The following is a 72,089-nucleotide window of genomic DNA, read 5'->3' on the forward strand; positions in this document are numbered from 1 at the left end:
ATAATGGGGTCCATGTGCTTGCTGTGAGATCTACGCACGAGTCATGAGGAGAGGAAAGTAGATTGTGAAGTACTTTCTGTGGTTTTACTGCTGACCGCTTGCAAATGGGTTTGGTAGTCCGTTCGGGGGGGGGGGGGGGGGGGTCCTCATGCAGAATCCTCGAACGGATTACCAAACACAGATGTGAACCAGGGGTCACTCCCGGCATGAGGAGAACAGGGACAGCACATGTCCCTAAAACACGGATATGCAAGTAAGTGTGCATTTTAAAAGATGAAAAGGACTTTTACAATGACCATACTTTTATTTTTTTATACTTACTTTTATAGCACCATCATATTCTGCAGCGTTTTTACAGACATTGTCAGTCACTGTATGTCTTTGGAGTGTGGGATGAAACCGGAGCATGCCCAGGCATTGTAGGGAGGTCATACAGGCACGTGGAGGCCACACACACTACTGAGCCTCATTTTCACATTTTAAGGACATTACATTAAAGTTGGATCAGCCTTTAGTGTGTTTTTCCACTTTAATTTTGAGGGGGACTCCAAATCCAGGCCTCCATTGGTTAATAAATTTGATTTCTATTGATGATGTTTGTGTGATTTTGTTGTCATCACATTCAACTTTGTACAGAACAAAGTATTCAATGAGAATATTTCATTCATCCAGATCTAGGAGGTGTTATTTGAGTTTTCCTTTTATTATTTAGAACAGTGGATTCTTATATAATGCTGTAAACATATATGAAACATACATCACATTTTAACCATAGGCTTTTTATTGTCCTCAAGTCTTTCCCAAATTAAAATTGCATTGATAATGGCAAGAACAAAAATATACAGTTGATTTCTCAACAATAACCAGAAATACAAGAAACACCAAAAAGCAAATTGAATGTAAAAAAAAAAAAAAAATCCTATATAAAGAAACAATAGTTGACTCATGCAAAAAACCTTCAGTAAGATGCTTGGAGTGCAATAAAATATAGAACGGACATGAAATATCTTTACTGTAAAGTTGTCCTATAGAAAATGGCAGCAAATAAAGTGGATGAATTAGTGATGCCACATAATGTAGAGGGCAGTACTAAATTACTAGAAATAATATGGTTTCTCACTATAGTTCATTGCAAAGTCTCACAATATATAGCCCTCAATTCATCACCTTGAACTCACAATTATATGTTGGAATAAAGCCTCGAACCTCTCGCTGTAAGGCTTCAGTACAGTAAAACAATGAGCTTCTTTTTTTTTTTTTTTTTTTTTTGGGGGGGGGGGGGGGGTACAGCCAGGAAATTACATTCCTTGAAGAAAAATATATATATTTCTGAATAATGAAGGATCATCTCTCTTCCCTGCACATTAGTTGACATATTTACTCACCATTATGGTTTAGGGAAGAAACAAGTATATTTCCCTTCTCCAAGTTTATAATGGAGTCTGACCACTTATCTGCTGGGGCTGTGGAATGAACTGCCCTGTACTTGAGTTTGCAGAGACCGGCACCGCATATTTAACTCCAATTTGTCATTGGCTTCACTAGTGAATTGATAGCTGCCTACTCATTGGTATCACAAGTGAAATGATAGCTGCCCCCATAATGGCTTCACTAGTGAGTTTATAGGCTGCTAATAAAATGGCAGCCTGTCCGGTCACTGATAGCTGTCCCTCCATTGCTGTCACTAGTAAAGTGATAGGCTGCCCCTTTAATGGTGTCACTAGTGAAAACACTGGGTACTGTGTCGCTAATGAAATCTCTGGCTGCACTGACACCAATGTCACGGCTGGCTATAGATATATATATGTATACCCACTGTATGGGGGTTATATCTAAAGTCAAATAGTGAGAGCTGAGAAATAGGGCACAACAAAACCTGTATTTCAGATCAAGAAGGAAAACTTGGGCAAAACGAACAATTAAAATAAAGTGGAAGCCACAACATCAGCAGAGGAAATCATATATAGGAAACAGATTGGCCTTGTGTGTGGAAATGTCTTTTGCATCCATAGAGAACAGTAAATAACAGATTTTTTTCTTACACGTTTAGGCTTTGGCTCAGATATGAATCATTTCTCAATACTTTACACTGTATAAAGGTAAGACTGAGGAATCTTTTCAAATTAGTGACCTCACCCTACAATACGGACCCTAACCCTTTAGAACCTTTCATATGGATAAAGAGTGAAGTCTTCTTATGCTAATATGCTGCCTATACCAACCATTGTAATTGTGAATATTGCATTTGGTCACACTTTGGAGGGTTTCTAGTGTTGGGGGTGGGGATTGAGTCCGCGGCCCTTAAACTAAAAAAAATCTATCAATGTAGTTAACATTAAAGATCCGCAACAGAATTAAAGGGGATTTCCATCTAAATTTGCTGACATGACTCAATGACCTGTGGTCTGAGGAGCTAGGACACTTAACACTTCCTTAAACTTTGTATGTCTGCATTCGGAGATTTTAGTGTGTATATGAGGTTTGCAAGACGTTAACCTACTGCAGTTTTAGATGGTGATCTAAGGTCACTAGGGCCATGGGAAGTTTGGATGTATGTGCTTATATTACAACCATCTGAAAGCGGCCTGCCTCAGGACCTGTGATAAAATGCTCCTTCATAAGCACCAGTCACTTAATGGCGCCATGTTGTGTATGTACTATCAAGACCCACTGGAAATAACTGCTGTGTCAGAGATCATGAATATGATCAAACAGTACGTGGAGTCTTATATTTTATTGAGTACTTTAGCCCCCATCTATCTGAGAACTGGTGTGGACCCTACCTCACAAACCAATACCCATACAAACCTCTCATGGTACGGGGGTTCTCCCTTATGACAATGTGTTGATTGAAAAGGTTCTTTGAGAATAATCTAACCACATGGTGTCCTCTTTATGTGACCTCAATGGTGGACTGTAACCTGTGAGGAAAGGGTTTAATTTTCCAGCAGCATTACAGAGTACCAACGTAAATTAGTGGACTGTCTATGTGGTGCAGAACAGGACAGAGACGCGTTCTTTGTAACCTCTCTCTACTCCACCTAATCGAAGAGGGCTCTGTCTACAGGAACCCTTTTATTAGTCCAAAATTCTTTAATGGGTTAGATGAAAATAGAATTTCCAAACTGGACAACCCCTTTAAGGCTAAGGCCCCACCTTGAGAATCACTGGGAAAAAAAAATGCTGGAGGAACACTGCATTTTTTTCTGCATCCTTTCACAGAGTATTGCTCTGCAGACTTTCTGTCCCTATTATAGCTATACAAAAAATGGCAGCATTTCCATAGATATAATTGACATGCTGCGATTTTGAAAAATGAAAGCGTTTTTGAAGATGGAGCTTTCTGCTGCGGATTTTTTTTTCTGCACGGTGTGGATGGGATTAGCCAGGATTCTAACCACTTTGCAGATATTGGAAAACACCCCGGCCTAAGTAAAGCAGAAATTCCTGCATAAATAGTTTAGAAGATAAAGATTATTCAGTAATGGCATAATGATACAAAAACAAACTAAAAAGCATAAAAACAAGAAGAGACGATCAAACACTTCTGTAAAGTTACTACAACAATACAGCAAGCCAAAAATATATAACTTTAAAATCATTAACAAAAATCTAGAGGTAAGGTGAAACTTTGGGAACAAAATGGAGATAGCCTGATGAGGAATGCCTCAAATATGGAAGGTATAAAACAATTGCATTGCTTTGCGACACGCTTCACTATAAGCAATAAGTTTGACAGAACATATAAGGCACCAGCTTACACATGGGACTTGTCCAATCTCTAGCATCCCTCACAAGATGCTTAGTTACATTGCACCTCATACAATAAGTCGTCAGCCATAAGACTGCACATGGTATGTGTTCCTCGTAGATCTCTGCACCTGACAGGTTGCTTGCTGCCATGATTGTACTGCATGTAAGGCAGTTCATACAGTCTGCTGAGTTATTGTACGTCTTTGTGGCTATAAAATAACACAATGGTCCCTGTATTTGGCAGCAATTTATTGTTGCATTTTTTTCTTGCTCCTTGAGGGTAACTTGAAAGATGTTTGAAAGACTGGCTGGAGAGGTAACATTCTAGATCTTATCTAGATTGAACAGGCTCAGAATATCGAGCAGAGCTTGCCGAATGTGTTTGCCAAAACGATGGGAATCCTGTAGAGAGGAAAAACAGACTGGTTAATGTGAAGGCAACTGAACAGCAAGCACAGAGCTTAAGGGCTTGTAGCCTGGTCACAATGCCTACCAGTGTACTGTACAAATATATCACTTAATACGGAGGAAAATAACGGAACCGACTGAATTTATTAACCTACTGTAAAATATACTATTGCCTCTATTAGTGGTAATTAATAATGAAATTCTGCTTTTGTTCTTGTGAGCCCTGCCTGGTGACAGAGGAAAGGGGAAAGACTGCTCTGACTACTGGGGAAGTATAAGGGGTGCTGTCATCACCCCTTATCTTTATATTCAAAGGGAACATGGAGCATGGTTGTAACCAGGAGCTGAACTTGGGACCAATTTTGGCTGGTGTTGCAGTCAGAAAAAAAAGTTATCGACACTGGCTTCAAAATAAAAGGATTCATTAATTTTAATTATATTATACAATTATTATCTACACAAATTGAATTCCTTTGAGAGTAAATATGTAACAACCACTGGCTTTTTAATGACTGACCATGGCTGTCAACCATTTTTGTAGAATTGATCTGTGGAAAAATGGAATTGGGAACCGGTGGTTTGGCCTACCAACTCCATTTTTGACTACTGTGAGAAGGTGACAGGCAGAGTGCTGGAGTCCAGATATCAGACCCTGGTTTCTGACATATGTGTGGTCCAGGGTGGATCTGGAGTAGGCATCAGCCTAAGTGTAGAGCCTTGGCTCATTACTGACCCATAAAAGGCTGTAGAGCCTGCAGTTCCATGAGGTGAAAGGAGGTGGATGGTTCTGTCATGTAACCCTGAGTCCGGTGAGACTATATTGCTTCTGTTTTGTTCGTGTGGCTGGAAGTAAGCCACACATATAATTAATTTAACCTACTGTCTAGTTAGTTGCTCAGACGAGAAAGTTTTTATTTATTTATTTTTTTTCTGAAGTTAAAGGGGTATTCCCATGTACATAATCATATCTATATTTGTAGATAATTAAAAGTTAAACATTTTTGCAAATATAAGTAATTAAAAATTCTGCAGAGTTTTAAAGATTTTCTCTAACTTTCTTAGTGGTGACAGTCTTTAATCTTGATCGGTTGCCATGGATACGAGCACTAATGCAGAAACTTTCTATGGTCTGGGTCTTGTCAGGAACCCAGCTATGATTTCCTTATTGTAGTCGGGTTATCAGGCAGGGACACTACCTGTATCAGAAGATATCCCGACCACAATGAAGTAATCATGGCTGATTTTCTGACGTTAGAAAGTTTCTGCATTGGTGGTCGTATCCATGTCAACCAATCAAGATAACAGACGTCACCAGTAAGAAAGTTAGAGAAAATCTTTAAAACTCTGCAGAATTTTTAATTACTTACATTTGCAAAAAATGTTTAACTTTTAATCATCTACAAATTAAAAAATAATTATGTACATGGAATACCACTTTAAGGCTGTATTTTATTGTCCTTATATTGTGCCTGAAATCAAGGTTTATTTATTATCCTGTTTTGTATTTTTTTCTAAATAAACCAATTTGCTGCATATTTTGTGTCCATCTTGATTGTTTGGGTCCGCACCACTGCTTCTACAGAGCTAACTTCTCCACACTACTGATAAAGTGGGAGGCTGCTGTAACTATTGGGGACTGGTGGGTGAGATCATTTGTGAGTACTATATTAGTTTCGGGCCTGTGGTGACTAGTGGGGGACACAATTTATACCACTAGGGAGCGCTAGTCTAATTATTGGGGGGTCAATACCTCAAGTGACATGTAAGACCAGGCCACACATATCCAGTTACAGACTTTTTAAAATTCTTCCTCAATTGAACTGTGCGATTTTTTTTCTTTAATATTCACAGATCTTAATGGATTCTGCAAATTCTGTGATGTGAATACAAATAAAAACCTGGTGCTGTTTGTTACTACAATGAAAGAATGCTGGAAGCCAATGTTAGCACTGAATAACTTCATAAAATGATCATTTGGGATGGTTCGGGAGGGGGATGCTCTGGCAGAAAGACAAGAAACTCACTGTCTCATTGCCGGAGAATTTGCAGGACACATGGAAGTTGATAAGATTTTCACCAACAATAATGTAGGAGACTCCATATCCATCATCGGCCACCTGTAAAAACAGGAAACAGATTTAAAGACTCAAACACTAGAAACATTGTTTCCTGCTTCGAACTCTGTAGTTGTCAGACACATGGAGGGGGCACCCGAGCCTGGAAAGCATGGACATGGTGCACTGGACTTCCTTCCGAAACAAGGTAAATGCAGTCACCAAAAACAATGCTACTGATATTAGAAGAGCTATAAGAAATGAGCAGAGACAACCCCAGTCTGTTCTAGTCACTATATATACCACATTTCACAGGGAACGCGTCACTGACATACCTGATAAAATAAGGATATCAATGCGAGTGCCTAATAGAAACATTATAATGAGTCCAATTGCACTCACTGAATAGCTCCACCGGATGCAAAGAGGCTGAAAAGAAAATCCTTCCTGATTCTATGGAGTCACATGAAGTATCACATGATCTTGTTGATTCACATAATTTCACCCAACGAATAATCTTTTCAGTTTGTTTCTACCAACTCCTTTTTTGTAGCCTAGTCTACAGATCTCTCAATAAGTGCTATACAGAGAGTATATGCCCTGTCATTGCTATATCCATTAAAGGGGTATTCCCATGTACATAATCATAGCTATATTTATCGATAATTAAAATTTAAACTTTTTTGCAAATATAAGTAATTAAAAATTCTGCAAAGTTTTAAAGATTTTCTCTAACTTTCTTAGTGGTGACAGTCTTGATCGGTTGCCATGGATACGACCACTAATGCAGAAACTTTCTATGGTCTGGGACTTGTCAGGAACCCAGCTAGGATATTCTTATTGTAGCTGGGATATCAGGCAGGGACACTACATGTATCAGAAGATATCCCGGCCACAATAAGGAAATCATGGCTGATTTTCTGACCTTATAAAGTTCCGGCATTCATGGTCGTATCCACTGGCAACCGATCCAAGACAACAGACTGTGACCACAAGATATTTAGAGAAAATCTTTAAAACTCTGCAAAATGTTTAATTACCGTATATACTCGAGTATAAGCCAAATTTTTGAGCACAGTTCTTGTGCTGAAAAAGCCCCCCTCGGCTTATGCTCGAGTCAACAAAAAAAAAAAAATTTTTTTTTTTTGGAAGGGGGGGGGGGGGGGGGGGTCTACGCTCAGCCGTAATATCAATGTATAAAATCTCCCATAGAATAGTGGAAAAAAAGGATGCTTTAAAAGAAAATTTTAAAAAAAAGTTGTAAATCACTCCTTTCCCTAAAATACATATAAAAGTAGAAAATGACTGTGAAACACACACACATTAGGTATCCCTGTGTCTGACAGTGCCCGGTCTACTGAATCTAGGTTATCTGCAGTGCTCATGTACAGACGGGAAGGGGTTAATAGGAGCACCACAGATACCCTATATTAAGCCAGGCTGAATTCCAAGTGTGTGGGGGGGGGGAAACAGTCCTCAAGCTCAAGGAAGGGGCAGACAGACAATCAAAACACCCCCTCCCCTTTCCCAGCAACTACTGCACCCAAAAACTCCGACCATTTTAATTTTTGAAATTTTCCAGTAGCTGCTGCATTTCCCCCCTAGGCTTATATTCGAGTCAATATGTTTTCCCAGTTTTTTTGTGGTAAAATTAGGGGCCTCGGCTTATATTCGGGTCGGCTTATACTCGCGTATATACGGTACTTATATTTGCAAAAATGTTTAACTTTTAATTATCTACAAATTTAAAAATAATTCTGTACATGGGAATACCCCTTTAATGCCCCAGTTACAATGAAATATTGCAAAATAAAAAAAAAAAAAAATGAAGTTTCACTGTACCCCCCCCCCCTTCACACATTGGTATTTTGTAACTAAATCGGAGACATACTGGAGCAAATTAACAAAACGTACAAGAATTCCAGCTTAATTTGAGCCAAAATGGTCCTAATCTTTTTATTTCTAGGGCTTAAAATGAATTTTGTGCTGAAAATCTGTGATAAAAAGAGTGGTTTTAAAACCTTTTTTAGACTACAAGTCTGATCACATTTTTAGCAGAATAATGCATACTAAAAAGTGTCCGCATCTTAGAATTGTAATGTCATGTTAATGTCACAGACAATCCGCATAAATACAAAAGACAGTGCAGGGGCTGGGTCTGCTCTTCCATTGTTTAGTAGTCACTAGGTGCTGTAACAAGTGTGAAACTGTATACACCAGACTTGTTGCCTGCAGCTATTGACTTCTGAAACACTTACACTTTCTGGTGTCCCAGTATCAATACTGCCCTGAATTATCATATATGAATCCATGTTAATCCTGTTACATAGTGATTCAGACAAAGGTAACACATGTCTCCTTGTATCCAAAGAAGTGACAATAGGAATCTACATGAGACTTTTCTTGATAGCTAAAGCTTAGAGAGAGCTGCACAACGGTGCAATTTTTCTTATAAAGAAATGAATCCAATTATATAGCCAATTTCACTATGTCTGGAGTCCCTCCAAACTAAACAACTACAAACAGTACAGACTCTTAAGATATCAAGAATACTATCATTTTAAATCGCAATTCATAAGGAATAAAAATGTATTAATAAAATCCAAGAAAAGGGATCCTCTTGAAGGAGTTTTTCTTATATGGAGCATTATATCAGTTTACTCACAGGTCCAAAGCCACCGCCACAGGAGACGTATTCTGGATGATTGACTAAATCAAACAGCTCCACCTGCTGAATAGGAGTCTGGCTGGTAGAAAGGCGCCACGGCTCAGAGAGAACCTACAAAAAGGCATTACACATTACTTACTGGACTTTCAATAAGGGCTATGGTTATGTAGTAAATGGCTCATTTTTCAAATTTCAGTATTATATACCTCTTTCAAGAAAGGAGAGTCTACTCCAAGGTATTTAGAAACTACATAAAGACAGAAGAGATGGCGATCAATCCCAGCCCCAGTCATTGCATTTCTGTACAGCAATTGGTGCTTTTCTGCTGCTAATCTGAAAAGTTTGAGTCGCTCTTCATTCTGTCAGTGGGAGAAATGTATAGTTAGTAAAAAAGGGCTAAAAAACAGCTACAAGATTAATATTTTTTTACGTTCATTCCTAGTAATAATCGTTATTGCTATTATTTTAGCAGGAAACGAATATCGCTAGAGGCAGTCCCTGTTTTTTCTTACAATATACAGATTAGGTATGGACAGAAAAGGGACTGTGGAAACTTTATTGATGGAAGGCAAAAAGACACTCTTTTGGCTGATGAATGTGTCAGCAGCACTACCACTATATACATAAAATAGACAATGTAAAAATGGTTTGACTTCAGCTTGGTTGATATACTCACTGTTTTAGAAGCCTCCACCATGGCCTTGACAAAGTTTGAGGACTCTACAGTACATGAACGAACAGTTTCTGTTCTTCCTTCCCTGAAAAGCCTCGTCATGGAAGCTTCATATGTTAGACAGAACTTTCCTTTATCCTAAAAAAAAAAAAAAAAAAAAAAAAAAAAGAAGAAAAAAAGAAGAGTGATCTACTACATAAATACAAAACCTATGGTTGTAATCCTGAAACCGCTACAAAATCCTAACAAAAATGTATTATTATTATTAGCAGTTGTGAATTTGTATTTGGAGGGACCTCAAAACCAGTGGCCGAGACATATGGCCCCCTGGCAAGGAGAGAATACAACTCATAACATGCCCTGAGTTGTAGTTTTACAATAACTGGGGAGCAACAGATTGCAGATGACTGCTGCCTGCTATCTGCTTTCTGTCATAACCCTCCATATCTGCACATACTTCATGCTACATATTGCAGCATCTATCTTTAGAACCCTTCATTATGCAACTCCCATTATTCCTCTTGGAAATGTTTAAATAAACTCAAAACTGAGCGATCCAATTTGCTTTATGAATATTCAGTCTTTTCTAGAAGAAATGACAGAGGAACGGTATAATACTGACTGTAACATGGACCAATGATTGGGAACATTCCAATGACTGGCCTGTGTACATGCCAGTGATCAGTTGGGGTATCAAACCTTTTGTGTGCCATTAAAAAAAAAAACCCTTGCTTGTCAGCAGTATTTGTGCTGTATTTTTATGAATGATCACTTTAGTATTTGTATGTTAGCATGTAGTTTGCATCTGTGTTTTATTACACCGGCTGATGCAAACAACTGCTAATTTTGTGTTGTATTAATACCAGGTTTTCCGTTTACTCTGTAAGGCTGGGACCACACATGTTGTGATTGCGCCAAAAAATGCCAGTGATAAACCTGCTGTGATCTACACAAAGTGACTTATTAACTATTGCTATAGGATTCCCCACCACTTTCCAACTTTTGCAGTGGATTGTTTTGCCATGCTGACTAGAAGAAAAACTTAACCAAAAATTCTGCATTGTGTTCATCCCATGCGGCCCTGAACTAAGAAGGACCAGGTCAATTCTTTCATGTCCTTAGACCCAGCCCAGTTTGGTTGCTTTTGTTTGGCTCCCCAGCAGAGACCCGTGTTTGTGCATTATTTTTTGGGGTTAAAAATAATTTAGCCTTTTACTGTTAGTCACTTGGTTTTCAACAGGAGGCAGAAAGCTAAATAGCAGTCTTTAACGTGTAGGAAAAATCTGAAAATATCACATTAAAATAACAATATCAACAAAAAATGAGGTGTACAGTATTGATGAGAAGCTTTAAAGCCTCACCCTATAGTGTGCAAGCTGCAGAGCAATCTGGATGAAAGCATCAGGACTAGTTTTACACTTCTTTATTAAACCCTTTCCAAAGTCTTTGAAGGGAAAAGTGTGGAAATCCACATCATCTGCTAGAGCTTGAGCAACCTTTAGTGAACTGTGGATGATTTCTTGACACTGTTAGAGAAACAAAGGGAAAGAGAGTTAAAATAACATAAAGAGAATAAAAGATGCCCTGAGTACCGTACTTAAGTAGTGTAAAGGTTGTGAACCATTGAACTGACATGTAAATTACAAGAAGACCAAAACTATTTGGCATATGTGTAATTAAAGCTATAGAGACTGCTGGGGGTCCAAAGACTGAGGGGGACAATTCAGATGTAAAAGCAGTATGCGTCTAGACACCAGTTTTGTCTAGCACCAGAATGGACTTTATTATGCATATTTACTCAAACTGAAGTACAATGCATCCCTAAATACATTAAATACATTACAAGCAGTTCCTTTTATTCTTAGCTTCAGAGGCTAACAAAACTATTTTTCATACAGGATGTTACCCCAATGTACTAATCCTTCCTTTGTTTTTTGGATAAATAAATGGAGTGTTTAACATGAACAGGCTACAAGTGACTTTGAACAAGGGGTCACAAACTAAATGATTCATTCTCATCTGAGATTTTATTCACAATATACCCATGATAGCAAGTGCACCATCACCCCAGCCAGGCTACTGGCTAATAGAGATGAGCGAGTACTATTCAAAACTCCCATTTCAAATAGCAGGGGGTTAAGTGGCTGACCGCCGGCAAAGTGCATGCCAGCCGCTTCCATTCATTCCTTTGGGTGCGTGCTATTCGAAACGGCCGTTTCGAATAGTACTCGCTCATCTCTACTCGCTAACAGGGAATCCGGGACAACTGTCCCAGATCCCTCCTGAGAGTGAGCGCTTCTTTCAATTTTATGTAAAAATGTACATACACCTGAAAACTGTCAGTGTAGGCCGTGAGTCCACGACTTACAGTGACAGAAGATTCTGCCCCGACGCAGGCGTGATGACCTCATTCATCACACCTACTTTGCGGTGGAAGCAGGTTGCCCGGCTACTCTTCATGAGAGTACAAGTATAGGAGCATGTTACACTGTACAATGTGCTCCACTGTGGTGATTGCGGGGCACACTGTACAGTGTGGGGGCCACAGTGGAGTATATTGTACTGTGTGTGGGCCCTTCACTATTTATATCACACAACATCAGTTTTATAGCAGACAGGTGATATTATTACATGCTGTAATGACATTGCATGGTTGCTATAAAACAGATTTGAAATCTGTGATGTAAATAGTGAACATTAATTGTTGAAAAGTATAACAAATGGAAAACTCTACCTTCCAGTACAAAGTTGTTTTATATAATTGAAAGCACTGTAAAGCCCCATTCACACAACCGTATTTTGCGGGTCTGTAACTGTCTGCAATTGTGGATCCACAGAGAATTAAGGTTAAATTGCCGTGTTGTCACTTTGCGGTAAACTAGTGGGTTTTGGGTAGCAGTTTGAACCCTAAAAGGTTCACCATTATTGAACTATACCATTGGCAACAAAAATGGAGCTACACAACACCTTTAGGCTGAGGCCCCACATTGCAGAAACACAGCTTTTTCTGTGGCAGATTTTGTTGGGATTTGTTTGAGTCAAAGCCAGGAGTGGATACAAAAGGAATTGGAAATTTACAGGCAGCTCATATACTTCTACCTTTTGCTCAAAGCACCCCTGGCTCTGGTTCAAAAACGGCAACAAAATAAAGCTGCATTTCTGCAACATGGGGACTTAGCCTTAAACTTGAATGGTACCTTAAATAACAACTATTAGGTAACTTGGTGATTGATATACCTGGAAGAGCCTAAACAAGCATAAGTGAGATGGCGTACTACTAAAATGGTGACACTCAATGTTTAGTTCTATGGTTTAAATCACTATGAATACTCTGGGAAAGCACAATCTTCTAGCTGTAATGAAAGACGTGCATGCTGTTTTAGGGGTCATTTGCACTTAGGCCTGTGTCCGCCTGGTGTCATTTCGACCGGTTTTCCGTCCTCAGCCCCGAGAAACTGGACAGGGGACGACTTTACGGCAGTCTGTTTTAAAATCCATTCATTTGAATGGGTTTTAAAAGCAAACCGCTAGTGTCCGCCTGCAGCCTCTCTGTGGGGAAACCGTTTGCACCGAGTTACACATGCAGGACTGTGTGTCCGGCTGAAAAAAAATGGTTTTCCTGTGGAAAGGCTGCAGGTGGACTCCGGCGGTTTGCTTTTAAAACCCGTTCAAGTGAATGCATTTTAAAACTGACCGCTGGGAAGCTGTCCCCTGTCCAGTTTGTCAGGGCTGAGGACGGAAACCCGGCAGAATGACACAGGGCAGACAAAGGCGCAAATGTGAATGCCCCCTTATTGGGACTTAGAAAGAACCATCATTGTGGATAAAGTTGACCTTAGACCAATATATACAGTAACTATATCAGTGATACAAGAGAAGCTTGTGTATAATATTATGCAAGTCTATATTTGATTGTAAAAAAAAAATGGGTCTGATATATACTAACATAATTTAAAAAACAAAACAGTGAGTATTTTTATTTTGTATAATACCCCAAAACAAATAAGGAGTCATTTATCAAAACTGGTGCAAAGTAAAAATTGATTTTGCTCTCCATAGCATTGATGTAAACCAGAGTTAAAGCGACTCACCTCATCGGAGATTTCCCACAGTAATCTCTGTGGTAATGGCAATGCGACATCTGCTTGCCCCTTGCAGTGACCTTCATCATTGTACCCAAGGTGAAAGCAATCTGTGGCTAACATGGACTTAGAGGAAAATAATAGAAAGTAAGTAGTTATATTATAGATTCAGTCTAAAAGTATCAAGCCTCTCCTGCTGAGTACTATACATGCAAAACATTCAATTTATTTTACTTGGCTTGTTCTTTTAGCATTTGGCCACTATGGGGCACTATTCTTTTGCCATAATTCAGGTTTCATGACCTGACCACTTTGAGGCACACTTCTTTTAGTCTATGAAATAAAAATCAACAAGGAAGACTGTCAATGGTTTGCATCAGTATTTGGAAGTCGAAACCAGAAATGGAGATTACATGTAGATAAGATCTAATAGCTAGTATTGCACTGTGTTTTTGACCTGCTCCTAGTTTTGGTTTACAAACAATGATGCAAACTTCTGACTAAATACTTAACATGTGAAGGAGTGTTCACACCTGCGCTGCTGTCTGCCCGCCGTGATTCTGCCGAAATTGGAGAAAAACAGCTTGGGGACAGCTTGCATATGGTCAGTTTAAAAACCCATTCATTTCAATGAGTTTTTAAAGCAATCCACAAGTGTCCATATGCAGCCTCTCTGATGTGAAACCGCTGTTTAATTTGCATGGACACAAAGTCCTGCATGTCCGACTTTGTAACCAGCCCCCCAAAAAACGGTTTCCAGGCGGAATGGCCGCAGGCGGACACCGGCTTTACCTTTAAAAACCCATTCAAGTGAATGGAATTTAAAGCTGACCAACGGGAAGCCGTCCCCTTTCCAGTTTCTTGGGGCTGAGGTCAGAAACCCATGGAATGGCACAGGGCGGACACCGGGCGCAAGTGTGAACCCCCCCCTTATTGCTGTAAGCGGCATGTATATCAGCAATGAAAAATAACATTCATGTTATATAAAATATCTCTTATAATCTTATGACACAATTTATAAAATAAACTAATACCAAATGAATGAATAATTAAAAAATAAAAAAATCACAAAAATGCCACCACTAGCACATATTACATACAACTACTGTCTCATTGTTTTAGCCTTCCTCTGCTCTTACCTCCCACATATGTCCTATGATGGGTGCATCTGCCCATGAATGCTCAGCGTTCAATCCCACTTTTCCATTTGGGAATACCACAAAGGAAAATGACTTATCAAACCATCTAAAAGAGGTACAAAAAAAAAAAAAAAAAAAAAAAAAAGAACAGACAATGCGTTAGCCACTTAAAGGGTACATGTTACCACAACAATACAGATCTATGAAGGAATCTTGTAAGGCTAAAGCCCAGTGTGACGTCCCGCAGCAAAAAAAAAAAAAACTGCGCCGGAAAAGCATCCCGCAGCACTTTGCACAGAAAGCTTTCTGCTTCAATTACACCTATAGGGAATCTGCCGCTGTTTCCATCGGTATAATTGAGATGCTGCAATTTCCAAAATCTTTCAGATGAGGGTCCTCTTTGGAAACCAAAATCCAGAGTAAAGAACTGGTGAGGGATTTATCTCAAAAGGCAGATGTGAGAAGATTTACTTCTGACCTGTCATAGCATTTCCCATGTAGTAGAGATTTGGCATAGGCATCCAAAGAGTTTACTGGATCTTCTGTGCGTAGTCCCTGTTCGCTATCATCTAAAGTGACAAAGAACGCAGCTCTCTCCACAACATCCAGAGACTGCAAGTTCTTCCCACTGCGGAAGTAAGACTTGCGAGCTTTGGCCCAAGTAGTCCTTCAAAAATAGAGAATCAAAAGGGATGAAACAAAGAAATGAACTTTATATTATATTATTAATAAAAGTGTAATACAATTAATAACGGGTTGTGCCATCAAAATAAATAGCAATAACTAAATTCTATATGCATTTTATAGTAATTTTGTAAAGTATTGGTATTAAAGAAAATTACAGAATGAATTCGGCAGTATGCTTTTGGAAAGAAGCAGGGATATCATTTAAGGCAGACATAAGCATGGGCAGCAGTATTGATAACAATAAAGGGTAGACGTTTCGATAAAGACTCAAAGTATTGAGGAGAAAACCCACTAGATAAGCACCTTAGGGCTCGTTCACATCTGCGCCCGGTCTCCGTTCTGCAGGTTTCCATTTCCTGCACAAAACTGGGCAGGAGACGGAAACCTGCAGGCATGTTTAAAACCCATTCATTTTAATGTGTTTGAAAAGTGTCCGGCTGTGAGCGCCGGTGAGCGTTTTATGCTCTCCGCGGCGAAACCGTTATTTTTAACCGGACACAGAGTCGGACATGCAGGACTTTGTGTCCGGTTTTAAAAAAAAAACGGTTTCGCCGCAGAGAGCATAAAACGCTCACCGGCGCTGACGGCCGGACACTGTCTGACAGGTTTCCGTCTTCTGCCGGCAGAAGAGAGAAACCTGATACAGAGACCTGGACGCTGGTGTGAACCCAGTGTTACCAGTCTGTGCTGTTCTCCTCCTTATCAGAGGCAGACAGGGTAAAAGAATTGTTCAGGATGGAGCAACATGAAGTGCTTATCTTATGGCTATTCCCCTCAATGCTTAGTGCTATGGTAGTATGCCATTTTTTTTAATGCTATAAAGTATTGTTACCCAGAACTACTGTATATCACTGGTGGTTACTGGTTACGCTCATTGGAGGTTATGGCAAGAACCTGTGATTGGGTGAAGCTGTAATTTGTGTTTATGCAGATAAAAATATCCCCGCACTAGGGACCGAACCTAATCACTAGAAGCAGTGACGAGTGGAACAGGTAACTCTAGCTTGCCATGTTATTTTTCTGTAATCCCTGCACACGGGTAACATTTTTATTCAAATATTTTTTAATCTGACAACTCCATTAATCTGGAAATGATGACTCTATACTTCAGACAGCTGTTGATTAAATGATGTGTGTTTGGCTAACAGCTAGCACAACCGAATAGAACCAAAGTGATTCTGAGCTCTGACACTGGCTGCTTCTGAATGGAGCGCTGAATCACACCCCCTCAACTTTCCTTAATAATGACTTTTTCTCAACTGATACTTATAATTACAATAATACCATCTTTGCAGAGGTTTGCTGGCATCATATTGCATGAGGCACTGCCAAAATCATAGTTATCTTCGATTCTTACAGAGTGACGCTACATGTAGCACTGTAATATTACAGCAATAAGCATTAACTACCCATTCAGTGTTATGGAATATTACGGCCTTGAGCAGGAACAAGATAAGTCATATCACTTGCTGATTTCTTTGAAGGGATTCTACCATTAAAATCAAATTTTTTGTGGCTAACACGTAGGAATAGCCTTAAGAAAGGCTATTCTTCTCCTAACTTTAGATGTCTTCTCCATGCCGCTGTTCTGTCGCTCCCAGTGCTGCGAGAGAACTCATTTGCATACCAACAAAAACCAGGATTTCTACCGAACGGTGGTGCAAAGAAGACATCTAAAGGTAGGAGAAAAATAGCCTTTCTTAAGGCTATTCCTACTTGTTAGCCACAAAAATTTGATTTTAATGGTAGAATCCCATTAAAAGACCTGATCTCTTGTAATATTCAGTATTGTTCAAAACCATGTGTCATTTGAAGATGGCGACCTTTGCTCTTTGGCAGTTACTCATTGTTGACCTGATAATTGATACTTCAGGGGGATGTTGAGCGGGTTCTATGTATTTTCACTGTGCTAAAATTTATTTTGGCACAGTGAAAATAGTTTAGGACTGCTCGCTGTTTTTAAATGGCAAGTGGTGCAGGTCAAATCTAGAAGAAGCTGATCAGAGGCAGTCTTATAGAAGCTCCAGCTTTATAAAATATAATGGGTTAGTGTGCAGGCCGTGAAAAACATGGCAAGGGGGGCAACACGGTGGCTCAATGGTTATCACTGCAGTCTTGCAGCGCTGGAGTCCGGGGATCGAATCTCGCCAGGAACAACATCTGCAAAGAGTTCGTATGTTCTCCCTGTGTTTGCGTGGATTTCCTCCCATTCTACAAAGACATACTGATAGGGAAAAAAATGTACATTGTGATCCCTATATGGGGCTCACAATCTACATTAAAAGAAAAAAAAAACACCCCAAAAAAACCAAACAAAGAAAAAAAAAACCCATGGCAAGCACACATTTGCATCAATGATGCCTAACCCGAAACATTGACGTAGGTGCCCTCTCTGCCCAGGGCTTTTACATACTATATTTCAAAAAGAACAAAATCCATTTTAATCATTATTTTGTTAATTTACAAATTAAAGAAAAAATTTGCATACAATAAATTTTCAAAAAACAAAAATAAAATTTTTCACCTTTTGTAAAGTTTACCCCATCTAAAACAAAAAAGAACACATAATCCCAGTAAAAGATAACACGATTAAATAAATAGCTCTATGTCACGAAAACACCCAAAAACTAATTATGCAAAAATGGTTTGGGTAACCCACTGAATAAAAGTTAAGTTCATTAAACTAGCATGTCAAATAGCAAAAAATATCTGATCACTAAAGAAGTTGTGCAGACAAAATAAATGTTTTTAAAATAGGTTGGGGGACGTGATTTGAAAAAAAAAAAATAAAAAATTATACTCCCCTGTCCCCAGTGCTCTGGTGTTCTACCAGTGTGGTCCAGATCTTCTGTCGCCGGTTCTGATGTCCCAGATCCTTTCTGCTGATGCTGCTGATTGGCCTCAGTGGTCATGTGACCGCTGATGCCAATCAGCAGCCTCAGGAAGAGACCTCAGGACGTCATAGGTAGTGACATCTCATGCCCTTCGCTGAGCAGTCACGTGTGGTCGGGACTTCCGCTTAGAAGGCAACAACAGATTAACAGGACCAGACTGCGCTAGGAGGCACTGAGCAAAGGAGAGTATGATTGATTTTTCACCTCCCCCAGCATATTTAAAGTATATTTTTGCCTAGACATTCCCTTTAAGGACTTTCCAAGTCTGGTCACAAAGTGGCTAATTGGTTACTATAAGTATCCTTATCCTTCTTGCTTACCTATCTCCAGCCGTTAAAGCAGCCAGTTTCTCTTCTCCCACCTGTGGCGAGCTTGTGTCATCCAGAATATGTTGGAACTGGATCTCAAGTTCCTTAGGGTTCAGCATACGTCCGTTATGGTAAACCCAGACCTTGAAAAAGCGACCTTTGTGGTACACCACAATGTGCTTACTGTCTGAAAAGTGCTGGATGGAATCTGGTCATAGAAAATAGGTTTGGTCAAAACCTCATGGGATAAATCCTTAAAATCTTAACATTCAAAATCTTTGCTGTTAAAGAGGTATTCTGGTTTGCATGGTTTAATTTATTAGTGTAGAGAACAGGATATACCGTATTTTTCGGACTATAAGACGCACCGGACCATAAGACGCACTAAGGTTTTAGAGGAGGAAAATAGGGAAAAAAAAAATTTTAAGGAAAAAAAATTGGTGAAATATTTAATAACCTAATAATATAATAGTTCACCAATGTAAATAGAACCGGGGGCTTTCGGACACAGGGATACCAAATGTGTATGTGTTTCACAGTAATGTTTTTGTTTTATATGTATTGTAGGGCTATGGGGGTGATTTGAACATATCTATCTATCTAATCTATCCTATCTATCTATCTATCTATCTATCTATCTGTCTGTCTGTCTGTCTGTCTGTCTGTCTGTCTGTCTGTCTGTCTGTCTCTGTCTATCTATCTAATCTCATCCATGGATGGAAAGAGACACCCTGCAGTGAAGCTATGTAAGAAGAGAAAAAGGGGCGGGCCAGACGGGTGAAGGAGGTGTGGTTTTCTAAGCAAACTTGAAAACACACCTCTTTCACCTGTCTGGCTCGTCCCTCCTTCACTGCCTCTCACATCTTGCTTCTGCAATGAAGCCACACAGGCAGGGAAATAGGGGCGGGCCAGACGGGTGAAGGTGGTGTGGTTTCAAGCTTGCCGAGAAAACCACGCCTCCTCCTCCCGTTTGGCCCGCCCCTCCTTCCCTGTCTGTGTGGTTTCATTGCCGGAGCCAGATCTGAGAGGCAGTGAAGGAGGGGCGGGCCAGACGGGTGAAAGAGGCGTGGTTTTCTCTGCAAGCTTGAAACCACGCTTCCTTCACCTGTCTGGCCCGCCCCTACTTCCCTGCCTCTCAGATCTCGCTCCTGCAAACACGCGACACAGACAGGGAAGGAGGGGCAGAGCAGGCAGGCACCGTGCTGCTCTTCTTTTCATTCGCACAGACGGGACACAGACGCTGCGCACGCTGCATTCGGACTATAAGACGCACACACATTTTCCTCCCATATTGGGAGGAAAAAAAGTGCGTCTTATAGTCCGAAAAATACGGTAATGCACTTTTCTAATACACACTGAATACTTTTAGCTCGTACATCTCTAACAGTGCAGCAGTCTGTCTCTAAAGAAAAAAAATGACATGGTCCATGTTTAATGCATTCGTAAGAGAATTGAAACGGACTAATCAATCATGTGACCCTCACATGTGTCATGTGACCCCTGGCATTCACTTAACTGTCCAGGTTTGTAACAGACAAATAATAGTTTTAATCGGGGAGCAGAGGGTATACTGTATCATTGTCATACCTATCAGTGTACATAGTGTGCATTTCATCATAATGTCTGTCAGAGTATACACAATATTACTAAAGTATCATCTCATCGTGCCTGTCAATGTATATACATTATTACAACATTACTTCCTTATGTGGCAGCATGTACAGTAAAAATACAGCACCATCTCATATCAGTATATATATACACACACAGCATTACTACAGTATGTCATGTGTCAATGTATATAGTATTACTACAGAATTACCTCATGTCTGTTAAAGTATATACAGTATTGCTACAGCTTCAGCTCATCTTCCTTTTATTGAATTTTTTTTTTTTTTTTACAGTTAACTTTATTAATAACAAGACTTCATCACTTAGAGACAGATGGGCATGTTTCAAATCATATAATGGCATATAAATACACACATAGTGAACCAGTTACAATGAGAATCTGTTTCCACCATTAGTCCTATTTAATTATCTCATGAAGGTGTCCAGTGTACCAAGCAAACACATGTATGTAAACCAGTTTCTTAGGGGGAATATGCAAATCTGTCTCCCAAGATGTAAACTTTGTCATGCATGATGTTTAAGGATGCTGCCCTCTAGAGGGCGGCATACAGAATGCACAGTTCTCCTAATTACATCCTGGAGAATAGATTTGCATATTTTTTACCCAGAATCCCTAGCGGAGCAGGAATGACTTGTAAGTCTCCGTACTGCTTATGTAGGCACACACTCTCCCTGATGTGTACGATTATCCCCTGACCCAAGATGTAAATAGGTAGAAAGTGCCTCTGTTATGCTGTCCTCTATAGGAAGCATCCTGAACATCATGTCCGACTTTCCCAGAAGCCTTTACTGCATAATGTGGGATTTTTACCAAGTCAGTTTCTCAACTACGGACGGCCGTTTCGGTCTGGTTGGACCTTGTCAGCGCAGCGTAGAGAGAACTGACTTGGTAGAAGTGAGAGGCTGAGAGACCAGATTATGGGGTAAAAATCCCACATTATGCAGTAAAGGCTTCTGGAAAATTTGGGCATGATGTTCAGGGTGCTTCCTATAGAGGGCAGCATAACAGAGGCACTGTCTCTCTATTTACATCTTGGGAGGAATATGCAAATCTGTCTCCCAAGATGTAAATATGTAGACAGTGCCTCTGTTATGCTGCCCTCTATAGGAAGCACCCTGAACATCATGCCCGACTTTCCCAGAAGCCTTTACTGCATAATGATCTCTTGCAGTGTAGCGACTATGGCTGTATAAGTCTCCACACACCTAATAGGTGGTTTCTCCTTAAAGAGGAACATTATCCCCATAATCTGGTCTCTCAGGCTCTCACTTCTACCAAGTCAGTTCTCTCTATGCTGCGCTGACGAGGTCCAACCAGACCGAAACGGCTGTCCGTAGCTGAGAAATTGACTTGTTAAAAATCCCACTTTATGCAGTAAAGGCTTCTGGGAAAGTCAGGCATGATGTTCAGGGTGCTTCCTATAGAGGGCAGTATAACAGAGGCACTGTCTCCCTATTTACATCTTGGGAGACAGATTTGCATATTCCTCCCATGATCCCTTACAGAGGAGCGACTATGGCTGTATAAGTCTCCACACACCTAATAGGTGGTCTCTCCTTAAGGAGTGACATTATCCCCATAATCTAACCAGTTTCTTAGCGAATGCCAGAGGGGGTCACATGTGTTACATGACTGACATTCCATTCTAGAGCTGACAGCACTGATATAATAAATGCATGCAAGCAGAATTTTACATAGAAAAATGTATGATATCCCAGTCAACAGACAAATAAAACAAAACAGAAAAACAGTATTTCAATAATAAAATTCTATCAGCAGAAGGTGACTTCACTTTAATGTATGACATATACCGTAAAGTGAATTTTAATGCTTTCACTCTTGGGAAGGGGTAAAATTCAACTCTACATCTAAAGAACATTATTGAGGGCAGATTTGAAAATTTCCATTTGACTCATTTCTAAAATATTTCAGATGCATGTTGGTAATTACTTACATATCTGCTTGACACATAACTGCGGCAGAGTTTTATAGCAACCCATTATTTCGCTTGTTACTGAGTACAGTATTACATGTCCCCTAGCTGTCTGAATCTTTGCATAGGTCACATAGAAGCTGTGTGTAAGTGAACACAGGTGCCATCAGTCTATGGAGAAAACTATGCAGTGCAGTGATGTTATGCTACACCGTAATAAAACCATGATGCATGACAGCAAGGGTAACAAAGTGTGGGCAATAATACGGGGCACAATTGTAAAGGCAAACATTTGGACACCATTATATGTAACCTCCATTTCACAACATTACATGAAACTACTTTATTTGAAATCTAGCAGCAAATGAATTACTCGCTTCTATTTCATTGGGGAAGTCTCTCAGCAAATCAGATCTAAGGTCAGGAGTAATCATGTGGAATGACATCATATGACATCATTAAAGGGGAAGTCACCAACCAGCTGTCAGATTCCTATACTTCAAGTACAGTTGTGTTAGATAATTTCCCAAATGATGCTATATTCATTAAACCCCTATCAGTTTGCTTCTTTCCCAGCCACAAGACATTCCATGACAAAAGGAAGAAAAAAGGAGATTTCAAATAAATTCAGATGAGGAGCCCCTTTAACTGAGCTTTTAAGGGATTGCCTGAAATAGACATCTCCTGTAAATGAAGCTGTCCTAGCAATCCACTTTTTGCTATGGGTTCCGATGAATAAGACTAGGACTTCATGTAATTCCCTACTTTCCTATGAAGAAAAGTTGGAAGGGATATTGTAAAAATTGGTTGTAAGATATATTTTTTTCTGGAAAGGAATGACGTCAAGCATAAGTTGGACTAGTTCCTCCATTTATACAGTGAATCTCAGGCAACTCTTGAAGCCTCCTGATGTCTTCACATGTCTAGCTGCACATCTCTTGTGCAGTGCAAATAAATGGGCTACTACTTCTTTCGCAGTGGAAACTACTCTCTTACAGCACCGTACACTTATGTTAACAAAGAAGAATGTTAGGATAAATGTCTTTGAGAAGGTCCTACATTATGACATCCATATAGCCTGCTGAGACAGACATTTCATAGACTTGTCACCTTTCTTCCAGATATCAAAGGAATGAGCCGTGTTGTATAGTAGTGTGGAAGCCACCCTTAGCTTTTGCTTTTCTAAGATTAGTCAAAGATTTTAGAAATTGGCAAGATTGTTCCTACCTGTGTCTATTCCGGGGATACGTGCTGTGTTAAATATGCGCTCACACTGGGCAGAGCACATGGGCAAACAATCTTGAATCATCAGCTGTATAAGAAGGAAAACAGGAGCCACACACCAAGAAGAACAAGAAAAGGATAACACAATAGAAGATGGAGTAGTGGAGCGTGCAGAGGTAGAAACAAGGTACACGGTAGAAAAATGGGCAAACAAGGCCAAAAATAAAAGGGCCAAACAGTAATTGTTTGGAGTTTAGGTAAAATTGGATTGTGTGTATTAGGGTGAATAGTTAACCGAGGTTGTGGAAAAGGAACAAAACAACATAAAAAGGAGAAGGTAAAGGAAAGGAAGAGGAGAGGGCAGAAAGAATACCATAATCAATAGACATTCCGCTACCACAGAAAGAATATTATTTATTAACTGAAATGTAACTTGTAAGGTTAATTCCAGCACTAGCTCACACAAGCAAAGATAAAGTAAGGCGAACCTTCACCCAGCCATGAGCTCCGGTTGTTGGTTTAATAGTCATCAGGTTTTGATGGACACATTTGGAGCCTGTATTTTTGTTTAAAAGGTTAAAGGGGTTGTCTGGGTTAAAATATTAATGGCATAATCTAAGGATAGGTCACTAATATCAAATGGGTGGGGGGTGACAGAACTGAGTCACTGCAGCTTAGTTCTCATTCAAGCGTATAAGGGCTGATCTGCAGTACCAAAGTCTGGCCACTACATGGGGAGCAGCGCTGTCTGCTTCTTGTTCCATTCTCTTTGTATCAGTAACTGAAAATAGATAATTGATGGGGATGGGGGATGTCGGACACCCACTAATCTGGTATTGAGGACCTATCTTATTAACCTGGAATACCCCTTTAATATAAAACACTGTTCATGTAAACAGGAAAAGGTTGACATCTTCTTTTTAAGAAAACACAGCCCAATGTTAACAAATTCATTTGCAATAACTCGATCTACTGAAGCTCCAAATGTGAAACACAAAACCTATCTGCAGCAGTTCGCACACAAATCTCATTAATAGAAAAGGTGAGGAAAACTCTGGTCGTTGTTAGGTCCCATTCACCGTAAGTGATAATAATGATGCTGAGTCTGGTTCACCCGCTCACGTACCTGTTTCCTCTCCAGGAATGCGGGTGGTGTTAAAGGTGCGCTCCCACTGGGATGAGCACAGCGGGATAATGGATCCTGGGACCCTGCTCTATACCCAGTTATTACAGTGGGTACAGGAGCATCACAGAGACACCATGAAGGGAGATAACACAATGCAAAAGAGTTGATATGAAAGCCCAATTAAGACATCATAACATGTCATAAGCTTTCTGAATGCATGTAAGACTTTCATAAAGTAAATGTTCAATAAAAAAAAAAAAAAATATATATATATATATATATATATATATATATATATATATATATATATATCTTAATTCAGTTTCTGTTAAAGTGTACCTATTGTTAGAACTATGTCTGTACTAATTTATAGAACATGTAAATATATAAAATATTGAAAAGGTTTTTGTTTTTTTTTACTAAGGGAAAGTGACATCTTTCTCTCCTTCCAATTAAGTCATACCTCCTTTTTCTTACAGGTTCTCTTTAAATAGTCCCCAAAAATCTGTACGTGGGAATGCATTAGATTGTAAACTAGGAAGAAGGGAAGGGCTGCAGCTGTGTAACTGCATACTATGAGTGAGGAGGGGTAAAATCGGTGACATCATCATCTATAGTTGCTACGAGGGACCTGACATCATTCGTAACATCCACATAGTAGAAAAAGGAGGCAATGGGCACGCTGGTTCAAATGATTATCATTATCTTAAACGACGCATTTCAGGACCACAGATCGCTTTCTCAAGTGTGTAAAGTAACATGTCCAAATACAAGGTATATACTGTATACAATACAAAATACAGAAAAAACACACCAAAAAAGGCGGTAGCCACTCCCATTTAGGTCTGTGTTCTGTCTTTTTTTTTCTTTCTGTGTTTTGTATTGTATACAGTATATACCTTGTATTTGCACGTTACTTTACACACTTGAGAAAGGGATCTGTATTCCCGAAACGCGTCGTGTGATAAAGATAATCATTTGGGCCATTTTGTTATGGGTAGGTCCACTGTACGGAGTGGACCTATAATGTCCAAGAGTTTCGCTTTTTTTTTTTCTCCAAACTCCAAACAATAGGTACATTTTAAAGGAAATTTGTCATGGCAGATGCATAAGACATACAATTTGTACTAAGAGATGGTTTAGATATCAAGGTGTGGGTATTAACAGCAGAATAACCCCTATGTATTCTTGGTAATGGTTTAAGTGGCATATAAAGATGGCAATCATACAACAGAACATTATGGAGATACTGTCACTTGCTTACAACAATAAGGGTGAACAGAGATCGCCTAGACTGTTATTTTTGTTACTGCTCTCCACATGAACATGAAGCTCATGGAGAGACTACTCTTTAAAGGGATTCTACCATTACACTACCTTTTTTTCTAATGAACACGTCGGAATAGCCTTAAGAAAGGCTATTCGTCTCCTACCTTTAGACGTGGTCTCCGCCGCGCCGTTCCGTAGAAATACCGGTTTTAACCGGTATGCAAATGAGCTCTCCACAGCAATGAGGGCGGGCCCCAGCGCTGAAGCACCGATGAGGCCATTTTTGAGTAGCCGCTCTTGCAGTTCAATACAGGAGCCGGCCAGCGGCCATTTTGGGGTGGCCTCTCTATGCTCCTGTATTGAACTACAAGAGCAAGAGAAGCCAGAAGAGGCGGAGTTGCTGAAGAAGAAGGAGGCGGCGCAGGAAAGAGCTCTCGGGCAGCAATGGTGATGCGCTCATCGGCCTTTCAGCGCTGGGGCCCGCCCTCATTGCTGCAGAGAGCTCATTTGCATACCGGTTAAAACCGGTATTTCTACGGAACGGCGCGGCGGAGACCACGTCTAAAGGTAGGAGACGAATAGCCTTTCTTAAGGCTATTCCGACATGTTCATTAGAAAAAAAGGTAGTTTAATGGTAGAATCCCTTTAAGAAACTACTGCCTAGCTCAAGCAGCTAGTCTAACAGCCTACTATAGCAGATTCTGGATAAAAACATACCTTAAATTTGTAGATCTTAAGTTCTATTGGCAAAATATCAAACATCATCACAAAACTATTCTAACAACCATACTGTAATAACACACAAACGTTTTCTTAAAGTGCTTTTCTCCACTAACATAACCATATTTATATTTGTAGACAAGTAAAAAGATAAACATTTTTGCAAATATAATTGAAAAAATATGCTGAATATTAAAGAACTTCTCTAGTCATCTTAGCGGTGGCATTTTTTTTGTTTTGATCGGATGCCAATGGATACAGCTATGAATGCAGGATAGTGCACGAACAAGATGATAATCCAATCACAAATAGATGGCTGGACTTCTGACAACTACCAGGCCATAAAATGTTTCTGTATTCATGGTCGTATCCACTGGCAACTGATCAAGACTAAATACTAAGATGGTTTATTATTTCTAATTGAAAAACTGTTTACAAATGTAAATATGGTTGTGGTTACAGAAAAACCCCTTTAAATAGCGAATTAAAAAAAAAATAAAAAATATCCTAGTTTCTTACCGGTTTCAATTCCTCACGACTGACCTTGCGTCGATACAAAAGCAAGGCATGGACTGTGTTACCTGCACGAGCTGCCTGAATTGGTGTTGGTGTAACATACAAAAAGTCCTAATGTAACAAAGAAAAGAACAATCATGAGAACTCTTTTCCAATGACAATGACAGTAAAAACGCGTTGGCACTAGAGATGAGCGAACACTAAAATGTTCGAGGTTCGAAATTCGATTCGAACAGCCGCTCAATGTTCGTGTGTTCGAACGGGTTTCGAACCCCATTATAGTCTATGGGGAACAGATACTCGTTAAGGGGGAAACCCAAATCCGTGTCTGGAGGGTCACCAAGTCCACTATGACACCCCAGGAAATGATGCCAACACCTCTGGAATGACACTGGGACAGCAGGGGAAGCATGTCTGGGGGCATCTAACACACCAAAGACCCTCTATTACCCCAACATCACTGCCTAACAACTACACACTTTCCACATTCAAAAAAACCTCTATCAAAGTGGGAAAATACCTGGAAACCTTCTTTACTCCCCAAATGGATGGACACAAACCCCAATTTAAGCTCAACAAACAGTAACAACCACCCCTTTAAATCACGTTCCCCATGACAACCACAAATGGAATAGGCAATGGGAATTCCAAAAGCCCTCACCCTTAACTGTCATTTTGAGTGTGTGTGTGTGTGTGTGTGTGTGTGTGATGTGGTAAGACCTTCCAAAATTCACTTTTCTAGCCCTTAACATGAGCCCTTCCAAACAAAGTTACATGACCTTAAGCTGAGCTACCAGCAGAGATTGAGGCCCTTGGCATGAGTAGAGCCTTGCACCAGCAGTGTTTTTGGCACTTAGGGTGAGTTGAGCCTTGTACCAGCGTGTGTCCCTTAACATCAGGCGGGCCCTAAGTTCTGCGCTTTGCACAAAAGTTCCACATTAACTAGGCTGAATGGTACAAAGATTAGTAGGCCCGAGAACCAGGAACAGATCTTGCAATGGCTGTCAGATAACGCTTAAAGCACATTGTCCACCAGCCAGTCAGCCTCTACCTCCTCTTACCCAACAGTCTTGTCCTCCTTCCACCCAAAATTCCCAATCTTCCCAGAACAATAACCCCAACTGTCCCTGCTCCCCAGAGCTGTTCTCCCTTCCTTTGACTGTACCGCAACCTGCCCCTCCATTTCGCGATTCCACGGACCTAACAGACGAGTATCTGTGTCCAGATGCTCAAACACTAGAGTCTCCTCCATTCCATCTCCGGTCGATTTGGTGGCGGATGACCAGCAACCCACCCTCATCGACGACGATGAGACGCAGTTGCTGTCAGGGCAGCCAGTTGACATGCGCATTGTGCAGGAGGAGGAGGCGAGACAGGAGTTGGAAGAGGAGGTGGTGGACGACGAGGACACCGACCCCACCTGGACAAGGCAGATGTCAAGCTGGGAAAGTAGTGTGGATGTTGAGGCAGGTGCAGCACCAAAAAGGGTAGCTAGAGGCAGAGACATGTCCAGAGGCAGAGGTCAGCTGCTTTGCCGAAGCCAGGCCAGACCCGGAATGTCCGAAGATGTTCCCTTTTGTACCCAGCCCAGAAAAACTCCCCCATCGAGGGCACGTTTCTTGAAGGTGTAGAGTTTTTTCAAGGAATGCGCCGAGGACAGATATAGTGTCGTCTACACAATTTGCCTCTCGAAATCGAGTAGGGGCCCTGAGAAGAGCAACCTGTCCACCACTTCAATGCACCGTCATTTGGAATCCAAGCAATGGAATCAGTGGCAGGCAGCAACGGCAGGACAAACGTCGCCCGCCGTTCATGCCACTGCCTCTGCTCACAGTGCTGGCGATGCACTCCAGAGGACGAGCCAGGACATCACTTCATCTGCCTCCGCCACTTTGTTGACTTCTCCCTCATCCTCCCCTGTTTCTGTCTTATCTCCTTCTCCTGCACCATCAAAGGCACCATCAGGCGCTTCTTTACAACAACCCACCATCTCTCAGACATTGGAGCGCCGGCAGAAATACACCGCTAACCACCCACCCACGCAAGCCTAGAACGCCAACATCGCTAAACTGCTGGCCCAGGAGAGGTTGGCGTTCCGGCTTGTTGAAACTCCCGCCTTCCCAGACCTGATGGCAACTGTGGCACCTCACTATGCCGTCCCTAGCCGTCTCAACTTCTCCCGGTGTGGCGTCCCCGCCTTGCACCAGCACGTGTCACTCAACATCAGGTGGGCCCTTAGTTCCGCGCTTTGCTGCAAGGTCCACTTGACCACCGACACTTGGACAAGCGCCTGTGGTCAGGGATGCTGCAGTGCTTATCTTTAATGACAGGCAGGGTGAATGTGGTGGAGTCTGTTCCCCGGGTGCAAACTGGGGTGGCCTATCTCCTCTCCCAGGCCAAAATTCATGGCAGGAGTAGACTGAAACCCTACGACGCTGCAACCTCCACCACAGCTACTAGCGGCAAACGCTAAAACACTGGTGTGGGGAGACGTCAGCAGGCCGTGCTGAAGCTCATCAGCTTGGGGGACAGACAGCACAGTGCCTCCGAGGTCAGGGATGCCATCCTGGCTGAGATGGCATTTTTTTTTCCCTGCTACACCTGGGGCCTGGCATTTTTACGCCTGTGATAATGGCTGGAACCTGGTAGCGGCTCTGGAGCTTGCCAGCCTCCAACACGTTCCATGTTTGGCCCACGTCTAACCTAGTGGTGCAAAGTTTTTTAAAAACATACCCAAATGTACCGAAGCTACTGTTGAAAATGCGGCGCTTGTGCGCCCACTTTTGCAAGTGCACAGGAGTCGCTGCTAGCCTAAAAACACTCTAGCAAGGCCTACATCTGTCCAAACACAGGCTGTTGTCCGTCATTCACACACGCTGAAACCCTACAATACCATATCTTGAGCAGGGTGTGTGAGCTGCACAGACCTTTGATGGAGTTCCATCTACAAAACCCAAGGGTTCCTCAAAGTCAGCAACCAAAGTTTCTGCACCATGAGTTTCCAGGGGTGGCAGAGTTATGGCTAGGGGAAGAGGCATGGATAGGGATGATGTCTAGGGGCAAAAGCAGTGTGGATGTGGAGGCAAGCTAAGCAGGAAAAACTGGGGGTACAAGCTAAGGCATGGACTGGGGTGATGTCTAGGGGCAAAAGCAGTGTGGATGTGGAGGCAAGCTAAGCAGGAAAAACTGGGGGTACAAGCTAAGGCATGGACTGGGGTGATGTCTAGGGGCAAAAGCAGTGTGGATGTGGAGGCAAGCAAAGCAGGGAAAATGGTGGCTAGAGGCAAAGGGATGTCCATAGGCAGCAAGGGCAAAGATGCAAAACTCTCCCGTTTCAAGAATTTTCCTGACTTGTTTCCCCACAAAACATTCCTGGGAGGAGGGCTGAAACACCACCCTCCTCCTCCTCCGCTGTTAGATTGACCCCAGCTACGAGCTGAAAACGCTGCAACACTGGTGTGGGGAGACGTCAGCAGGCTGGGCTGAAGCTCATCAGCTTGGGAGACGGACAGCACATTGCCTCTGAGGTCAGGGATGCCATCCTGGATGAGATGGCAATTTGTTTATCCCCGCTGCCCCTGGGCTCAGTGGGTGAGAGCAAGCGCAGGATAATCGTCGTTTGGCCTGGCGGCCACTGCCTCTTCCACTGTTGACAGGGCTGGCGCTGCAGTCCAGACCAGGAGCCAGGACACCTCCACATCTGCCTCTGACACTTTGGGGAGTTCACCCTTATCCTCACCTTTTCCTGCCATTTCTCCTTTTGCCCGCGCCATCATGCGCCTCTTCCCAGCAACTCCCCATCTCCCAAGCCTTTCATTTCATGCTAAAGTACAGCGCAACCCACCCACATGCCCAAGGCTTCAACGGCCTCATCTCAAGAAATCTGGCCCAGGAGATGTTGGAATCCCGGCTGGGGGACACTCTGCCCTTTTTGGGCAGAGTGTCTACTGCGCCACCGCACTGTGCCGTCCACACCAGCACTTTCCCCCAAACATGAGGCGGTCCCTAAATTCAGCGCTTAGCCCTAAAGTTCCATGTGACCAGTTACGAATGGACAAGTGCATGCGGACAGGGACGCTAACTTTCAATTTGGGCACAGTGGTTGAATGTAGTTGAGGCGTGGACCGGGTCGCAAAATGTGGTGGCCTGACTTGTCTCCCCACACAACATTCCTGGGAGGAGGGCTGAAACACCACCCTCCTCCGCTGTTAAATTGACCCCAGCTACGAGCTGGAAACGCTGCAACACTGGTGTGGGGAGACGTCAGCGGGCCGTGCTGAAGCTCATCAGCTTGGGGGCCAGACAGCACACTGCCTACAAAGTGAGTCATGCCATCCTCGATGAGACGGCAATGTGGTTTTTGCCACTGCACCTGGGCCCAGGCATGTTGTCATGTGTGATAATGGCCGTAACCTGGGATTGGCTCTGTAGCTTGGCAGCCTGCAACATATTCCATGCCTGGGCCACGTTTTTAACTCATTGCTGCTAATCTTTTGAAAAAGGTACCCCAATGTTCCTGAGCTACTGGTGAAAGTGTGGTGCTTGTGCGGATAGTTTTTAAAGTGTATAGTTGCCGCTGCTAGCCTCTATGCACTCCTACAACGCCTGTACCTGCTGGAACAACGGCTGTTGTGCGACGTCTCCACACTGCTGGCACTAAACATATCATGTGTTGAGCAGAGTGTGTGAGCAGCACAGACCTTTGATGTAGTTCCAACTCCAAAACCCTCGGGTTCATCAAAGTCAACTCCCTCAGTTGCTCAACCATGAGTGGCCATGGGTGGCAGACTTATGTGAAATCCCATCCCATCCATTGCACTGGACACGAAACATTAGCATGCGCTCAGCACAACTTCGGATATGGCAGATGCGTTAAGCAGGGTGCAGGGTACAACACAGACCAGGCCCGAGCACCAGGAACAGGTGTTAGAAATACTGCAGCATCTGCCATTTCCTTCCAATTTTGGGGTTTTGGACCCGCCACCGACTTGTCTGGACCTAAGTGGGGATCATGAGACACAGTTGCCATCAAGGCAAGCTGTGGTCATGTGCGGTTTGCAGTAAGGGGGCAGTGCGCAATTGGAAGAGGAGTTGGTGGATGACGAGGCCACCGACCCCACATGGACAGGGGTGATGTCTAGGGGCTAAAGCAGTGTAGATGTAGAGGGAAGCTAAATCAACAAAAAACCTGGGTAGAAGCAAAGGCATAAACTGGGGTGATGTTTAGGGGTGAAAGCAGAGTAGATGTGGAGGGAAGCTAAGCAGCAAAAACAGTGGGTAGAAGCAAAGGCATGCAAAACTCTACCCTGTTGGAAGACTTATTCCTAGGTCTGGAACACGTTAATGGCCCCCCTGGACAAATTACTGCCACTCAGGGGCCTAGTGTCACCAGGAGGGACAAGTATAGGCGCATGTTGTGGGAATACCTGGCCGACACCAGCTCTGTCCTCTCCGATCCCTCTGTGCTCTACAGCCTAAACTTATTTTCTCATCTTTTTTTCTGAACTGCACATCTCTTGCCTGCTTCCTTTGGGATCTTAGAAATGGTGGTCCACTTCCACAGATGGTAACTTCAATAGACAGTGTAACGGGAGTAGCTGAGGGATCGCTGTCTTAACCACTTTTTGGCACAAAATTAACTTCCAAAGCCAAATATGGTGCAAGTATATGATGCAAGGACACCTACACACCTATCTCTGACACATTGGGGAGTTCACCCTCATGCGCCCTTTTGGCCTGCACCATCATGCGCCTCTTCCCAGCCACTCCACATTTCCCAAGCTTTTCATTGCAGGCAGAAGTACAATACAACCCACCCCCATGCCCAAGCCTGTAACAGCCTCATCGATAAACTGCTGGCCCTGGAGATGTTGGTGTTTGTTTATGCTTCTGGAGACCCAGGCCTTCCGTCAGCAGATGGCAGCTGGGGCACCTCCCTATGCTGGGCCTAGCCGTTACTACTTCTCTTGGTGTGCTGTCTCTGCCTTGCGCCTGCATGTGTCCCATAACATCAGTCGGGCCCAGAGCTCTGCGCTTTGCTGCAAGGTCCACTTGACCACCGACACATGGACAAGCGCCTGTGGTCAGGGATGCTGCAGTGCTTATCTTTAATGACAGGCAGGGTGAATGTGGTGGAGTCTGTTCCCCGGGTGCAAACTGGGGTGGCCTATCTCCTCTCCCAGGCCAAAATTCATGGCAGGAGTAGACTGAAACCCTACGAAGCTGCAACCTCCACCCCAGCTACTAGCGGAAAACACTGTAACACTGGCATGGGGAGATGTCAGCAGGCCGTGCTGAAACTGATCAGCTTGGGGGACAGACAGCACAGTGCCTCCGAGGTCAGGGATGCCATCCTGGCTGAGATGGCTTTTTTTTTTCCCTGCTACACCTGGGGCCTGGCATTTTTGCGCCTGTGATAATGGCTGGAACCTGGTAGCAGATCTGGAGCTTGCCAGACTCAAACACGGTCCACGCATGGCCCACGTTTTCCAACTTGTTGGTGCCATGTTTCTTTGAAACCTACACCATTGTGCCTGATATACAGGTCAAAGTGGGGCCATTTTCGTAAGTGAGAACTAGCCTCTGCTAGGCAGAAAACATTCAGAGCACACTCCTCTCATCTTCGCACCGTTGGCTGGCGGAGGAAGACGAGGGGGTTGGAGTGGCATCTGATGTCCCTATCCCACACGAGGCTAGAGGGTGCACTTCAGTGCATCCCATTGCTTCACCACAAATGGTGTGAAGGGGAGTGGAAAATGGAGGAAATGGAGAGTGACCCTTACAGTTGGGGCCAGCAAAGGCATGCCAAGTAACACACTGGCACACATGGCTGACTTCATCTTGGGTTGCTTTTCAACACATATTTCACATCATGAAGAACAAATAATACTGGATTTTTTCAAGCCTCGAACCCCGGTCTAGGTCTAATGTCTGTTCCTTTCTTATATTAGGGGAGAGGGAAAAAAAATTACTTCAGTGATACGTTTAGCGTACATAGACTGACTATTAATGTGTATCCCACTTAGTGTTGTTAGGGTTACACACCGTCACAACCTGGCTAAAGCTTCTATAGCTGTTAATAAAGTCAACATAACTTTACGGTATCCAAAAAGACAGCTGGTACCGACAGAGAGCAAGACAAATGTCACCCAAAGCTGTGAGCTCTGAACACCCACAGTGACTTTGGCGTCATCATCATTATAAGGGAGCAGGTGGTAATAAATAACTTGGCAGTGCCTAAAACCCAAAAAGCTTATACAACTATATTTACATTAAGATACACAAATGAAACTTTTCAGTAGCATGTCATGAGACAAGCTGATAAGCTCTTCCTTTGTGCAGTGCTATTTGAAAGTTAAACGCTGCCTTTATTTTAATTCTGGAGAAGGTGCAGACATTAGATTTAGAACATGTTGTCTTCATTGTCCAAATCCTCTATATAGGTAACGTGTTTTTCGGGCCGAGCTGTCTGGGAACGAGCTGGTGCAGCACTGACAACCTGGGTGAATATGGCAAGAGCCTGAGATGTAGGGTGAATGAATCCCCAAATTATTTGTGGAATTCCCAGTGAGACAATGGCACTGTATACCAGTAGCAAAAATTGTGGGTGCACGTAACCCCCATATATTCTTTGAATTCCCAGTCAGACAATGGCACTGTATACCAGTAGTAAAAATTGTGGGTGCACATAACCCCCATATATTCTTTGAATTCCCAGTCAGACAATGGCACTGTATACCAGTATTAAAAATTGTGGGTGCACATAACCCCCATATATTCTTTGAATTCCCAGTGAGACAATGGAACTGTATAGCAGTAGCAAAAATTGTGGGTGCACGTAACCCCCATATATTCTTTGAATTCCCAGTCAGACAATGGCACTGTATACCAGTAGTAAAAATTGTGGGTGCACATAACCCCAATATATTCTTTGAATTCCCAGTCAGACAATGGCACTGTATACCAGTATTAAAAATTGTGGGTGCACATAACCCCCATATATTCTTTGAATTCCCAGTCAGACAATGGAACTGTATAGCAGTAGCAAAAATTGTGGGTGCACGTAACCCCCATATATTCTTTGAATTCCCAGTCAGACAATGGCACTGTATACCAGTAGTAAAAATTGTGGGTGCACATAACCCCCATATATTCTTTGAATTCCCAGTCAGACAATGGCACTGTATACCAGTATTAAAAATTGTGGGTGCACATAACCCCCATATATTCTTTGAATTCCCAGTCAGACAATGGCACTATATACCAGTAGTAAAAATTGTGGGTGCACATAACCCCCATATATTCTTTGAATTCCCAGTCAGACAATGGCACTGTATACCAGTATTAAAAATTGTGGGTGCACATAACCCCCATATATTCTTTGAATTCCCAGTCAGACAATGGAACTGTATAGCAGTAGCAAAAATTGTGGGTGCACGTAACCCCCATATATTCTTTGAATTCCCAGTCAGACAATGGCACTGTATACCAGTAGTAAAAATTGTGGGTGCACATAACCCCCATATATTCTTTGAATTCCCAGTCAGACAATGGCACTATATACCAGTAGTAAAAATTGTGGGTGCACATAACCCCCATATATTCTTTGAATTCCCAGTCAGACAATGGCACTGTATACCAGTATTAAAAATTGTGGGTGCACATAACCCCCATATATTCTTTGAATTCCCAGTCAGACAATGGAACTGTATAGCAGTAGCAAAAATTGTGGGTGCACGTAACCCCCATATATTCTTTGAATTCCCAGTCAGACAATGGCACTGTATACCAGTAGTAAAAATTGTGGGTGCACATAACCCCAATATATTCTTTGAATTCCCAGTCAGACAATGGCACTGTATACCAGTATTAAAAATTGTGGGTGCACATAACCCCCATATATTCTTTGAATTCCCAGTCAGACAATGGCACTATATACCAGTATTAAAAATTGTGGGTGCACATAACCCCCATATATTCTTTGAATTCCCAGTCAGACAATGGCACTGTATACCAGTAGTAAAAATTGTGGGTGCACATAACCCCCATATATTCTTTGAATTCCCAGTCAGACAATGGCACTGTATACCAGTAGTAAAAATTGTGGGTGCACATAACCCCCATATATTCTTTGAATTCCCAGTCAGACAATGGCACTGTATACCAGTATTAAAAATTGTGGGTGCACATAACCCCCATATATTCTTTGAATTCCCAGTCAGACAATGGCACTATATACCAGTAGTAAAAATTGTGGGTGCACATAACCCCCATATATTCTTTGAATTCCCAGTCAGACAATGGCACTATATACCAGTATTAAAAATTGTGGGTGCACATAACCCCAATATATTCTTTGAATTCCCAGTCAGACACTGGCACTATATGGCAGTAGCAAGAAATGAGGGTATTTGTATTCCCAATATATTCTTTGAATTCCCAGTCAGACAATGGCACTGTATACCAGTATTAAAAATTGTGGGTGCACATAACCCCCATATATTCTTTGAATTCCCAGTCAGACAATGGAACTGTATAGCAGTAGCAAAAATTGTGGGTGCACGTAACCCCCATATATTCTTTGAATTCCCAGTCAGACAATGGCACTGTATACCAGTAGTAAAAATTGTGGGTGCACATAACCCCCATATATTCTTTGAATTCCCAGTCAGACAATGGCACTGTATACCAGTAGTAAAAATTGTGGGTGCACATAACCCCCATATATTCTTTGAATTCCCAGTCAGACAATGGCACTATATACCAGTAGTAAAAATTGTGGGTGCACATAACCCCCATATATTCTTTGAATTCCCAGTCAGACAATGGCACTGTATACCAGTATTAAAAATTGTGGGTGCACATAACCCCCATATATTCTTTGAATTCCCAGTCAGACAATGGAACTGTATAGCAGTAGCAAAAATTGTGGGTGCACGTAACCCCCATATATTCTTTGAATTCCCAGTCAGACAATGGCACTGTATACCAGTAGTAAAAATTGTGGGTGCACATAACCCCAATATATTCTTTGAATTCCCAGTCAGACAATGGCACTGTATACCAGTATTAAAAATTGTGGGTGCACATAACCCCCATATATTCTTTGAATTCCCAGTCAGACAATGGCACTATATACCAGTATTAAAAATTGTGGGTGCACATAACCCCCATATATTCTTTGAATTCCCAGTCAGACAATGGCACTGTATACCAGTAGTAAAAATTGTGGGTGCACATAACCCCCATATATTCTTTGAATTCCCAGTCAGACAATGGCACTATATACCAGTAGTAAAAATTGTGGGTGCACATAACCCCCATATATTCTTTGAATTCCCAGTCAGACAATGGCACTGTATACCAGTAGTAAAAATTGTGGGTGCACATAACCCCCATATATTCTTTGAATTCCCAGTCAGACAATGGCACTATATACCAGTAGTAAAAATTGTGGGTGCACATAACCCCCATATATTCTTTGAATTCCCAGTCAGACAATGGCACTGTATACCAGTAGTAAAAATTGTGGGTGCACATAACCCCCATATATTCTTTGAATTCCCAGTCAGACAATGGCACTGTATACCAGTAGTAAAAATTGTGGGTGCACATAACCCCCATATATTCTTTGAATTCCCAGTCAGACAATGGCACTGTATACCAGTATTAAAAATTGTGGGTGCACATAACCCCCATATATTCTTTGAATTCCCAGTCAGACAATGGCACTATATACCAGTAGTAAAAATTGTGGGTGCACATAACCCCCATATATTCTTTGAATTCCCAGTCAGACAATGGCACTGTATACCAGTATTAAAAATTGTGGGTGCACATAACCCCCATATATTCTTTGAATTCCCAGTCAGACAATGGAACTGTATAGCAGTAGCAAAAATTGTGGGTGCACGTAACCCCCATATATTCTTTGAATTCCCAGTCAGACAATGGCACTGTATACCAGTATTAAAAATTGTGGGTGCACATAACCCCCATATATTCTTTGAATTCCCAGTCAGACAATGGCACTATATACCAGTAGCAAAAATTGTGGGTGTATATAGCCCCAATTCTATTGCTAGGGGACTTGCAGGGTATTTCTGAGGTGAAGGTGGGGGGGCACACCGTTGGAACGGGGATTTGGGGTGTATATATGGGGTATACGGGAATACACTGTCAGTGTGTTCCATTCAGGATCCTGGGAAAGCTGGGTTGCGGCGATTGAGCCCGTCAGTGCCACGTTACACTGACAAGCTTCTCCCTGGAATTGAAGTTATATGTAAGCCCAATATATTCTTTGAATTCCCAGTGAGACAATGGCACTATATGGCAGTAGCAAAAATAGTGGGTGTATATAGCCCCAATCCTATTGCTAGGGGACTTGCAGGGTATTTCTGGGGTGAAGGTGGGGGGGCACACCGTTGGAACGGGTATCGGGGGTATATATCGGGTATACGGGAATACACGGACAGTGTATTCCATTCAGGATCCTGGGAAAGCTGGGTTGCGGCGATTGAGCCCGTCAGTGCCACGTTACACTGACAAGCTTCTCCCTGGAATTTAGCTCTTATAAGAGCTGTTGGTTGTCTTCTCCTTCCTATCTAGCCTGTCCCTGCCTACCCAGAATCTAACCCCTAGCTAACTGGACGGAAACCTCCGTCCCCGGTGAATTGCAAGCTCAGAATGACGCGAAGCTGGGCGGCGCTGTTCTTTTAAATTAGAGGTCACATGTTTTCGGCAGCCAATGGGTTTTGCCTACTTTTTTCAACGTCACCGGTGTCGTAGTTCCTGTCCCACCTACCCTGCGCTGTTATTAGAGCAAAAAAGGCGCCAGGGAAGGTGGGAGGGGAATCGAGTAATGGCGCACTTTACCACGCGGTGTTCGATTCGATTCGAACATGCCGAACAGCCTAATATCCGATCGAACATGAGTTCGATAGAACACTGTTCGCTCATCTCTAGTTGGCACCAATCAGGTGTCTTCATCAGGCAAAGAATAGCAGAACTGTCAGAGAATGGAAACCCATGTCGGTTCCCATGCTTTGACAGTTCTGCTATTATTGGCCTGATGAAGACACCTGATTGGTGCCAACGCGTTTTTACTGTCATTGGAAGCAATAAAGATACATTTTATATGACATATCTTCTGGCAATTTATTTTTTCTAGTAGCACTCTGTCATTTTCCCGTTTTTTTCTTTACATTTTGTTGTCCCTATTCTCTGGAGAGATAATAAGTATCTTTAACACCACAACCCCTTTAATATAGACTTCGAAATCTAATATGACCTTTAGGGTCCATTCACACAGGGGAAAATGGTGAGCAATTTGGTGCGGAAATTCAGCGCTGAAAAAAAAGCCTCCCATTGACTTCAATTGGAGGCTTTTTTTTTTTCAGTGCTGAAATTCCACACTAAATTCCTCACCATTTTCCTCCATGTGAATGGACCCTTATACTTAGGATGCGGTTACCGGTATCACACAGTATAAAATAATAGTGAACTATGACCGAGATATCAAATTTTCTTCTATTAAAAAGGACCTTACCTGTCCTCCTGCATATGCGGTTTTATATACCCATGGACAGTCAGACAGCATACTTTCTTGTTCTATGCCCCGGGGCTGGAGAGATCGGTGCCATTATTTTCAGCACTGATCTCTGCACACTGCCAGAAGGCCGTTCCAGATAGTGTAGATGGGCTGTGAGGAATTTCCCCCATGACAGTACTTGTCCATAGACTTGTACTGTGGGGGGCTTTCCTAATGGCTCAGGGTCATCACTGGGCAGTAAGAAACTCCCCCTCTGACAGTGCAGAGCTATGACTACTGTAACTCCTTACTAATCGGTCTTCCCCTCACTAAACTCTCCCCTCTACAATCTATTCTGAATACAGCGGCCAGACTCATCTATCAGGCTAGATGCTACAGCGATGCCTCTGGTCTGTGCCAGTCGCTACATTGGCTGCCTGTGGGGGGCTTTCCTAATGGCTCAGGGTCATCACTGGGCAGTAAGAAACTCCCCCTCTGACAGTGCAGAGCTATGACTACTGTAACTCCTTACTAATCGGTCTTCCCCTCACTAAACTCTCCCCTCTACAATCTATTCTGAATACAGCGGCCAGACTCATCTATCAGGCTAGATGCTACAGCGATGCCTCTGGTCTGTGCCAGTCGCTACATTGGCTGCCTGTGGGGGGCTTTCCTAATGGCTCAGGGTCATCACTGGGCAGTAAGAAACTCCCCCTCTGACAGTGCAGAGCTATGACTACTGTAACTCCTTACTAATCGGTCTTCCCCTCACTAAACTCTCCCCTCTACAATCTATTCTGAATACAGCGGCCAGACTCATCTATCAGGCTAGATGCTACAGCGATGCCTCTGGTCTGTGCCAGTCGCTACATTGGCTGCCTATTCATTATAGAATAAAATATAAAGTTATTACCCTCATCCACAAGGCTCTCCATAATGCCGCACCTCCATACATTTCCTCCCTCATCTCTATCTACTGCCCAACCAGTGTTCTGCGTTCACTCAATGACCTAACACTTACATCCTCTATTATCAGAACCTCCCACGCTCGTATACAAGACTTCTCCCGAGCTGCACCACTTCTCTGGAATGCGCAACCCCAGTCAATCAGATTAACTCCCAATTTCTACAGCTTCAAACACAAACTAAAGAAGCATCTTTTCAGACAGGCCTATCACAATTTCTAACGTAAACCCTTCCATACTATAATTAGAATCCCCAAAATTTACCCCTCCTCTGTCCCCGCTCCCACATTTCCCCACATGACATGATGTCATCTCATGCTAACTTTATAGGTCCGAGCTCCATACACATGTGAAAGGACACGACTGTTGACGGCTCATAAAGTTTTATGTTTGTGTAATGACAGTCACCTCTATTACAAAATTGTCTGACCTCTGCATAAGCAATGCCGCCCCTGCTACCTCTTGTGTCACCCCCTCTACCTCATAGATTGTAAGCTCTTGCGAGTAGGGCCCTCAGTCTCATTGTGTGAAATGACTTTCTTTGTAATGTATCTTTCTGTCTGTATTTGAACCCTACAAATTGTACAGCGCTGCGGAATATGTTGGCGCTATATAAATAAAATTTATTATTATTATTATTATTATGTTAGAGTACTGTCAGGGGGGTCAGCGCACTGTCGGCTTTCTAGCGATTTATAAAAGTGTGTAATAAAGGAGTCACCTGTGTCTGGGCAGTGGACAAGGAATCTGTGGGAGCCTTGTGTGCTTGTTGACGGATCAAATGATCCTCGGTACTAATGGTCGACTTAGGCTGTCAGTTCAACCATCCTGTTTTTCTCCAATTACATGTCCTCTCTCAAAGTCTATTAACTGGGCAAAATGTCTAACAGTGCATCACTGAGCCATGTTTAACAGTCAGTGATCCCTCACCAAGAGGTACCCAAAAGTAGCCTTTGAGAACCTATATATTGGGCAAAGGGGAAAGCACTTTTATGGCCTCTTGTGACAATATCTGTAATCATTTACGTATCTGCATGACACATAACTCCATGCCGAATTTTGGAGAAATCCAACATCTGTATCTTTGGGCATTATTTTCTCTGTCAATTAGTTATTGTGTCCTCACGTCACAGCTAGATATATTATGACTACTAATTCTTATACTGAGGCGGTTATGTCTACATTTCATTCACTATTAACATGTGCATGTACTTTAAACTGGCCATATACCAGGTAGAATAAAAAGTTATTGCATGCTGTATATTAAAATGTCTGTTTCCTGCACTATGTTATCAGCACTTTCCATACGAGGTCGCTGTCTCCCCAGTCACTGCTGTACAGGTCTGATAGTGTTATGTCAGTTCATTTGACTGTAATGAAAGAAAAATGGCTGCCCACTTGTGAAAGGTGAATGAAGCGCCAGTGTGCTAGCATGACAGGCACTCCATTCTGTGCTATGGGGGTCCCAGGAATGCAATCTTGGTAGTGAATGAGCGCCGGTCACCCAAGCACACTGGCACTACATTCACAAAAAGGCTTCAGGAGGATTTTCAGTCAACTCATTCTCCTGATCACGGGGGGACGGGCCCCCAGTGATTGGACACTTATCCCTAATCCAGTGGATAGGGTATAAGTGTCCTTAAGGGCACGACCTCTTTAATATACTGAAAAAAAGTTAAAATAATATTAAAAAAAGTTGTCTTTCGTGCACTCTTGCTTACCATTGCATAATAATTGCTGTTTACCATAATGGGGCCCCTTCCACGCAGGTAGATATATTCTTCCCACCAATCACTCACCTACCAAAAAGGGAACAAACAATGTTAAGCAAATAATTTCATTAAATTTTACAGCACCATTCCAGAAAACAAATATATGACAGTCCTTAAAGAGATTCAGAACATGCCACAGTCACATTAAATTTACAAAATATATCAAGTTCTTACATAGTTAGATGCCCACCAGGACTTCAGCTTCAGGTACCACTGAAGTTTGGGTGCCAGTTTAAGTTCAAAATCTTTGGCGAGTCCCGTCATGCGTTTGAACTCCTCGTCATTCATAAGAGGTCTCACGGATTCCAAGTACTGCAGATAAAGAGATAACATGTCACCTATATGTATGGCGTTAGGGAAAGTTTCATTCCAGAGCCCTATCGCAGTCTGACCCCTGGATCACTTGATCATTCATCGCTATACAACTCTCAATGCCTTTGGCATGTGTGGCCCACAGCTCATGTCAGAATTCTTACTTTTTTATAAGAGAACTTACAGTTGACCTGGACCGCATTAAAAAGGAAGAAATGACTACTGACACCAATGAGTGAATGGCTGTGAATGGCTGTATGCGTTCAATCACCTTTTCTCAGCCGGAGGTTTCAGTGGACAGGGAGGGCAAGCAGAAGGCTCTTGTTCAAGTAATGGGAACAGCATGGCACTTCCATGGAACCACCACTATGCAGTGGCCGAAGCTGCTGGAACAGCTGATCTGTGTGTGATCCAGGTGTTGGACCCCACAGATCACACATGGATGACCTATCTACTACGAAAAAAAAATCAATTTGGCGGGCACACAGCCATTTAACTGTTTAGAAAAATTAGTCAATTGTGACCAAGGCTTATACAGAGCCTTGTCACACAAAAAGTGACATATTGCTTCATATCGCTGCCCCATGGATCGTCACCTAAGGGCAACAATCCTTTAGTATGACAACCAGGAGCCTACTGGAGGATCTTGTCATTAGTATACTTCAAGTCTACTTCTGATATTCTACAATATACTGGAATATATTTGTATTGCAGTATATATATGGGAGATCACACTGGTGTCTAGGGTTAAAAGAAATGAAAAAAGCTATTAAAGTCTTGTGGAGAATACGCCCTGACAGTTTGAGAGCAGTTTTGTCACTAAAGTAATATATATGCAACATTAGATAGTTGGTTTTACGGTTTGGCTGAATATATTGGTGTTCATATCTAGACAATCTAGACTAGAGGTTCTCAAACTTATTTAATCTACCGCCCACTTTGAGAATCAATTATTTTCTAGCCAAAAAAAAAAAAAAAAAAGTAAAAATCACAATCATTACTTTAATTTATTATAGCGGCCATATGAGTCTTATCCTGCTTATGAGTTCAAACTTACATTTTAAATGAGGATGTTCTAATGAGAGCAATAACACGCAACTTTATATATAATATTTAGAAAACATTTTATTCAAATTAAAACTATTTAAATTTTAAAACTATCTGTATATACGCGAGTATAAGCCGAGGCCCCTAATTTTACCACAAAACACTGGGAAAACAAATTGACTCGAATATAAGCCTGGGGGGAAATGCACCATTGCAGATAAAAAGTCTTGTATTACAGCTTAATAACACCATGGCATTAATTTAGTTTCAGTAACTCCATGTGCCTCACATTAATAGCAGTTAACCGCATCATGTCCCTCATATTAACCCCTGTGTGCCCCATATAAGGGTTACTAATATGTGACACACATGGGGGTACTAATAAAGGACCTTCATTATGAAGATACCTAATTATTACCTCCATATGTCCCACATATCAGTAACTCTTATGTGAGGCACACAGGGGGTTAAGGTGAGTATGAGTAGTAATAGCAGTTAACCCCATCATGTCCCTCACATTAACCCCCTGTGTGCCTCACATAAGAGTGACTGATATGTGGGACATATGGAGGTAATAATTAGGTATCTTCATAATGAGGGTCCTTTATTAGTACCCCCATGTGTCTCACATATTAGTAACCTTTATATTGGGCACACAGGGGTTAATATGAGGGACATGATGAGGTTAACTGCTATTAATGTGAGGCACATGGAGTTTCTGAAACTAAATTAATAACCCCAAATGCCTGACATTAATAGGCATAGTAATAGGCACAGTAGGTACCTGTGTGTTTTACTTTCACTTTACTGTAGCTTCCTCTCCTCCATACAACAGACATCTTCTATAAGACACAATGAATCCTGCACATAATGGCCACTGACTTATCTACAGAGGTTACATACCAGTGGCTACAGGACCTCTGATGACATCACAGTCACGTGACTTTATATGACAGGCCAATCTCAGAGCAGTAGCACTAAAGGACCTCCCCCTTCGTTAAATTTATGCAGGTCCTTCAGTTCTATGTGCTCCGTGGACCCTGACTCGAGTATAAGCCGAGGGGGGCTTTTTGGGCATAAAAACTGTGCTGAAAAAGTCAGCTTATACTGGAATATATACGGTAGTTTCTTAATATCAGGCTTGACTTTACTCAGAAATAATAATAATAAATGTAGTGTAGTTTGGTAGGTTTTGGTTTAAAATATTAGAAAAATACAAATCAGCCATCACTCTCCTAAATCGCTTCAACACGCCCCAATTTTCTCTGGGCCCTTTACCGCCCCCCTGTAGGCCTCCAGCACCCACAAGGGGGCATTATTGGCCACTTTGAGAAGCACAGATCTAGACTTACCTTTTGCATGGTGTCCTTAATTTTTGGGACAGGAAGGCGAGGAAGTGATGCCTGATAACTGTACAACATGGGCTTCCGGCCAGAGAAGATCTTCACTAAAGTCTAACGATAAAATAAAAAGAGTGTAAAAGTATAATAAGGGATCTTTATTTCTTCCAATGGCATTGTAATGCAGAATTACTGTATGCAGTAATTCTATTATAGAAATGTTATGCAGATTCTGTCTTAAATGGCATGACATTTTTTTTTACATAATAATTCATTCTAAAGTTCAAGCCACTACGTGTGTCCATTCCCTCTAACTTGCTATCCATTGCCTGTTGTCAATCCAATCTCTATCATGAGAGGCACTGCAAGCTATCAAAAGAAATAGGCGAGACTGGTTGAGTGTGAATACTACTCTGTATTAGAGCACATAAATCATATACCTGCTTTGTAACCTGAATCAGAGAGGAGGTTGTACACACACATGAAAGTATGTTGGGGATTATTACTAGAAGCGGAGGGGGACACTCCTCAATATCAATGTTATTCAGCACAAGCAATAAGATCACTCATGGGTGGTAGAAGGAGGAATACAGGAATAAAGACGTGCCAATATATAAGAGCAACATTCTGTAGACACTGACTTCACATCAAGTATATATTACTGTGAAGACATATGCACGTGACAAGAGACCAAAACGAAAAGCAAACTGTACACTGAATAAAAGGGTTGGTCAAAGTTATCCCATATTTGCATGATTAGAAGATATCTATACTATTGTTGGGGATTCAATAGCTGGGATCCCTACTGATAATAAGAAAAGTATATGGTTCACTGACTCGAGCACTAGATGGTACAGACACGTTTTCAGTCTGTTCACTGTTTTTTTTTTTACAAATCAAAGCAACCACTATTATATGAACAAAAATGAGTTGCCCCTAGTTTTTATATTTATCTGACGAATGATAGCAGTTTTTCATACAACTCATTTCCTTTTGTCCTTTCTGCAGACCCCTCCTCTCACCGATGTTTATCAGATTATGATTTAACCAACAGTTCTACCAACACAAGCTCCACACCCAGCACCATTCAAGGGTCAAGGTTCACATTAAAACAGTGAAATGGTGGTTCAGTGTAGTCAGAGTTTTCAATTAAGAGCAGTTTCCAGCAGGAGAAATCTATTGAGAAAGAGCAATGCTTCTTACCAGCCATAACTTGGTGGTGGCTGACATCTTGCCATGTTGCTCATACATCCAGCCGTGATACGATAGAAGTTGTTTTAGTATATAACGCATTGTCATGATGAGTGCAAACCAAAGGGCAGTAGAGAAGAGCAAGGCGCTAATTATACTCTGTCCCTGGTGGGATAGGTAGCCACTGCAGAGATAAGTCAAAAAGAAAGGAAAGCTTATACGAAAAATTTAATAATTACAGCATTACCAAGTAGAATACAGTGAATATGAATATGCAATAAGTGATTTTCAGTTGTAATCATAGGTAAATTTTCTAGCCCACATAGACACAATGTTATAAAAAACGAATACCTTTCTGTAATTTGTTTTTACAGTGTCCCACGTTATAGTAAGCGTGATAATAATCCTTAAATTATGATAGGACTTTTCACCTACGTCACCTATTCCAGCTCCAGTGCGGCTCCATTGATTCCAGCATAGTTGGAATTATTCTGCAGATTCTATCATTCCCAAGCAATACGTTCTGTTAGTATTGATCCCTGATATGCTAATTACGCTCTGTACTGTCAGGTGGGCAGTGTCAAGGAAGAGTGGGCAAGGGGGTGTGATTCAGAGATCCAATTTGAAGTGGACAGTACCAGAGCTCTGAATCTCACCCCCTTGTATGTATGCTCCTCCTTGAGGCCACCCACCTTGACACAGAGGCACCTAACATAACTGCTGAGGAATGTACTGCAATACTTTTGTATTTTAGTACATTACACACAGATTCAGTATGTGTCAGCTTCTCGGAGGGGTTAGCAGGTGTCAGACCCCTGCTGATCTGATACTGACGACTTACTGTGTCCTACAGATAGGCAATCGATATAAAACTTCCGGAACATGACTTTATCATAACTATATACAAAAAAAGAAATGTGTTATATTATGTACCAAAAAACAGACATAAAATACATACCTTACTGGCAGATGTTCTTTGATCTTGCCAATCATGCCCATGGATGGGTCTACACGAGCATACATGGTCCCCATAATTGCAATTACCACAAACAGCCAGCTGGAAGGGCTGGCAGGGTAAACTCCAGTGATGAAACTATTCTATAGTGAGAACACAGATTGAAATTAGTAGCAGGCCAATTCAACCATATAGCATACATACAGTTTGTACTCAACTGCCTATCAACATGTCACAGGGCTTCTAGACGGGGTTTCACTTTTCAAACAAACTTGCTCACAGCAATTATTTGTAATAGTCCCATCTCAACTAGTCTCTGCCGAGATGATAAACTGCTTGTATGTACCGACTACCAGGGTAGAACTTATGGAAACAGCTGAGCAGAGGCACGGACACCATTTCTTTAACTCCCACAGAGGTAAATGGGAGCTACAGTAATAGTGTAACACATTTAGCTATGGGTTTCTGCAACTGTTTCTACACAAACATTATTACTTGACCCTGCTTCTTCTGTAGGTCCCAATCACTACTATAGGAGAAACAGTATACAGCGCACTACTGTAAGTCCTGACGATTCAGACTTCTTAGCAGTTATTTCCATATTGGCAGCAATTTCCCGGGATTGGAATAACCTTTTAAGTCTATTTATAACTTGTTCTTTTCTTCACGTTCATCATATGTGCAAGAAACACTCATGGAAACACAAAAAACCTATCCACAGGCCTACTGAGCACCTGCATATGCATGTACTATAGCCATGTACATTTCTGTATCCATGAAACTGTTAGGATTGAGAATGTGCTCGAGAGCTACAAGCATAATGAAGTGATCACTAATCACAATGACAACCGTGCTTCTGATTGACTACAGCCACATATTAGTCAATGAACCCAATCTATGATTCTGCTATTAGGTCACACTACTCACCCTGAGGCGGGCTATTTTCTTCTTCCATGACCGCAATCCTGAGATATAGACCTGTTTAAGTGCCTCATGGCTCAGACGAAGGTCAATACCTTCTGGAGTAACTGTAAACTGGAACGCCACAGCCTGGTGGGCTTCAGCCATGTTGGTGACACTTCAGTCCCAAGCTACAAAAACAAACAAACAAAACATTACAACTAAAACAAAAGTAAATCAACTGATCTGGATTTGTGGAAAGTGATTGGAAACATTTCAGAAATCTGTGCAAACAAAATACTTCTCCAGTCGAAGCAGTCTGGAATAAAGACTCATATTTACTGCTCATGAATTCTTCCATATTGCGGTTTCATAAAACTTCTGAGTTTTATAATAACACAATATGGAGTAGTTTGAAGAACACGACAGGAGATCAAGGTGTTCACTTGGCATATAAATTCCACATACTTCTACCCAATTGAACATCTGTGGGATGTGTCAGAAATACGAACAGGACTTATAAGCAGGGCTTATAGCGAACAGGACTTATAGCGGCCACCAACTAAGAGGAAGATGAGACTCTACAGACTGTTATACCCCAAATCACCCCCCCCATACTCCCCCCCCTCGACTCCAACTCCCCCCCCCCCACTTTACTAGCTTTGGCAATGCCAAATATACATTCGGACGTGCCAATAAAGCCTATTTGATTTGAGTGAGTATATTCGATCAAATACCTCCCCTGCATAGTTATTGGTGTAAAAAAAGAAGCGCCAGGGAAGGTGGGAGGGGAATCAAATTTTTCCCATGTGGTATTCGACCGAGTACACCAATAATTATGCAGGGGGGGGGGGTATACGATCGAATACTATTCGCTTATCTCTAGTGCTGGCTGCTTCCTGCTCCATTCTCTGTGTGCCAGCTATAAAGAACAGCTGATCTGGAGGAAGTGCTGGGCATATGATCCCAATCATTCATAAGTCCATATTTTTAGCCCAGAAAACCCCTTTAAAAACCATTTTAATACTTTCTTTTATGTTCCATTTTACTTTAGTTAACCTCTTCCTACCTATTCCATGTAAATTAACAAGCATCAACAGGACTGAGCTGTCACAGATTGCTCGATCCTGTATTGTGATGGAGAACTGAAGTAATACACTTTCTGTAACTAAAACCTCCTAAAAACTGCACCCCTATTGATGCGCTGCTTCTGCATTCGAAAACACTGACATTGTGATGTCACAGGAACTCTCTCTGCAAAGGGAGCTCAGAGTTTTGTATAGAAGATTTAATCTGCATCTGTTCTGCATGTGTCTGCCTACAGATATCAACTGCTAAGGGGGCGTTCACACTACCGTCAGTGTCCGACAGGTAGTGTCCGCTGCTAATGTTCGTTCAAAATCTTGCACGGACATTAGCGGCGGACACTAGCTGTGTCCGTGACATTTTTCATTCATTTAAATGGAGATCGGGTGCGTTGTTTTACACTCCGTACCTGTCCTTAAGTGTCCGTTCCTAAAGATGTCCGACTTTTCAAGCGGACAGAAAAAACCTACATGTCGCTTGTAAAATGTTGTCCTGCACTTCTTAGTTTATGGTATAAGAAATGCACTAGGATGAGTACCAGAAAAAACAGATAGGTCCCGTAGAGGAGGATAAAACCAAAAAAATTTTATGAACACAAAAAGGTCAAAAAAGTTAAAAGAAAAAAAACCATTGAAAAAAAACCAAACAACAAAGCAAAGAAAAACTGTTACACAGAGTATGTGTGAAAATGATGATAATGCAGGTGGGTGTGGTAGAAGCCCCCTCTCAGCTATCAGACCCAGGCCTCTTTACTATCTTTATGACATGGTCTTACTCATAGGGACAAGGGTATTCACGATCCACCATAGATCTGGACTGACCTACTATTCTGAAACTCTAAACTGTTATGTATGATGTGTTGTGATATGTCATTTTAGAACTGTCTGCATTTTATACCTTCATTATATCTGTCAAGAGTTACATGCTACTGTTACATGCCATATTTCTATAGATGGCCGAACTGTATATAGTATAGGGAATATTATACAGCAACATTGTAAAAATAATCATTTCATTAACCCTTTCCCGACATGCGCCGTAATAGTACGGCGCATGTCGGGTCTGTAACTATGGCAACCGCCCGGGAGCCGGGCGGCCGCCATAGCCGCCGGGTGTCTACTGCTTTAAGCAGTAGACAACCGGCTCTAATGCCTCCGATCGGTCCCCGGACCGATTGGAGGCATTAACCCCTCCGGCGCCGCGGTCAAAGGCGCCATTTTCCCGGCGGCGCATGGGCGCCGCCATTTTGCCCGGGATCGCCGGCTCCTGGAGCATGCTCCAGGGCTGACGTCCCGTTGCCATGACAGCCGGGAGCCTTGTACAGGCTCCCAGGCTTGTCTGCAAATCCTCTCTTTTGCAGGCTGGTCTATGCAGCCTGCAAAAGAAAGGATGCTTTTTTGCAATGCATTAGCATTGTAATGCATTGCATTAGTGATCAGACCCCCTGGGGTTCAACACCCTTAGAGGGTCTAATAAATGCAAAAAATAAAAAATAAAAAATAAAAAGTTAAAAAAAAATATAAAAAAATATAAAAAGAATTAAAAGTTCAAATCACCCCCCTTTCCCTAGAACACATATAAAAGTAGTTAAAAACTGTGAAACATATACATGTTAGGTATCCCCGTGTCCGAAATCGCCCGCTCTACAAATCTATAAAAATATTTTTCCTTTTCGGTAAACGCCGTAGCGGGAAAAATAGTCGAAAGTGCCAAACCGCCGTTTTTTTCACTGTTTTGATTCTGATAAAAATTTGAATAAAAAGTGATCAAAGCAAGAACATTTTTACCCAAAAATGGTAGAACTAAAAAGTACACCCGACCCCGCAAAAAAAGACGCCCTATGCATCCCCGTACATTACGTATAAAAAAGTTACGGCTGTCGGAATATGGCGACTTTTAGAAAAAAAATTTTTTAACACAGTTTTGGAATTTTTTTTAGGGGTCAAAATGTAAATAAAACCATATAAATTTGGTATCCCTGGAACCATACCGAAACACAGAATATAGGGGACATGTCATTTTGGCTGCACAGTGAACGCCGTAAAACCAAAGCCCGTAAGAAAGTCGCAGAAATGCATTTTTTCTTCAAATCCACCCCATTCTGAATTTTTATCCTGCTTCCCAGTACATTATATAGAATAATTAATGGTGGCATCATGAAGAAAAATTTGTCCCGCAAAAATTAAGACCTCATATGGCTCTGGGAGCGGAGAAATAAAAAAGTTATGGGGTTTAGAAGGAGGGGAGTCAAAAACGAAAAATGAAAATCAAAAAATGCCATTGGCGGGAAAGGGTTAAAGGATCATCCAACTTTGTATTATTGATAACTAGCTGGTACCCGCGACTTCGTCTGCGGTGATTGTAGAAGTGGGTAAATACAGGCGCGGGTAAGGTTTTCGTAGTGTGTATAAGGTATGGGATATGAAATGTAACTTGTATCTTGTTTTTGCTGTAATCCAGAGAACATATGAGACTTTTGTGTTGAATGTAATTTGTATTTCAGCTGCTATATGGTGTTCTGAGAAACTGTACATAGTGTCTTTGGGACAGAGGTATTTCAAGTGAATATACTTCGATATACGACATTGTATGATTTGTTATTTTCCGCCAGTACATGTAAGTTTTGGGCACAGGATACTCTTGAGCAAGCCACATAAAGTTGTCCATGTGAGAAGCCTGGTGTGGCCAAATGTATTCCTGCTACTTTCAGCGTTTGTCCTTGGGATTTATTAATGGTCATTGTAAAAGCCAACTTAAGGGGAAATTGTAGTCATTTGAATTGAAATGGTAAATGATTTGGTATAATTGAAATGCGTGGGGTTAACACACTGTCACCTTTAGCTGCTCCTGTAAGAATAGTGGCTTCAATGATATTTGTTCCTAGTTGTGTGACACGTAGCCTGGTGCCATTACACAATCGGGGTGCATGGAGCTTACACATGAGTAGAACAGGGACGCCAATCTTGAGTTCTAGTTTATGTGAAGGGACGCCGGGTAATTCTAAGGTGGGCAGTAAGGCAGATTGGTGACATTATTATCGAACGTTACGTGTTCGTGGTGTGTTGAAACGGTACATCGGTGACTTTGGCTCATAAAACCGCAGCAAAATTTGCGACCAAAACGCTGTGTTAACGTAACGTGGTGCTTCAGACTTAGGCCTCCTGCACACAAATGGCACGGATATGGTTTTCACTGACCTATAGATTAAAAATAAATTGACAGGGCTGCAAATACGGACAGGTGTACGAAAGGTATAGGACAAATATAGGACCTGCTCTATTTTTTACAGGTCAATTTGTCCTGGACACACAGCCGCAAAAACAAGATCTATGTGTATGGGCCCATTGAAATGTACAGGACCATAGTTTTATCCACAATTGTAGCTAAAAGTCTGGCCCTGTGCATGACAGTTCAGTAACTCCATGCGCCTCTTATTAATAGCAATTAACCCCATCATGTCCCTGTGTCAGAGTTACTGACATGTGAGAGACTTGGAGGTAATAATTAAGTATCTTCATTATTGAGGTCTTTTATTATTATCTCCATATGTCTCACATATTAGTAACCTTTATATGGGGTACACAGGGGTTAATATGAGGGACATGATGGGGTTTATTCCTATTAATGTGAGGCACACAGGGGTTAATATGAGGGACATGATGGGGTTTATTCCTATTAATGTGAGGCACATGGAGTTACTAACACTAAACTAATAACCCCAAATGCCTGACATTAATGAGAAAAGGAACTAAAGGAAGGAACCTGTGTGATTCTTACTTGCACTTTGCTAGCAGCTTCCTCTCCTCCTCGGGGAATCTTTGCAGGATGCAGACCACTATAGCAGGCAGAGACCTGAGCGATTAAGCTCCACCCCTTGGGTTTCCTGGACCCCTCTCAAAGGGGAGTGTCCTTATGCCTCAGCTCTAGCAGAGCACTGAGGGCTAGTTCACACGGGGACGTGGACGCTGATTTTGACAGCAGATTTTGTGGCCAAATCAGCGTCCATACAATGTCCACACAATGTGAACTGCTCCCGCCGCGACCATCGCGGTCACGGCTTTCACCTCCGCTGTCGGCTCAAATGAATGAGCCGACATGGAGGGCGCTGCTGCTGGGCGGAAGCTGCGGCTCATCGCGAGCGGCTTCCGCCCGAAAGATAGGTCATGTCGCTTCTTTTTCTGCTAGCGAGCTAGCAGAAAAAAAAAGCGAGCAGTTCACATAGGGATACATTGTATGGACGCTGATTTGGCCGCGAAATCCGCTGTCAAAATCAGCGTCCATGTCCCCGTGTGAACTAGCCCTGAAGGGACACTCAGACTTTATTTAACTCTTGCAGGTCCTGTGCTGCTGGCGTGCCAGTGAAATATGGCAGGAGTGCCACTCTTGGCACGTGTGCCAGGGGTTGCTGACCTCTGCTGTAGAGGGTAATATGAATTTTGTGGTTTGCTATGGTCCAAAGTGTGTGAGATTGCAAAGATAGTGATGTGAGTTTGGGTTTTGTGGGGGTCCTGGGAAAAACGTATGTGCGCTATTGTGACGAAAAGTAGCCTATTGCGCAATCCAGTGTAGTAACTATGTTTGTGGAAAATTTGTTTGTGGAAAATTTCAGTCAAATCGGTGGAGCGGGTTTTGCGTGATTGAGGAACAAACATCCAAACACACAAACTTTCACCTTTATAATATTAATAGGATCTGCGAGGGTTTGACAGCTGGGACCCCCATAGATCAGCACAGCTCCTAGTAGGAAAATACGTAAAGTGAGAAACAATTCTAAAACAATTAAAAAACTAAACAATGAAAGGCAATCATTTATTATCGCATTGTGCCTCCTCCTGCATGTTTTCACTTACAGCATAGGAAGCTATGTCCCATTGTCAGCTAAATCCATCAGAGAAGCTGGAGAACTTAAAGAATAATTTTAGGATAAAGAGTATTAACTGAATAAAGCAGGACATAAAAAAGATGAAGAAAAATAATGAAATTTGTAGATCTCTAGTCTAAAAAAAAACAAAAAAAAAACCCCACCAACAGAACATATAACAATATCGATAGAACATTTTCAGGCTTTGTTTACACTTCTGTTTGTCATTTGCTACACTAGGAAGGAAAAGCAGTATGTCCACTACAATTCAAGGGGCTTGTCGTGCAGCGCTGGTGTCTGCCATATAACATTTCTCACTCTATTACAGAAAAACTGGAAATGAAAGTGTGAATAGAGCCTATATGCAAGTACAACAAGCAATTTATATTCACTGATCAAAGTATTAAACTCACCGAATAATCCAACAGAGAAGAAAAACTTGTTCTACAGAAAGACAACTAATTTGATGGACACCACAAGCAAGCAGGCAAGAGCAAGATGACAGAGCCCATAGAAAGCTCATATGCATACAAGAAAGACAGATAAGCCAAAAAGCAGAAGTGATGACAACTACTCCCAGTGTGTAGATCCAGCATGTAAACGCAGCCACGTGATGATGCATGTATTTAGAGCAGAGGTCACACTATACACACCCATAAACCACATTCCTCCTCCAGAGACAAGATGCAAAACTAAGCTCAAGACTGGTAAATGACATAGCCGGCAATTTCCTCAAAGTGCCTGGAATCCACACTACAGAGGAATCCTGCACACAGAGAGGGGCCATATGGAAGCACTTTTCTTATGTAAATTACATTTCTTTAACCCTAGATAGCCACACAATGTTTATTTAAGTTCTATCCCAGAGAAGCTGGGCCATAACATGCACATGGTTCTCGCAACACAGTTCAGAGATCGGATGTAGCATGTTCTGTGTTTGCAATGGGACCCAAGTGCAGAAGTTCCCACCGTGAATGTGGCAACAACTGAAGACAAATGGTATCACTGCAACCAGTAATGTTTACATGCCAGGGCAACACATTCCTTATAAATCCATATAAATTGTTTAGGTACTGCTGCGCGGCTACACTGAAGTCTATGGAGAAGTTCTGCAGCACCAAAAGCCCTGCTGCACTTTGTACAGTGAGCAAGTAAACTCGCCCCTCTATTTTACCATAGCTCAACTCTGGCTCCTGCTCCCCTCCCTTCATAAATGACTGACAGCCATTGTCAGACAGACACAGTAAAAGCTAGTGGTTCCCCTACCAAGGATAGGACTTCAGAACCAAGGATATAGGATATGTCCTTGCTGCTAACAGCTGTCTTGTGCTGTATACCGCCTGGAATAACAATTATGGAGTCATACTAAAGTGGAGGCTCCCCTTTCCCCAACAGAGTGAATGCCTGCTCTCTGGATGTCACCTATGAGGGACTTTTTTTGTTATTGTTGTTCAGAAGAGAAATGATGAGCATGTCCTCATCTAATCCCTACTCTGGACCTGGACCATTTATTGATGCCGTAACCCAGATGTTATCAGATTTTAGCACAAAATATGCTGACCACTTCACTGGCGATATCAGTTACATGTTACCATTATAGTGGTTACTAGACGTGCATAGACCGCCTGTGATTCATAAGAGTCAGTGGCGCTCTAACTCCAGGTCATGAGCAACAAAGCACCCATATTAGGCCAAACCAAAAGAGGCCCTAGTTATCACATTACTTGGGTTTAGGATTTGGCCACAGCCAAAAAGTGTTGCAGGAAAAACAGCGGTGGAAACGCAATTATACCTATAGAAAAACCGCCAGCGTTTACGCCACATAAAACCCCAGCCTGATAGTAGATATGTTTGTGATCTTAGGATATGTGGAGGCAAACACCGATCTAAGTAATATGTATGAATTCTGCATGTATTAAGCTTATTTTAGGTGTGGTGCACATAACTTTCTGCTTGAGTCATACCTTTAGTCACTAATATAATTTTTTTTTGCACTCCAGGCTACCAAAGATACAAAATTTTCAAAGACTTCTTACACCAAAAGCCTTTAAAAAGTGATGTTATAAATAAAAGCTAAATGCAGATGTGAACAGAGCTTTACAACAGACTAGATACTGAAGTGGGTTCCTGCAGCAGTAGGGGATGGTATATAGTTACCATACTTAGTACTCACTGAAATGGCCATTTTTTTTTATCCTTGTAAACCACACAGGATAAAAAAAATAGCACAGGTTAATGTGTGGTCAATACATCAGAAGTATCACAACTTGGCCTCATTGTGCATGTGCTGGAAGCACCAGAGACTAGTCCAATGAGAGCAGCACATCTATCTCTAGTGATTAAAGCGCGGTAAACTCTGCGATTTGGCTATGGTGTTTGGGGCTCGTTCACACGTGAACAAAGGGGCGGTCTATGCAGACCGCCGGGCTTCTTTTTTCCACTAGCGGCGGGCTGCTGCTAGTGGAGAAAAGAAGTGACATGTCCTTTCTTCAGGCACAAGCCGTGGCGTGCTGGAATGTGGCTTCCGCCTAGCGGCAGCACCCTCCTATGTCGGCTCATTCATTTGAGCCGGCTACGAAGGGGAAAGCCGCGACCGCGATGGTCGTGGCAGGCAGGTATTGACCAGAGAGAGCCGCGTCTCTCTCTGAGTCAAAACCCGCGCGGGCCCCCAACGTGTGAACTAACCCTTACAGTACCTGCAAAAGTCGATGACATTCTGGCTAATTTCATTCACGCATTGTAGAAAAATATCCGCAGTGGAAATTATGTGGTTTGAAAAACCATTGCCTTTTTACATAGGTATAATAAAAACAGAAAGTCTGCAGAGGGAAACACTGCGGACTTTCTGTGAAAAGCGCTGCGGGAAAGAATGCAATGTTCCCGATGCGTTTTTTTTCTGCAGCATTTCTCGGCTGCGGGTCACTGTGGGGAATTGGCATTCAATGGGTTTGTATTTGGAGTATTTCAGCCGTGCATCTGCTCTTTTTGACGGAGACAAAAGTAGAAATTATAGCATTTTTGCTCCGTCCAAAGAATAAGGATACTCGACAGACAGCAACAAACCCATTTTTTAACTTTGAGGTCTATGGACGGCAGACGCGAGTGGATTACCAATGGATATTAATGCATTTGTGTCCTTTTTTCCCCCTTGTCATTCTTCTCTGTGCATGCTCAGGATGAAGAAGGGGAAAATAAAAAACAAAAAAAAAAACCAGACCCACCAAAACAGATGCAAATGGAACAAGATTTTGTGACAGATACCCATTTAGTAATCCGACAAAAAAAGAGAATAATAGTATGCATGGTATAGCTGTTTGCGGAACGGGCGGATACCAGGCACAGATGTGAACACAACGCATGGCTCTGTGCGTTAGGTCTATGACACTATGTCCAGTATACTATCGGTAACTGAAACAGATCACACCGATATCTCAGTAAGAGGGGGATCTACAAACAAAAGAGAAAGTGTGCTGAATTCAGCGCAAGAATTACTTTGTAATGGCATATAACTAGAGATGAGTGAACACTATTCAAAACAGCTGTTCCGAATAGCACGCTCCCATAGAAATGAATGGACGTAGCCGTCACGCAGGGGTTAAGCGACCGGCCGCTGGCAAAGTCTGCCGGCCGCTTCCATTCATTTCTATGTTAAAAATTGTAATAAAAAATAAATGTGCTACATCCCACACTTTGACTGTTCTATAAAGTTTTTCCATCATATATGTCAATCATATCCATTGGCCCCATCCCCACAATCTTGTCCTTTAGAACATCTTTTTTGGTACAACTTTTGTGCCAACTGTCCTCAGCAGTCATGTGGGAGGAAAAGCATGACACTCGACAGAACAGACAGTGGTGACAAACAACGGAGCACCAGTAAAGAGGAGTATGATTTTTATTTTTTAATTACACCTTCCCTGACTTCTGTGATTTATCCAACTCCTGGACAACCCCTTTAAGACCAGGGCCCCACAGAACGGAAATGCTGCAGGAAAAATCGCGGTGTTTTACAGTACTTGAAAAGTGGATGGGATTCATGCGAATCCCATCCTCACATTGCGGGAAAAAAAAAATGCAGCAAGGACATGCTGCAATTTGCAAAACCGTTGCAGTTTTCAAAATCGCAGCATGTCAATTATATCTACGGAAATGCTGGAGGCTTTCCCATAGATACAATTGCAACACAAAGTCCGCGCAGGAAACTTTCTGTTCAAAGCACTGCGGGAAGAACCGCAATGCCTTCACGCCACGGTTGTTCCCGCAGCGCTCTAGTGATGCATTTCTGGCCCTATTGATGTATACCTGAAAAAAACAGGGAAACCCTTCCCAAACAGGAACATAAAGATCTGTGTGTGTCATTCCACGGATCAGTGTCACAATTGTCTGAATGTATTTCAACTGCTGGTTATCAAACAGTTAGGTCAGGAAATGAACCAAGAATGTAAAGTATTACGACACCTGGTCTGAAGGCATAGGATACTTAGACCCTGTTAGGGGGCGTTCACACTACCGTCGGTGTCCGACAGCTAGTGTCCACTGCTAATGTCTGTTCAAAATCTTGCGCGGACATTAGCATCGGACACTAGCTGTGTCCCGTGACATTTTGCATTGATTTAAATGGACATCGGGTGCGTTCTTTTCCTGTCTGTGGGTGTCCTTAACTGTCCGTTCCCAAAGATGTCCGACTTTCCAAGCGAACAGAAAAAACCTACATGTTAGGTTCTGCTGTCCGCTTGAAAAGTCGGACATCTTTGGGAACGGACAGTTAAGGACACCCACAGACAGGAAAAGAACGCACCCGATGTCCATTTAAATCAATGCAAAATGTCATGGACACAGCTAGTGTTCGCACAAGATTTTGAACGGACATTAGCAGCGGACACTAGCTGTCGGACACAGACGGTAGTGTGAACGCCCCCTTAGTGAGGGACCCTAAAAGCTCCTCTTCCAGATAAGAAGATCCTATTACTGTATAAGCACAGAGCTATATATTATTCAAAAATTATAATATTTATCACTAAAATAATTTTTTGCCTGAAATGCCCCAGATACTAACAATTATCAGCAGCGTCAATCACGCATTTGCGGATGGTCACTGAAAACAGATAATTTTCCGAAATTGTGCACGCCATGACCAGTGGCTTCAGTCGCTGCCGGCACGTACGGCTTTGTCAGATACGACACAGACCGCCCATAAAATGACACTTCGTAAACTTGCCGCAGTCGCCATGGTACACCTGATCATCACTGGGTAACATAATGAGCAATGATTGGTTATGTCAGATACAATAGTCATTATCAGATTTACAGAAGGGACTTAATAGGGGAGTTACTTGTCACCATCATCCATAGCTCACTTATAAGGCTATGACGTCACCTAGGCTCGTCACGCGTTCATTAAAAGCAGTGTGTCACTGTCCCCCGTCAGCTCTACTTCCTGCCAGTCAACCACAAACACTGTAGGCCGTTAACGACCGGTACCGACTACGAGCATCACGGAACTCACCATATGGGACAGCGCATGAGCCGGGAGGTCTTGATTATCGCTGAGGAGATAGCGCATGCGCAGCCCCAGGTGGAAGGAAGCGACGAGCAAAGGAAGTTGTGGAGCATGCGCAGAGTTGTGTGTGACGTCACTGTTACATCTTAAAAACCAGAGTAGCAACGATACAAACACAGCTATGTCTGTAGGCGGCATCTAGTACAACAACATCTAGTATATGGGACTGCTATGAGGAGAGGGATGCTGGAAACATAACAGGCAGTGGGAAGAGAAGATGCTTCCCCGTGTTTTGCACTGAATTGAATTCCGTTGCTCATGTGGAGCCCTGCCCTGCGAGTGATGATAAGAAGGGGGATGGGTGGTAAAGAAGGCGCTGAAAGTTTGTAGACGGTGACCAGACTGTAAGGGAGCATGCACACGGTGCAGTTACAGCTGCATCTAGTTTTGTTATGGTTCTTTTAAGCACTTGCTTAATTTCACAGATAAAAATGTCTGCTTAGTATGTTGTGACTAGGAAACCGCATCAAAACTGCATGCGGTGCATTCACACTGAGTTTTGTGGCGCTGATTTTGCCACAATAACGCGAGTAAAGAATCAGCGCTGAAAAAAACTCCCATTGACTTCAATAGGTTCCATTTTACGTGCGTAAAACGTGTATAATGTAATTGTATGAACACGGCGATTTGTGATCAAAATCTTACAAAATTCTGTTTACAGTTGTTCACAGGATTCGTAAATAAAACCATGAGTATTTCTTCATACAAATTTTCATGGTAGTGGTTCATTATTTTGATATTAGGGTGCATTCACACGGGTGACCTGGCACGTATATGCCGTGTGAGATTTTGCGGGCAAAATCACGGCCGCAAAATAACGCGGCGTTTACGATCCACACTCCCATTGAAATCAATGGGAGCGTATACGGCCCGCAAAATCTCACACGGCATATACGTGCCAGGTCACGCGGCACGTTACTTCATGTGAATGGACCCTTAGGCTACGTCCATATGGGGTATACATGCAGCAGAAGGCACCAGCAGCTAACCGATTGCATTGTATAGTACCTGTATAGTGGATAGAATTTTACCAAATATCATCCAAACAATTTTAGTTATTTATTATGCTTACTTATATAGCGCCACCATATTCCGCAGCGCTTTACAGACATTGACAGTCACTGTCTCATATAGGGCTAACAATCTACATTCCCTATCAGCATATCTTTGGTGTGTGGGAGGAAACCCACGCAAACACAGGGAGAACATACAAACTCCTTGCAGATGTTGTCCTTGGCAGGATTTGAACTTAGGACTCCAGTGCTGCAGTGCTAACCACTGAGCCACCAAAACTCACAGCACAGATAAAGTTGGGTGATTTCTGCAGTGGAGGCTTACGGAAAGGCTCACAGAAGAGTTGTTCTGTGTGTATTTTTCCTATTACTTCAACCCTATAGAGAAAGCTATAAATAAAAACAGCATAAAAATGTTGTACACTTAGGAGTTTAGAGAGACTCTAAAAAAAAATGCAACAAACCAATATATTTGGCCCAGATTTACTACTCTGGTTATAACTAGACTCTGGCGTGAATATGGTGCATCTAGTTTGAGCTAAAAATTTCTGAAGCGTGGGAGAGAGTTGTTAGGTCCCTTGCAAATGACTTTTTCTGACTGTGATTGAATAGCATGGCCAGCACACTTGCCCGTACAGTTACTGTGCTTCTGCGGACCCATTCATTTAATGAGTAGGAGCTGCAGAAGCATGGCTGCAAAAGCGGATAGGAGTAGGACCTGTCCTGAATTTTGCAGTTGTCAGTTTAGGCTGAAAGAAATGAATGGGTTAGTGTGCTATCCGGGAAAAACATGATTGAACGGTATGGCCAGCACACTTGCTACTTGTACAGCAGCTGAGCTTCCGTAGCCCCATTCATTCAACGAAAAGAAGCTGTAGAAGGTTGGCTGCAAAACCGGAAACGAATAGGACCTATCCTGAATTTTGTGGTGTGCGTGGGCTGACAGAAATGAATGGATCAGAGTGCTATCCGGGAAAAACGTGAGTGAACCGCATGGCTGGCACACTTGCTGCTCGTACAGCGGCTGTGCTTCTGTGGCCCCATTCATTCAATGAAAAGGAGCTGCAGAAGCATGGCTGCAAAACCGGACAGGAATAGGACCTTTCCTGAATTTTACGGTTGTGTGCGTGGGCTGACAGAAATGAATGGATCAGAGTGCTATCCAGGAAAACCCAGATAGCACACTGAACTACACCACGGTCATCTGCAAGGGGCTTTTGAAAAAGGGGATGTGCCTTAAATGTGCTAAAAATGCGCTCAAAGTGAACCAACTAAAAGGCGATATAAACTTAAACTGGACAGGCTAAAGATATGCCAGATTCATCGCCCAGACACTGGAAAATCTGCCTTTGTAAGTCGTACATTTTGCACTGCTCTGTAGACTTTAACGTAACATCTGGCTGCAGCATTTATGGTAACACAAAACCTCTTCTGCCCGAGTAAGATTGAAAGAATTTTTGGGATTCTTTACGTGGGGTGGGGGTTGGGCCCTTTTTCTCATTGAAGAGAACTGTGATTTATTTTTTTTTTTAAGTTGTGTTTGATAAATCTGGAGTACATCAACTTGACACACTAACCACATCGGTTTCCCACCACACTCCAACTTAGATTGTGAGCCCTACTTGGGACAGTGAATGACAAGTGCTGTTTATAAGCGCTGTTGTGTTGGCTTTAGATTTTCTATGCATTAATCGGGTTGTCTGGAATTTTTATGGTGTCGAAAAATAAATATTACTTGCACATTTATGTCCCACTGCTCAGGTCTCTGCTGGTGGTGACAAGATGACGTCACAATATCATCCCTGTGAAATTAGCCAATGATTGATCTCAGTGGTCGCATACAGTATATGCCACCTGATTGGCTGATGTACATGATATCATTGCTTGCAAATCCAACAAAGAACGCAGCAAAATCTGCTTTTTTATTGTATTATACGATCCTACTTTTAGCTTTGTTTTGCGAATGTGATATTCTTTACAATATCAGTGGGAGCTGTTTTTACTGCCTTACACAGTGATAATGGGATGAACCTGTTTTCTTCAGTGCATTTATGGCCGCCATGGTATATGACTGTGATATCTGGAATCCATTTAGCTTTAGGGTGTGATATTGCAAAATATGTACAATTACAAGCTACCAACTAAATATTTCTCCGTTTTTACCTTATAACACAGGTTGTGGGTGAATTTCTTAGCTTGACACACAAAGTACAATACATAAAAAAGAACTATAATACAAGAAAGAAAGTACAAAATTCATGGAATGAAAGGCTCGGCGTATTTCACTCCTTACCTACATGCTACATTAGGCCTGGTTCACATCTGTTTTCGGGATTCTGTTCGTGGAGTCCACTTGGGGGACCCGAATGGAAACCTATACGGATTAAATAGCGGTTAGCTAAGAAACCGCATGGACCCCATAGTCTATGGGGTCCGTGTGGTTTCTTAGCTAACTGCTTTTCAATGCGTATAGGTTTCTGTTCGGGGGGTCCCCAAGCAGACTCCCGACCGGAATACTGAACACAGATATGGTCTGGGCCTTAGATGTTTGTGTTGCTGAGCAACATGCTTGGTTACATCCATTTTCCCTACATACACTATATGGACAAAGTATTTAGAAACACTTATCTGGCGACATGTACAAAACCATGTGCATATAGCCAGGCCATGATTAAAGAGAACCTTTCACCACCATGTTACAGGCGCAGCTGCACAGACTCTGGGGCACTTTGAATTATCTCTCTAGCCCCCCTCGTTGTGGAGCTCTGAGCCCCGTTATTTCTGGCGCCCTATAAGTTAATTAAGTCGTTCATTGTCAGAAGGGCGTTTCTGACACTGAAGAGAGCAGCTACATCAGTCTGACACTGTCCAATTAGCAGAGGACTGTGTCGGAGCTGCTTCAGCAGCCTGATCTAGAGAGTTCTTGTGAGATCACGCAGCCTTCTCTTCACCGGACTGCATAGAAGACCCGGAGAAGCGATCCAGGCAGAGTATTGAAGCAGATGAAGGAGAACTTCAGTGACATCACTACAGGTAAGATAAGAAACCCTAAGCAATGAGCATAAGTGCCCTGTAGCCTCTATACAACCAGCATTAACCCCTAATAGCCCCTATACAAGGAGCATTAACCCCAAATAGCCCCTATACAAGGAGCATTAACCCCTAATAGCCCCTATACAACGAACATTAACCCCTAATAGCCCCTATACAACGAACATTAACCCCTATACAACGAGCATTAATCCCTAATAGCCCCTATATAATGAGCATTAACCCCTAATTGACCCTATACAACGAGCATTAAAGCTGACCTTTCATGGTCCAGGGCACAGGCAGTTCTATATACTGCTGGAAAGCCGACAGTGCACTGAATTCAGCGCACTGGCGGCTTTCCCGATCTTTGCCCCGGGTAAAGAGCTATCGGTCCCGGTACCGTAGCTCTTCACAGTCAGAAGGGCGTTCCTGACAGTCTGTCAGGTACGTCCTTCTTCAAAGCAGCGCTTATCACGCTATAGGGCAGGCATGTCAAACATACGGCCCTTTACAGGCATATCTGTGGCCCGCACAAAAGTCTCAAACTTTGTCTCTAAACTTTAGAGACAAAGTTGGAGACTTTTGTGCGGGCCGCAGATGTACAAGGAAAGTGAGCGGTGTATTGGGGCAGCCCTGCTGGATGCAGCGCTGCTCCAGCGGCCGCCCCTCACCCTTCGCAGAGAGCAGGTCTCCGCCCCCCTCCTCCCTCCACTCTGGCCACTCCTCCCCACACGCCGGGTAACGTGGCCACGTAATCAGGCCCGCACCCGACGTGTGCCTGCGTCCTATGCGGTCTCACAAGACCGCTGCGCAGGCTGAAGAGCATAAGCAGGTAAGCTTCTGCAGAAGAAATTGTGATTTTTCAAGTATTTAACCCCTATCCTATGGATATGATGATGGGGGGGGGCTTTTTGATGTCTGTCTGGCCCTTCCTTGGGCTTGAGGACTGTTTTTTTTCCCACCCACCTTGTAATTCTTTCACTTGGGGGTTAATTGGAGCATTGCAGTCTGTAGTGCTCCTATTAACCCCCAAGTGCAAGAATTGCAAGTGGGTGGGAAAAAACAGGGAGGGCCAGACGTCCAGAAGCCCCCCTCCAACCCCCCACCTCCCCCTCAAGAACTCCAACCCTTCCCCAGCACTCCAACACAATAATGGTGTCTGCCAGCTTTAACTAAGGTGCCATTTTACCGGCAATCGCAGGCACCCGGAGCAAGATTTGGGGCCTGCGTGCATTTTTATGGCAGCAGGGAGCCTTGTGAGGCTCCAGCCTGTCATTCTATACTTTCTATTGTAGACTGCTCTAGGTAGCCTGCAATAGAAATGCCGGATTTTTGCGATGCATGGTATTAGTGATCAGTCCCCTAGGCCCTAGCCATTAGCTGCTGTGTGCAGCCCTCGCAACAACCTATTGTTACTCATGTGGCCCTCGGGGTACCCTGAGTTTGACATGCCTGCTATAGAGTGTGAGCAGGGAGGAACGCCCCCTCCCTCTGCTCACAGTGCTCGTCCATAGACGAGTATTATCAGGAGGGGAGGGGGCGTTCCTCCCCAGTCTAAGAGCACAGCGCTGCTTGTACAGAAGGACGTACCTGACTGACTGTCAGGAACGCCCATCTGACTATAAAGAGCTACAGTACCGGGACCGATAGCTCTTTACCCGGGGCACAGATCGGGAAAGCCGACAGTGCGCTGAATTCAGCACACTGTCAGTTTTCCAGCAGTATATAGAACTGCCTGTGCCCCGGACCATGAAAGGTCCTCTTTAACCCTAGTAGCTTCTATACAATGAGTATTAGCCCCTAGGCAATGAGCATTAACCCTTGATAGCCCCTAGGCAATGAGCATTAACCCTTGATAGTCCCTAGCAACGAGCATTAACCCCCTAGGCAACAAGCAGTAGTCCCTAGCAACGAACATTAACGCCTAATAACCCCTAGACAATGAACATTAGCCCCTAGGCAATAAGCATTAACCCTTGATAGCCCCCAGGAAATGAGCAGTAGCCCCTAGCAACGAGTATTAATGCCTAATAGCCCCTAGGAAATGAGCAGTAGCCTCTAGCAATGAGTAGTAGCCCCTAATAGCCCCTAGGCAATATTAGGGCGTTAATGTTCGTTGCTAGGGAGTACTGCTCGTCTCCTAGGGGGCTATCAAAGGTTAATGCTTATTACCTAGGGACTACTGCTCGTTGCCTAGGGGCTATTAGGCATTAATGCTCGTTGCTAGGGACTACTGCTCGTTGCCTAGGGGTTATTAGGCGTTTATGCTCGTTGCTAGGGACTACTGCTCGTTGCCTAGGGGCTATCAAGGGTTAATGCTCGTTGCTAGGGGTTAATGCTCGTTATATAGAGGCTACTAGGGGTTAATGCTCCTTGTATAGGGGCTATTAGGGGTTAATGCTGGTTGTATAGAGGCTACAGGGCACTTATGCTCATTGCTTAGGGTTTCTTATCTTACTTGTAGTGATGTCACTGAAGTTCTCCTTCATCTGCTTCAATACTCTGCCTGGATCGCTTCTCCGGGTCTTCTATGCAGTCCGGTGAAGAGAAGGCTGCGTGATCTCAGGAGAACTCTCTAGATGAGGCTGCTGAAGCAGCTCCGACACAGTCCTCTGCTAATTGGACAGTGTCAGACTGATGTAGCTGCTCTCTTCAGTGTCAGAAACTCCCTTCTGACACTGAACGACTTAATTAACTTATAGGGCGCCAGAAATAACGGGGCTCAGAGCTCCACAACGAGGGAGATAATTCAAAGTGCCCCAGAGTCTGTGCAGCTGTGCCTGTAACATGGTGCAGAAAACTGCAAGGCTTGGGGTGGTGAAAGGTCCTCTTTTAATGGCTTAAATGGCACATGGATATCATCCGTGTGTCACCCATGCCTCCATGGCCCCATTCTCTGATGTGACTGAGCACGGGCCACATAATAGGAATAGGACCTCTTGAGTTTTACCCCGGGTTAACGGCCCCATACACGGGACCGTGAAAATACTGTACATGGTTGTGTGTAGTGCCATATAAATGAATGAAAAACAGCTAGAGCTCATAGATGCCATAGATTTAGACATCACTTATGTAAATATAAGCACAAGAACTTTGTACTGGACGCTTACACAAGAAAAGGTTCATAAAGGCATGGCTGGGTGACTTTGGTATGTAAGAATTTTACTAGCCCTCAGTGAGTTTCACATCAGTGTCTGACCTCACAAAAGCTATTCTGCATGAATGGTCAAAAATTCCCACAGACACATTCCAAAATCTTGTAGAAAGTCTTTAGCTGCAATGGGTCGGACCAAATCCATTTTATTGCTAAAAAAACATAGAATGGAATGTCAAAAAAGCTCCCATAGGTGTGTAGGTGTTCCAATACTTGGGACCATATACTGTATTTGCTATGAAGGTTATTTATGATTGACATCTAGAGGTAAAACATGTGATTTCATACAGTAAAGGGGTCACGTGTCAGCACTGTACACACCTGGTACCTGGTACACCTGCTTGTAGTGAGAATAAGAAGTGTGCTGTTGTCACAGACTGTGATATGATCTATCCACCTCCCACTAGGATATATAATTATTAAATCAGATAATAGACACATTATATGTACACTTGAGACCTGCTTTCCCAAGATCATTTTCACAGAAATCTCCAAACCTCTCACCGTTTATATAAATAGGTGTGAATTTTATTAGCTACTTATAATATTTATAGGCTGATAAATTTAGGTTCACCTTATAAAGTTTGGTAACTTCAATACCAACCATGCTAGTTGTCACTCAGCTTTCCTAGAAACAGATACATTGAGCAGGGTTGTACCATTCATGGTAGCATGGAAGCAAGATGGTTGCCACAAACAATTCCCTATATTGATTGCATTGGAAGCAGCATTTTGGCAGATGTAATCCATCGCTGCACTTTCCAATCTCAAATAGGGGGAAGGCACCATTTCTACCTGCAGAAAAGCTAAATGTCCCAGAATCAAATTTCTAGCAGATTACAAAAGAAGAAGAATTTTTTATTGGGGATTCTCTTAAATTAAGTATCCATCATATGACTCAGGAGAACTGGAAAGGTATATCTCCTTGTGAGGTCTAACTTAATCCTTAGAAAACATAACCTTCAGCTTCCAAGACTGCTGTCCATTTGTGTGAAGCCAGAGAAGTTCTAGAGCTCCAAACTTGCAGATAGAGTCTAGAAGCATTTCTACCTAAGCAGCCCTATTGGGGTCAAGGTCCAGTTTGCTGCCCTAGTCTTGTATGTCTACTCTGCCAAGGACGTGTGGCTTGTTAGTACCACCCTAAGGGCCCAGCACGTGAGAGATATGCCCTGCCAGGCCCCCAGCCATAACCCAGAGTAGCACAATGACATAATGGAGTTTTGCCACTGTGGAAAATCATCCTTTGGCTTTATAAATCAGTCTTTGTGCACTTTGCGTAATCTACAGATATGGAATAAATTCTAACAGGCAAGTAGAGTAAACCCAGATGCTTATGTGTTGCATTTCCAGAAGGTCACAGGATAACTTCCATGAAGATTATTTGCACAAACATAGACAAGATATCAGACACAGTAGCATGTAATGTGGTCACAGATAACACAAAGCTCTGAAAGCCTTCACTATATCCATCTACAACACTTATCTTATAATTAGGACTATATACTTCTTACCTTAGCACTTTGACAGTTCTTCTAAGGAAATGAAAGAAAGTGAGTAGAGCTGATAGAAGATCCACAGTTGGACTGAGTTTGCACTGTGCTAGGTCTATGTAGGCTCTGCCAAACAGGTTTGACGTGTTTGCATTAATCAAGTCAACGCCTCAGATCTTCACTTTACAACTGTGACAAGGGAGAAGCAGACATGATTGAAGCAGAGGCCGAGGGTATGTTAGCTAGGAGTGGCTTGGAGGCAGAGCCTCTAGCTGTATGGCCCAGGACAAGCAGCTGATGGAAACTTGGTGTTTGCTTACGTTTCTATAATATGTAACTGCAAATTCTAAACATACCGGCACTGTGGCTGTTTAAACTTTGGCCTTGTGACTTTTATGAGTCTTTTTTTTTTTCTCATAAGGAAGTATCTCAAAGCTGCATTCAGTTGACAGTGAAAACTGGCCATGTGATGTTTGTTTTTTAATGGACGTCACTCAGGAGCATTAAGTTCACTGTCAATGGATGGGGGCTATTTTTATGATCATTATGTCAAAATATAGGTGATGTCTTATGTTTGGCCATTTCATGGATCACTCCTTACACTGAAATGTATGGATGAATCTGTGAAAATGGGTGCCTCTCGGGTGCAAGACAACCGTGAAAAATGGATGTTTTTCGCTTCTGTGTTGCATCTGTCTTGTGTATCTAGCCTAAGGAATGGGTTAAGTAGGAAGGAGAAGTGTAAGTGCTTCTTTTATGTTTGCCATTCCTTTTATAGTTATTCCTAGACTTGGCTCAAAAATATGCAGCAAAATCTGCGACAAAAAAGGCAGTTTTTCCACAATATGTGGCCTTAGCCTTAAAGAGGACCTTTCATGTCCTTAGGCACATGTGGTTTTAAACGCTGCAAAAAATCCAACAGTGCACTGAATTCAGCGCACTGTCAGCTTTTCCGTTATGTTCCCCGGGAAAGCTCTTCACTGTCAGAAAGGTGTTCCTGACAATCTAGCTGGAACTCCCCCCCCGACAGTAGTGTGTGTAGCACTATACTGTAAGAGGGGGCATTCCTTACTGCCCAGTTATGACGCTGAGCGGTGAGGAACGCCCTGCTCCTCCTTTCAGTACTTGTCCTTAGACTAGTACTGGGGGGGCCATTCCTCACTACTCAGTGTCATGGCTGGGCGGTAAGCAATGCCCCCTCTGACAGTACATGAATTAAGTATAGAAATATCTTAAAACTTCTGTACTTAAAATCTGTAGCAAGATCTCACACGCATGTCTTTTAGAGTATATTTGTCCTTTATTCAGTAATTTGCACCTTCTGTCAATAGACAACAAACAGGGTCCATATTTGAAACCATTATACAAAAAACATCCATCTGCCTTTCAGTTTATTTCGCTGTTACATTATTGAAAATTAAAAAAAAGACCAAAGCCTGGCATAATCAAAGGGTAGTACATTTTGCTATACTTTCACCACCAAATATATTAAGCACCCTGCTTTCACAGACATAAGCATAGTTTTAAGGTGTACAATTATGGGTATAGCTATAGGGAATGAAGAAGTAACTAGGCGCTGGTGCTCAAGACCTTAGGCCTTATGAGTCAGATGAACAACAGCAATAGCAGATAGTCATTGGGAACCCTGTTTTAGACTTTGCATTGAAGCTTCAAGTTATGCCTTATGTAATAGAGGTTGAAGCTGCACCCAAGCCCTAGTACATAAACAGAGTTCAGAATTTCCTTTTAAATCAGTGGCCAGGAGGTACAGCTCTGGAGATGTAATATTGATTTAAGGAAATGTATCACCTATATTTCAACCAATGAAAGTCACACATACTAACCCTTTATGACAACCAAGGAGCATCCATTTATTCTCATACAGTAAAATGGAAGCAGTCATGGAGCAGCTGTTAAAAACAAACAAAAAAAATGTCTGCCACAAGGTGTATGAATATAGGGTAATACTGATAGGGGGGAGGAGTACCCATCCCTTATTGTAACTGGAAGATCTACAGAATATGAAGTGTCAGACTAATAAGATGCCAGTGTAACATTCTTAAAAATCTGTTTGACGGGAAAAATTTAAAGAGTATGTAATCCTACTAACTAGCAGAGGAGGGTGCGGGGGGGGGCGCCGCTGGAGGGGGTTGCCGCTGGAGGCGGGAGGGAGGGAAGGGGGGCCTGGGGACGCGGGGAGTGCTGCAGGAAGGGGGAGAGGGGACTGCGGGGGCCCATGTTGTTGCATGGCGAATGATAATCACCAGCAATTGCATAAGTGTACGCGGCTCAGCACCAACACCAACCCACAGACGAAGTCACGGGCAGATGCTAGAAAATGTTCCTTTTAACTAACATCTCAGACTCCTAACTTCTAAGATAATACAAAGCACATTGTAAATCTGTAGCACTCAAATATGAATTTCTTTGTTTTTGCCTGTTTGTCTTTTGTTTTGCCTAGTCTAGTCTCTGTACATCTCTTCTTGTCCAGTCTGCAGAATCCGGAGTGAGTTCTGACAACAATAGGAATTGAGAAAATATCATGACATAACTCAAAATATGATAAAGCAAAGTACTTAACTAGTTAACTGCTGATAAGTTTAACTTTTTAATTTACATAAAAACATTTTGTAAAAACGGAAAATGAATATCTGATTCCTAATGTCTGTTACAAGGCAGAAAAACCTACTAGTCCAAAATGTTTAGATTTCTGCAGCTACATCCCCCACTAAAATTTAGCAGGTCAGACAAAAGAAAGTTTAGTAGACAGACAACTTTCCTATACCTTGGGGAGGTAACTGAGCAGCTAGACATTCTGTAGATTGTATCAGAAAGTGTTTGCAGGACTGAAACAAAAATACTCATTTATACTCTCCAGGAAAACTGTGCGCAGTCGCCGTATTAGGTAATCGTAGCATGTTCATTATAGCTACAGAAACGCTGGCAGTTTCCCTACTGGTATAATGGAAGCAGAATGTCCACCGAGGAAACCTTTGTGGGCTTTCTGTGAAAGGTGCTGCAGGAAGAACCGTGTTGCGTTTCCATTGCGCTTTTTCCTGCAGCACATTTATGCTGTGGCTCCCTATCTGGGTCCTTAGCCTTAAAATCCAAATGTAATTTTTTTTTCCACTGTTGTGTTTTGCAATGTCATGCATTTTTCATGGACTAATAGACTTTCAAAATAGAAATGAAAATGTAAAAAAAAAAAATTGATCTGCTTTTTATGTGAATCATGGATCAACCGCAAACAGTACACCATCCACAAATCAGAAGGGTGGTGTGTTCACAAAAGTGTGGACCGTGGAAGTGGATGTGTGAATAAGGTCTTTACAGCAATAATTGCCAACATGTTACCAATAATTAGCTCTTGACATACATATGGAATAAAGTGATGGGACTGGAAGGCCTCATGCCCATGACCAAGCAAGGGTCCAATATTTTGTTGGCATGTACTCGGCTGAGACTCTGATGACCTCCCCTCCCCCCAAGCAAGGATTTCATTTGGAGGTTGCTTTTCATTCCCTTCCGATTTCGCGGAGCAGGATAGAGCTTGCGCTGTATTTTATTAGAATGGAACATGCAGAAGGCCAAAAATACCACAGGCACTGCTATTATCTACAAGTGCACAGAATTTAGGGCAGGGCTTTCTATTATAGCAAAATGGAAAGGTAGGTACTACTCAGATCAACATCTATACTTACCTCATATACAACATACCATGTGGTTTCCTGCTCATTCACCTGGATCATTTTAGGTTTAAATCAAAAATAACCCAGAGCACAATAGCATACTAA

The 72,089-nt window shown here is 42.4% G+C and overlaps 1 protein-coding gene across 2 annotated transcripts; it reads right to left on the reverse strand.

The window, feature by feature from the left end:
• Positions 1-794: 794 nt before the first annotated feature.
• LOC142210818 (carnitine O-palmitoyltransferase 1, liver isoform-like) lies at positions 795-59,610 on the reverse strand. 2 transcript variants are annotated; one of them, XM_075280256.1, is made up of 19 exons: positions 59,552-59,610; positions 48,126-48,289; positions 47,202-47,341; positions 46,256-46,427; positions 45,065-45,166; positions 42,528-42,665; positions 42,303-42,380; positions 27,091-27,198; positions 23,460-23,544; positions 18,679-18,874; positions 15,256-15,444; positions 14,778-14,883; positions 13,648-13,764; positions 10,918-11,082; positions 9,560-9,694; positions 9,090-9,242; positions 8,881-8,994; positions 6,186-6,278; positions 795-4,155 (listed from the first exon to the last, which is right to left on the reverse strand). In XM_075280256.1, exons 2-19 carry the CDS (start codon positions 48,264-48,266, stop codon positions 4,078-4,080), a joined length of 2,310 nt encoding a protein of 769 aa, XP_075136357.1. In that variant the 5' UTR covers positions 48,267-48,289; positions 59,552-59,610; the 3' UTR covers positions 795-4,077. The 2 variants fall into 2 exon arrangements, with proteins under 2 accessions (XP_075136357.1, XP_075136356.1); XM_075280255.1 differs by lacking the exon at positions 23,460-23,544 and adding an exon at positions 24,583-24,670.
• Between the last annotated feature and the right edge of the window lie 12,479 nt (positions 59,611-72,089).

This window comes from Leptodactylus fuscus, chromosome 6, assembly GCF_031893055.1.
Source record: "Leptodactylus fuscus isolate aLepFus1 chromosome 6, aLepFus1.hap2, whole genome shotgun sequence".
Classification (NCBI taxonomy): domain Eukaryota; kingdom Metazoa; phylum Chordata; class Amphibia; order Anura; family Leptodactylidae; genus Leptodactylus; species Leptodactylus fuscus.

What these genes read in the sequence shown, in the direction of transcription:
- LOC142210818 (XM_075280255.1), bottom strand. Translation starts at nt 48,266, where the DNA reads ATGGCTGAAGCCCACCAGGCTGTGGCGTTCCAGTTTACAGTTACTCCA. An exon ending in CCACCACCAAGTTATGGCTG is followed by an intron (nt 45,167 to 46,255) that starts GTAAGAAGCATT and finishes TTTTATCGTTAG; the next exon opens with ACTTTAGTGAAGATCTTCTC. An exon ending in GTCGTGAGGAATTGAAACCG is followed by an intron (nt 24,671 to 27,090) that starts GTAAGAAACTAG and finishes AACTGGGTATAG; the next exon opens with AGCAGGGTCCCAGGATCCAT.